This window comes from Juglans regia, chromosome 3 (genome assembly GCF_001411555.2).
Source record: "Juglans regia cultivar Chandler chromosome 3, Walnut 2.0, whole genome shotgun sequence".
In the NCBI taxonomy this organism is placed as follows: Eukaryota; Viridiplantae; Streptophyta; class Magnoliopsida; order Fagales; family Juglandaceae; genus Juglans; species Juglans regia.
The window spans coordinates 34,312,313-34,384,401 of NC_049903.1; the positions used below are offsets into that span (position 1 = coordinate 34,312,313).

General features: G+C 35.5%; 4 protein-coding genes across 11 annotated transcripts; 3 read left to right on the top strand and 1 right to left on the bottom strand.

Moving 5' to 3' along the window:
• Positions 1-10,872: 10,872 nt before the first annotated feature.
• On the top strand, positions 10,873-12,381 carry LOC108986291 (RING-H2 finger protein ATL74-like). The gene is made up of 2 exons (XM_018958868.2): positions 10,873-11,106; positions 11,207-12,381. Exon 2 carries the CDS (start codon positions 11,533-11,535, stop codon positions 12,100-12,102), a length of 570 nt encoding a protein of 189 aa, XP_018814413.1. The 5' UTR covers positions 10,873-11,106; positions 11,207-11,532; the 3' UTR covers positions 12,103-12,381.
• Positions 12,382-32,152: 19,771 nt separating this feature from the next.
• On the top strand, positions 32,153-33,141 carry LOC108986262. The gene is made up of 2 exons (XM_018958827.2): positions 32,153-32,583; positions 32,695-33,141. Exons 1-2 carry the CDS (start codon positions 32,242-32,244, stop codon positions 32,998-33,000), a joined length of 648 nt encoding a protein of 215 aa, XP_018814372.2. The 5' UTR covers positions 32,153-32,241; the 3' UTR covers positions 33,001-33,141.
• A 2,302-nt stretch (positions 33,142-35,443) lies between these two features.
• Positions 35,444-39,967, top strand: LOC108986281 (probable serine/threonine-protein kinase PBL1). Of its 5 annotated transcripts, none has more exons than XM_018958854.2 (5): positions 35,444-35,650; positions 36,656-37,327; positions 38,142-38,399; positions 38,570-38,686; positions 39,095-39,967. In XM_018958854.2, exons 2-5 carry the CDS (start codon positions 36,701-36,703, stop codon positions 39,737-39,739), a joined length of 1,647 nt encoding a protein of 548 aa, XP_018814399.2. In that variant the 5' UTR covers positions 35,444-35,650; positions 36,656-36,700; the 3' UTR covers positions 39,740-39,967. The 5 variants fall into 5 exon arrangements, with proteins under 5 accessions (XP_018814399.2, XP_018814403.2, XP_018814402.2 ...); XM_018958858.2 differs by having other exon boundaries at positions 39,107-39,967; XM_018958857.2 differs by lacking the exon at positions 35,444-35,650 and adding an exon at positions 35,685-35,789.
• A 1,155-nt stretch (positions 39,968-41,122) lies between these two features.
• On the bottom strand, positions 41,123-53,673 carry LOC108986274 (B3 domain-containing transcription repressor VAL2). 4 transcript variants are annotated; one of them, XM_018958843.2, is made up of 13 exons: positions 53,334-53,673; positions 53,035-53,161; positions 47,777-47,858; positions 47,574-47,675; positions 46,393-47,057; positions 46,155-46,251; positions 45,881-46,055; positions 44,151-44,227; positions 43,668-44,078; positions 43,475-43,524; positions 43,178-43,291; positions 43,024-43,091; positions 41,123-42,172 (listed from the first exon to the last, which is right to left on the bottom strand). In XM_018958843.2, exons 2-13 carry the CDS (start codon positions 53,145-53,147, stop codon positions 41,391-41,393), a joined length of 2,736 nt encoding a protein of 911 aa, XP_018814388.1. In that variant the 5' UTR covers positions 53,148-53,161; positions 53,334-53,673; the 3' UTR covers positions 41,123-41,390. The 4 variants fall into 4 exon arrangements, with proteins under 4 accessions (XP_018814388.1, XP_018814386.1, XP_018814387.1 ...); XM_018958841.2 differs by having other exon boundaries at positions 43,178-43,303; XM_018958842.2 differs by having other exon boundaries at positions 47,574-47,678.
• Positions 53,674-72,089: the final 18,416 nt, after the last annotated feature.

Sequence of the window (72,089 nt, forward strand, 5' to 3'; positions counted from 1 at the left end):
TTCATGTGCCATACTGGACTTCACGCTCATGGCAGGAAGATTATCTGCTTCCTCAGAGACCATGCCACCACATTAAATGCTCCCATGCCCCTCTTTGCATCTATTCCCTACGATAGGTGGGGATGGTGCGCCCACTACCAAAATTCCAAGACAAAGGTGTAGCTCCAGCCATTAGTGTTGCTTGTTGTTGTCTTTATACTTTTAATGTTGCATGATCTCCTCCAAGGTGTGTGGGTATTGGTATGTGTGGGCATTCTAACGATCATTTTCTCCCTGACAAGTACCTCACGTACTGGGCATGAGTCCTCTTTATTACGCAGGTAGAGTTGGGTCGCACACTCCCTAGGCGAGCCCCGAGCCTTTGAGGATAGGAATTCGCTCGGCCCCGAATATCCTTCCCAGAACCCATTTTACTTGCAGAGTTAATAATCATTCGACCCTAGACAAAATAAAAATTATTCTAACAATTAGTTAATCCAGAGAAACTAGGAATTGAAATTAAGAAAAGATGCAATACAGGGAGAATATTTTGAAAAATATTGATTAGTGATAGAATTTGAAATTATTTAATGAAGCCCATAAGCCAAGCCTAATTAGCTTCAAAATACAGAATAAGAATTATCCTAACTACTAGTTAATCAATAGAAACTAGGAAATGAGATTGAAAAAAGATAAACACAAAGAGAAAACTCTGAAAAAGAGTGATTAATGATAAAATTCAAAATTCTATAATGAAGCTCACAAGCTGGGCTTAAATAGCTTTCAAAAATTTGAAATTATGCGAATTTTTCCGGAATGGAAAAATCTAAATTATTGTCTAAAACTAAATACATAATTAAAAAATAATCTTGCTAAAAATTTGGTCAAAATTAAAATCAAAATCACATCCAAAACTTGGAAAGAAATATTTCCTAAAATGATAAAAACAAACATAAATAAATGAGAAATCCAAAACCAAGTTTCTAGCTTCACACATCTGAAATCCAAAACCAATATTTTACATAGGAGAAATTTGGGGGGGATTTTAAAAAAATTTCTAGAATTTCAATAAAAATAGTTACTTCCTCCACTATATTATCTTCATCAGGATAGGTATCGTAGACCGGTGTAGAGTTCCAATCAATGGAAGAACATTCCTCCTCAAAGTCTTCTTCCCCAAGGTAGTAAATCTATTCAACTTCCAGCAACAAATCAGCGAAACCTTTAGCCTATAGAGTACCAAAAAATTCCAATAAATCAACTTTGAAGCCTAGGTCTTCATGTTGTTCCTCCCAAGCACAATGCTCCCAAAATATATCACAATTATGATACAGAGTCTCAAAACTAAAGTCAAAATCATGGTCATCCATATGATCCTCCAGGTTTTGTGCATCTAGACAATGGTTAATTCTGCAATTTGCCTTTGCAAATTTACAATCATCACGACTTAAAAGTTACCATCACGGTGAGAGGTTTCTTCATTCAAAACATACCCATGCTGACCATGACCTCTACCACCAGTCATTAAAACTGATGAGAAATCAGCCCAGAAAAACGTTAAAACTCTTATGCCAACTAAAGCTATAAAAAATAAGAATTATCCTGACAGCTAGTTAATCAACAAAAACTTGAGATTGAGAAAAGATGCAACACATAGAGAAAACTCTAAGAAATATTAATTAACAATAACATTCAGAATTATTTAATGAACCTTACAAGTCGTGCTTAAATAGCTTCAAAAGTTGAAAATATGAGAGTTTTTTCGAAAATGAAAAATCTAAATTATTGCCTAAAAGTTAAAAAAGTAATTAAAAAATAATCTTACTAAAACTTTGGCCAAAATCGAAATCAGAATCACTTCCAAAACTTGAAATGAAACCATTCTTAAGATGACAAAAATGAACATTAATAGATGATTTGTGGGAAAAAAATATCAGATATTGTCCCAATCCAATGAAGATTTAGCATTTATTACCATATTTGCGCAAATCTACTCTCTTAAAATAGTTCAAAGCTATCAACTTAGAATTTGGATTCGGATATCCTATATCAGCTTGGGTTTGCATCATCATCCTGCTAATAACTCGAATTTATTGCTCACAACATGAGTATAAAGCCAATAGAATAAATAGAAAGATAGATAGAGCACAACACCGTTTCATTGGACTTTTGTTGTTCAATTTTAACTACAAAGATATATAACAATGAAGATATTTTTAGAAGAAGATTAGGAAGAATAAAGGAAATCACAGATACTATTACATGAACCTATTTCTATGTTTTACGAGTCATTCAAATGAATCAGTTAACAATAATATTATGTTTTGAGTTATGCAATGTGATGATGGCCAGTACACGAACCTGTTTTAATGTTTTACAAGAAAAAAAAATCAATGCACAATATTGAAAAACTACAATCAAAGTACTACTCTTCGGTCACCAATGAAGACAAGGTAGTGGTGCAATGGTGACACAAAAGAGTCCCTCTTCGGAATGGACATTCCGTTCTTGGGAGTTGAACAACCTCCAATAAAAAATCATCACATCAGCATTTCATAAGATAAGTTAATGAGACTCATCACATGCGATAAAATCCACATGTGAAAGAAAGAAAAAAAAAACATCTTGAACAGTCGTGAGCCCGTAGCAAAACTCTCCAAACTGCCACACGACATCAAGTTCCATCGTCGCCACTACTGGACAACGGTGTTGCCACCAGTGTTTTAAATTTCGTACCGTACCGGTCGGTACGGCCGAAATTTTTCGTTTCGGCCGTCCGGCCGGTACAGGTACTATATCTGTCCCGTACCGACTAAAATACCGGCCGTACCGGCCATACCGGACTAAATTTCGGCCTGTACCGGCCTATATTTCGGCCGGTACCGGCCGATATTTCAGCCTGGGTGTTTTTTTTTTTTTTTTTCATTTTTTCAAATTACAAACTTATTTTTTAACTCGTAATTCAGACTAGACTATTTATAATTTATATATATATGTATTTATATATAATTTATTTATATATAGACTATTATTTTAGAATATAATTTATATATATATTTATATATATAATTTATTTATAAATCGATTATCCCGAAATATTATCCCGAAACGCTATCCTGAAACGGTACCGGTACCGAAATATTTCGTTCCAGTATCTTGACCGGTACGACGTCCGGTACGGTATTCAAAACATTGGTTGCCACACCAACTTCCGTCACCGCACGACACGACATCATTCATATAGCCACCAAGTTCTGTCAGATTCAAAACAACCATCACCATCGTCTTCTCCATTTCCATTTTCTTTCTTTGATTTTAGTGGATTTATTTTTATTGCTCTTTCTCAAGATTTTCATAACTCAATTTCATGATTTTGTTTTCATCGTCATTTTTGCTTGCTTAGGAGAAATTGCGACAAGCCCAAATCACTTGGACAACCGTTTTGAATAAACCCATATCACCTGGAGGAGGGCATGCCATTTCTGCCAATATAAATATCATTGTTCACTCTCTTCACAAATCAAAACACAAAAACCCAGCCACCCAATAATAAAGCCCAAGCAATTGCCCACAACAAATTGAACTCAATCTTGATGAATTTTATTTCTTCCGTCTTAATTTCTCATAAAGTGAGGAGGGAAGGGAAAGGGAGAGAGAGAGAGAGAGAGAGAGAGAGAGGGGAGTCACGAGTGTGGGCAATGGCGATGGCTGGCTCTTGCTTACTGAAAAAGAATTAACCGATCGATTGTTTCCATTTTTGTTTGATCTTATCTTTTTATTTCCATTGGGAGGGGTGGGGGCTTCGTCTACTTCTGGGTTTCAAGAGAGGGGAAGGGTCACTAGAGGGTGGATTTTTGTTCTGGTGAGTTATAACCTGTAGTGTGGTTACAATGGAACTGAAATGGGAGGCCTATGTGTCAATTATATATTGAAGGGCTGTTATTTGAAGGAGAACAGACCGACCGACCGGCCATAAGTTTATCTCTTGACACAAATTTAGATAAAGGTAAATCATTGGCCAACAACCTTGTGAGCTAAATGGTGAAATGTGTACAACAAGCACTTTTTCTATTCGATGACTACAACAAGAAATAAACATAATTAAAGATCACAACGGCATATTCTGAAAGAAACCAAAATTGTTCTGGAAAACCTCACAAAGGCAAAGTGTATCTTCGTATATTTATAAAAACAGAGCAGTACATTTTGGATGAGAAGAAACTTAAAAGAATCTACAGTTGTTACAAGTGATAAACATATAGATTACAAACATTCAAATGTAAGTGATAAGCTGTTGGAGTTAAACTCGGAGACGCAGCTCACTCGTTTATAGAAACCATGCAGCTCACAACTTTGACGGAGAGGTAGCTCACTCGTTTACGGAAACCATGCAGCTCATGACTTTGACGTTGAGTTTACTTGAATATTTGAATGATCAGTATTATCTCTAACATTCCCTTGCAAACTGGCAGGAAGATCAGAAATGGCCAGTTTGTCACGAAGGAAACAAAATCTATCCGCTGTATGCCCTTTGGTGAAAATATCTGCAGGTTGGATAGAAGTCGAAATATGTTGCAAAATAATGTCTCGATGTGTTACTTTTTCACGCACAAAATGGTAGTCCACCTCGATATGCTTAGAACATGCATGAAAGATAGGATTTGAGGCAAGTGCAAGAGCACTAATGTTATCACACCAGATCACAAGGGGAGAAGCAAGAGAGATGTTCAATTCACATAAAAATACACCTCAGCTGTTACTAGCGCCAGCCATCTATATTTGGCCTCAATACTAGATTTAGAGACCACTGGTTGTTTCTTCGCCGACCACGAGATCTGATTGGAACCAACAAAAACTCCATAACCACACGTTGAACGTCTATCATCGGGATCACCAGTCCAATCCGAGTCACAGTATGCATTGATGGAGAAATAACCAGTTCTGTAAAAAAGGCCAAAGTCCAGAGTATTTTTCAGATAACGTAGGACACGCTTGGCTGTTGTCCAATGCGTTGTAGTTGGTGCTTGCATATGTTGACAAAGTTGATTCACGGAGTATGCGATATCTGGGCGAGTAAGAGTTACATATTGTAAGGCACCTACTGTGTGCCGATATTCTGAAGGATCAGGCAGGGGATCTCCATCAAATTTGGATAGCTTGGTACCCGAAACACATGGGGCACGATAAGGACATATACCAATGAGGTTGACTCAATCCAAGAGATCAATAATGTATCTCATCTGCCGAAGATGCAACCTAGAGGAATCAAGTGTAGCTTCAATACCCAAGAAATATGACAACTGCCCAAGGTCCTTCATAGCAAAGTCTAGCTGAAGGTTAGAGATCAGCTTGTCAATAGAAGACCGGACATTAGAAGTCACTAGAATATCGTCCACGTAAACAAGCAGAAAAATATATGTAGATTCACGGTGATAGGTGAACAAAGAGGGATCAACTTGGGAGCTTACAAATTCGAGAGATAACAAGGTAGTGGATAAGCGATTAAACCAAGCCCGAGGGGCTTGTTTTAATCCGTAAATAGATTTATGCAACTTACACACAAACTGTGGATTTGTAGGGTCTTCAAAACCTTTAGGTTGAGCCATATAGACTTCCTCCTCCAAAATTCCATGAAGAAAGGCGTTAGACACATCGAGTTGCTGAATGTCCCAATTGAATGAAACAGCAAGTGCGAGTACCATGCGAACTGTGGATGGTTTAATAACTGGACTAAATGTGTCATAGAAATCAATACCACTACGCTGAAGGTAGCCAACTGCAACTAGCCGTGCTTTGAGTCTTTCAACACTCCCATCTGGTCGGCGTTTAGATTTAAAAACCCACTTACTCGAAACAACATGTTTGCCTTGTGGACTAGGGCATAGAGTCCAGGTTTCATTCTTAATCAACGCTTCGAATTCATTCTCCATGGCAGCATGCCATTCAGGTATAGCAGCAGCTTGAGCGTAGGTATGAGGTTTGGAAATAATAACACCTGCATGCAAAGCTCGAAGAGGGTGACGTGTTGAATAATAAAGATGATAATCCGGGTATGTACGGGGCTTAAGATGGCCAGTTTGTGATCTAGTGATAACATGATAGGAAGGAGCGGAGCTGACAGAAGAAGTAGATGGGGACTCACGGATATGGCTAGGAGATGCGGAAACGGGAGGGTCGCTGTCTGGTGAAGTGTCTGATGGAATGAAGAAGTCAGGTTCAGCGGGTACTATGGGTGTATTCTGAGATGGTAAAGTAGAAGAGGAAGAAGAAGATGAAGGAAAAATGTGTGAAGGAAGAGAAGGAAGAAAAGGTGAAGAATTACCTGTCGAGGAAACGCTGCTGCCCGAGTCCATGAAAGAAGATTGTACATGAGCAGGGAACATAGTCTCGTCAAAGATCACATTTCTGGAAATATAAACCCGTCGTGAGGAAGGATCATAGCACCGAAACCCCTTCTGATTAGAATAATAACCAATGAATATACATGGTGTGCTACGGTAAGAGAGTTTATTAGGCATGTAAGGTCGAAAACACGGAAAACATTGACACCCAAAGGAACAAAAATAGCTAAAATCTGGAGGAAGATGAAATAGACATTCAAAGGGAGAGGAAAAATTGAGAACTTTTGTGGGCAACCGATTAATGATAAATATAGAAGTTAAGAAGGCATCGACCCAAAATTTCTTAGGTAATCCAAACTGCGCAAGGAGAGTGAGTCCTATTTCAACTATATGACGATGTTTCCGTTCGGCCAGACCATTTTGTTGAGAGGTATGCGGACAAAATAGCCGATGAAAAATCCCATTATTACTCAGAAATTGTTTAAAAATGGTGGAACAGTATTTGCCACCATTATCACTTTGTAATTGCTTAATGGGATAATTAAATTGTTTTTCTACTAAGATTTTGAATTTAACAAACATAGAAAAAACATCGGATTTATGAGAAATGAGATATAACCAACAAAAGCGAGTAAAGTCATCAATAAAAATGACATAATAGAGACAACCACTTAAAGAATGAGTGGAAGTTGACCATACATCAGAATGAATTAACTCTATAGCAGCAGTTGATTCTCTTAAGGAATCAGAGAATGGCAACTGCTTGGACTTACCTAGTTGACATGACACACAAATGGACTTTTTATTGAATGAATCACTAACAGGTAGAGAAAAATTATTAAGAACATTATGCAAAGTAGACGACGAAGGATGTCCCAAACGACAATGCCAGGTGGCGATAGAGGCCTTGACTCCAACAGTCATGGAGAAAGCATGAAATTTAGACGACGAAAGCTGATGTAGATTGATCGAGTACAATCCTCTATCACTAGGCCCCGTCATGAGCGTGTTCCCTGTCTTGAGGTCCTTCACAAAAAAATCAGAACCAGAAAGTTCAAAGAACACATTATTGTCCTTACAAAATTTATTAATGGAAAGAAGATGGGCAGATGTTTGAGGACAATAAGCAACATCATTTAAAACAAGAGTAGAAGAAGGAGTTTGAATAGTGGCATTGCCAATGCGTGAGATTATCAAACCTTCCCCATTACTTGTGCCCACGGAATCATTACCTTCATAAGGTGTGGAAGTTGTCAAATTAGTTGCATCAGAAGTAACATGAATATTCGCACCACTATCAACGTACCAATGATGCTGATTAAGGTAGGTAGTATTAGCCTCAGCAACCAAAGCAGCCAACTCTGTTGGAGGGTGCCTCCCTTGAAAAGCATAGTTCATACAGTTGAAACAATCTAACGCCTAGTGATTTTCTCTTTTGCAGATTTGACAAGGTGATCGAGACCGCGAAACTTTGGACACAGGAGCAGATGAGGAAGCTGGCAAGTGAGATAGAGGCTACCGAAATGGTGAAGTTGAGGATACTAGGCCAGGAAATTTGGACGTGCCTGAGGAACGAGACTGATTGTTGTTGTTACTGCGTGGTCCTGGTTTAGAACCAGGTTTGTGGGAGTAAAGGGCATAGGAACCAGTCTCAGGTTGAATGGAGTGATTTTGAAATTTCTGTATGAGATCATAGTTGAGTAGTTCGGCATAAAAACCTGAAAAGAGCATGGATTTTTATTTTTCAAGTAGCATGTATGTGGTGACAAAGGAATGAAAGGAGGGGTTAAGTCCATTGAGCATGGATAAAATCAAGTCGGAATCGGCAACGGGTTTACCAACTGCTGATAATTCATCTGAGAGGGTTTTGACTTCATCTATAAAACCTTGACATGATAAGGAATCTTGCTGAAGAGACTGAAGTTTTCTCTTGATAAGAGAAATCCTAGAGGTGGAAGGAGTAGCAAAATGCAAATGGAGGGCCTGCCAAGCAAGCCAAGATGTTTCCAAACCATAAATAGTGGAAACAATAGAAGGAGAAAGGGATGAGACAATCCAACCAAGCACAGTTTGATCCTTATACTGCCAAACCACATAGGTAGAGTTAAGAACACCTTGGGTGCAGAGCTCATCACTAGCATATTGAGGAGGACAAGGATTGGAACCATCAACAATCCCCACCAGACCATAACTCCGAAAGAGTGGGAGTAATTGAGCACTCCAGGCAAGAAAGTTAGTTCCATCAAGCTTGATGGAAATAACTTGTGCTGGAAGGTGAAAGGTAGCGGAAGCATTAGATGAAATAGCCATAGGATCAAGAAAAGCGTTAGCTTAAAAAAAAATCTGATACCATGAAATAAACCAAAATTGTTTTGGAAAACCTCACAGAGGCAGAGTGTATCTTCGTATATTTATAAAAACAGAGCAGTACATTTTGGATGAGAAGAAACTTAAAAGAATCTACGGTTGTTACAAGTGATAAACATATAGATTACAAACATTCAAATGTAAGTGATAAGCTATTGGAGTTAAACTCGGAGACGCAGCTCACTCGTTTACGGAAACCATGCAGCTCACGACTTTGACGGAGACGCAGCTCACTCGTTTACGGAAACCATGCAGCTCACGACTTTGACGTTGAGTTTACTTGAATATTTGAATGATCAGTATTATCTCTAACATGTTCTTCTAAGAAGGGATCACAATAAACATGCCTAATGTATCAATGCTGCAGACGAGGATTTGTATTCGTCTATCATTTGAAACTGATGGCGTACCTTTAATAGCTGAACATGTAAAATTGCAAGAACTTGTTGGGAATCCTACGGTTTTATGTAAGGAGAAATCCTGCAAAGGCTTTGAGCGTATGTAGCTTTCTGCAAGCAATTTCTACTAGGAATCAGAAACGATACAGTTCGTGACAGAAAACTTGCCTTAAAATTATATTGATATGTAAAGGAATCGGCAGAAGTATTTAGCATCGTCTATACATATGTATATGTAAAGTCATATTTACATAATATGATCTTAAAATTCTCTGCATTAGTTTATGTATATCCAAATATTTAGCTAGTTATGAACAATGCTTATCTAAATTTGGATAACTACTATTCACTCAACAAAATATATTTTAATCATTATTTCTCTCTCCTCCCACTCTTTTTTTTTGTAATTATTTCATTTTCTCCATCTTTTAACAACACAACAAATTTTCACCTGCACATAAATTTTATTATTATAATATATTATATATATTTTTTTCATTTTATTATTTTTAATATAATATAAAAAAATATATATATTTTTTATTATTATATTTGTATTATTAATATCAAATGTATGTAGTGAATACTAATTGTAAAATATATATAAAAAAAATTGATTTTAGCAAAAAATGTCACAAATATGTATAAATCAATGTGAAAATTTTACTTAAATGACAAAATGATTATGTAAAAAAGATGATTTTATATATACATATGTATATATATTGACCAATATTAATAGTCTAATTAGAAGGTTGTGTTCAGTTTTTGTTGAGATTTGAAAGATCAAGATGCAACAGTTTAGTGAATTAGGTTGTCTTAATTCAACTCGTAATTAAGCACAGCAGTTTAGTGGCTTGGTTGTCAAGTGTCAACAGGAGTTTCTTTATTTTGTCTGAGACAGGAAAAGAAAGAAAGAAAAGAATCTCCACACGTCTATGATTTTTATTAGAGCACGCAATCCCATTAGATGGTCCTCTGCTACAGACATAAACTGATTGTTACTTAGCAAAAATACCTTGTCTCTCGGGCTAACTACACCCATCATGATCAGCTAGCGAACGTGTCCCCGATTGTCACGGAGTGCTTGAAACCAGATTCCATCTTAGCTCTTCTAATAAAATCTAATGATAATTTTTTAGTGCTTAATTGAGTCTTATTTTTTCTGTCTTTTCTTTGAAATCATACCTATAATCTTTGACAATTTACTATAGCCGACTCAAGATAAGTTTATTATTTTAATAATCTTAACCTTACCACACGCATATACACATCAATAAATTCATCATCCACTAATGTAATGGGTAGGGAAGAAAAGGCTGTTTCCTTGTTTGAATCCAACTAAGAGGATCTTTGGATCATTCAAGTGGCTTTTATAGAATGATTACTTACAGTAAGGATAACATTAATATCTCACTTTGAGGGTAACCAGTTAAAGGAGAAAAGCTTTCATAAAACAAAAAAGTTAAAGGGAAAAGGTTAGGGAGATATTTTGTGGGCGATAGCGATAATATTCTCTCTTTTTTCTTAACTACGACATATATCTGTCTAATCTGATATCAAAACTAAATTAATTATTATTACCAAATCAGATAAAGGCAGCAAAACTTCCACTGTGCTGCAATCTGCATGTGGCATACATGTCAAAGAACTATATGGTTTTGGCATTGGTTTAAAGTTTAAACCTAGATTCCATATTAAATATTAGCTTAAATAAAAGTTTTTTTTTTTTTTTATCTTGGAACTGTAATAGGTAGGCAAAGCTACTCCAACAGTATCTTACTTTCTTTGCTGTCTATCTTAGCTTTTCCTATGCATCCAGCAGTGTTTCTCCTGTCCCCCTCCCCTCCCCCTCGACCCACTTCAAAGACTAGAAGCGCTTGGTGTATAAATTAGTCTTCCATTCCAATCCTGTGCCACAAAGGGTGAGCACCCTCCAAATGCGTGGATAACTATCAGAAGATAGGATTGAGGATTCTGATCGATTTGGGTCGCCGGCAGCGATGGAAAGTAAGGTTCAGGTAAGATGGAAAGTAATTGGTATTCCACTCTCAATCATCTTTTGCAATATCTAGATTACACAGGACCAGTTCTGATTAAGAAGCTGGAATAATCGTGCAGTGAAACGGTCCCAAATTCGGATAACAGTCATCCACACAGACAATTTAACCGAGTCTTTTGCCTTATCCTAGAGAGAAAGGAGATGCCTCTTCTATGTCCCTTTCTAGCTGGAATCTTGACAACATTACTGTAACCCGGAAAGAACCACCACCCTTTTTCTGTTCTAGCCGAAAAAGAAATTCTTATGTGTACGCAAGAAAGGAAAAATAGAACCGCCTTGCTTGCCTCTCTTTTAGACTTTTAAGCTTCGTGAACCCTTCTGCAAGACCCTTCAAAAACATTTTTAAAAAAATCCCATCTTTTTCTTTTTTTCTGCAATAGCGGATATGCATCGCCGCTTGGTCGAGACAGAGCTGAGTTTGCCACCGGAAAATGGGAACAAGATGCGTGACTCGTACATCAGCGAGACCAACTTTGACACCAACATGGTGATCATATTGGCAGCCTTGTTATGCGCACTGATATGCGCGCTTGGGCTGAACTCAATCGTGCGCTGCGCCTTCCGCTGCAGTCGAAGGTTTGCGTTGGAGACCCCGGACCAAACGGCTGCACGGCTAGCTGCCACGGGCCTCAAGAAGCGCGATTTGCGTCAGATTCCGGTGGCGATTTATGGGTCCGGTGTGAATATCAAGGCCACGGAGTGCGCAATCTGCCTCGGTGAATTCGAGGACGGTGAGAACGTTCGGGTGCTGCCAAAATGCAATCACGGGTTCCATGTGAGCTGCATAGACACGTGGCTTTTGTCGCATTCATCGTGCCCAAATTGTCGGCATTCACTGCGGGAGCACCCAGTAACAGGTTCAGGTACAAATCCACAAGTTTCACCGGCAGAGCCATCGGGAAATGGGGCCGGCCGGCGAGATAGCGTTGTCATAGTGGTTAACGAGGCAAGTTAGGTGTATTAATGGTGGCAATCACGTCGAAATTGTGTGACACCATGGTGCATGCTGATGAAGTTTTTTAGGTGGAGGTATTGCAAATGCTACGGGGTTCTTCTTTCGAATTATTTTGTAGTTATTTCACCGACTCTGTTGAGATTTCCAGAAGTAGTAGCAGTAGTAGTGGTGTTACAGTGTAGTATCAGCAGCCATCATTTTGAGTTATGGAATTTGAATCAATGATTTGGATGTGAAACTGCCCATTTTGTATTATAATGGAGTGGTGAATTAGACAAATTTTTGGTGAAAATCAGACTCAAAAAAGTTTACAAAATCTTTACACCAACCCTCCACCTCCGGTGGGTCTGAAAATGCACGGTAACCGAAGCCGGTGTCTGTACGGATCACAAGGGGTCGATGTGGGTGGGGTTTTTATGATATGCTGAGCAGGTTTGAAGAAAAAGTGGATGTTAGCTAGTGTTTAATTAATCTACTGTTTGTAGCTAGCTCTAGCTGTAGATTCTTCTTTCTTATATATATAATATATATATCCTTTGTGTGCGATTTTTTCTTTTCTTTTTTAATCTAAGTTAAGCCCAATAGGCTTAAGATTAACCTTAAAATTTTCCAAAAAATAATGTTTAGCTAATTCGGATCACTGTCTCTGCATTCAACTTCTTCCGAGGGAAGAGAATGTTTGAGAGATATAATGGCTTTTTCATTCCAAAAGGATATAAAAAAACAAGGGAGGTTGGACCACGTAGCCACCTTCCATCCATCCACCCGCCTCATTAATAATATCATCGTCTTTCCAGATATTTCATCAACTTGAGGGATTGCTATGAATTTAGCTAACAACTTGGTAACTTATGGGATGCAGACTAAAAAGAGTCATTTTCTGCACCACTTGCACTAGCATTGATATTGGCTTACCAACCTTCCAATTTCACTATAATAATTATGAAACGCGGAAGACAGATCTTTCTTTAAGATTTTAAGATGATCATAAATAATAATTAATACACTTGACAGTAAGTACTATTAAACGATAATACCCTAAAATATTTCTTTCCAAGGTAGTAATTATATTAAAACTAAAACAGGTTAATATAGACGTATCAAGAATTAACAAATAATTGGAAAATCAGTGGTTTAAATTTCAAATACACCTAAAGGGGGATCAATATGAGTTTTCTAAATTTACTTTAACTATTTAGATTTACAATTAATCAATCAAATCACAGTAAATAATTAACACACTGATTTTGATAACTTATTGGAAACTCATTTGAAGAACGTTTTCAAAAACTAAAATCACTCTGGATATAAGTTACCACCTAAAATCCATTACAGAAATTAAGTTTGTTTCAACCAATTTAGAAATACTTACAAGACCCTTGAATTAACTAAATCTAACTTGTAATACCATGAGTATTTCACTTGATTTCTGCACCCTGACAGCTCCGGACCAACGGCCTTTTTACAGCTTCACTGTGAGCTCCAACTCTATCCTTGCACTCAAGCAACTTCGAAAGTCCTTTCACCAAACGAACACATCCACACCAGTAGACTCAACATTACTCGACACAATCATAATATGATGGAAGTTTGTTTATTAAGAGAGAATCAATCTTCAATAGGTAATGAAGCTCCTTAGAGTTCTCTCCAAAAAAATACAATGAATATGTCAACTTTGTCCTCTCTCCATAATCTCGCAGTCGTGCATATTATTCTATATATACTTAAGGCTTAAGTAGACCACTTAGAGATTCCAGAAAAACTTTATGTCCAATTGTATTGACCCCTTAAACGTTGAAATTTGAATATCATTGTCAAACATGACTTTTTTTTTTTTTTTTTTAACTCTCTTCTTGTTGCTCATAATTTTATTTATTTTATTATTTTTTTTTAACTTTTGAACTTTAGCTTTTTCATGCATAAGTGCAATAATTTACACTTCTTTTTTTGAACAAGTGCTAGATAATATTTTGTATTGAGCACTTTTTAGTTAAGCACATATGGGTATAAAAAATAAGGCCATCTAGCTCATGGTCAGTTCTATCCATGAGTTATGCTTCCCTACACCTCTGATTGTCTCTCCAAAATCTCACATAAGTGATAAAACGCCAATCAAGTAAGTTGGGTGTGCATTCTAAGGTGCCAAAAACAAATTACATGCAATACATATATCATATAAGAATTTGAAATATTTAAAACAAGACACCCTTTTCATAATGCATGTACATCCAGTGAGTATATCAAAATTAATTCCACTAAGAAAATTGATCTCATTCACTTACAATAAAAATATTTTTGGCAATGTTCAATTTTTTTTTTTTTCATTTCTCATAAAAAGACAATTGAAAGAAATTATGAATCCAAAAATAAAACCAAAATATGAAATGCAAACACAAAACAAGAAAAAAATGCAAAACAACCTAAAAACTACAACGCATGCACTAGGATATATGATCAAGCATTAAGAGTAATCCTTAGGTATATGTTGTCTCCCTAAAACCAGGTAAGACCATTACCACTCCCTCTCAATGGGTGAATGGTGTCAACCTTTGGAACCCAAATTCTCTCAAATTTAGGGACAAACATTCGAGAAGGTTGTATCTTGGAAGGAGGTGCTACTTTGTTCTCATAGACAATAACCTTTTTGCCCTTATCAATTGAAGGTGTAATAACCATCACCTTCTTTTTAAAACATGTCTTTACATTGGAACATCAATAAGGTACAGAAAAACAATCATTCACAAAACTAGGACCAAATTTATTATGAGCATGCTTTTGGTTTTCAAACAATTTATCAAGTGTACCATTGGAGAATTTATTCAAATATTTTTTAGAATCATGCAATACATTTTCAAGTAATTTATTCTTTTCAAACAACATGGCATTCTCGGATTTCAATGTAGCAACCAAATCATGTGAATTAGACAATTCAACAACCAATGAACTGTTTTCATATTCAACATTTTGAATATATAGAGATTTCAGATTTCAAATTATCACAAAGAGTAAATGAGTGATCCAATTTAACATGCGAGCTTTCTTTCTCATTTTCAAATAACGTTAGCTTCTTAACATTTGCTTTGTTGATTTTTTTCATTTTCAAGTGCTCCTCATAAAGCTCTTCATATATTAGTTGTAGGTCATTCTCATACTCAAATTCATTCCCAGAGACAACCTCATGTTCAAACACCTCCTCACTACTATAACTGTTGCCTCCGACAGAATAAGCAAAAGCCATGAAATTGACATTTTTATTAGAAGAATAGTTCTAAAATGACTCACTTGACTCAGACTCATTGTTACTCAATGAAGTAGCTATTGCTTTTCCTTTAGCTTTCTTGTAATTGGGACACTCAATGTGAATATGTCCAAAGCCATAGCACTCACGACATTGTATACTCGATGGTACCGTTTTCTTGGAGATTCTTGTGTCTCTCTTAGAACTCTCTCTACTAGTTGAACTAGGACTTCCCTTGACCTTCTGAAAACTCTCTTATTCCTTTCTTGGTTCTTACCCTTTCTAGACGTAAACAATTTCTTGAACTTTCTAACACAAAAAGTTATTTCTTCATCACTCATTATATAACCATCAGATGATTCATTGGACTCTTCTCTAATTGTTTTGAGGGCAATAGACTTATTTTTCTTTCGTTGGGGCAATGTGTATGTAAGTTATTGGTAACAAGAAGAAAACAGAGAGCGTTTGGAGGTTCTGGAAAAGAATTCCTCTGTATTTTTGATACTGTTTTCTTACATACAGCAAGATAGAATCCGTAGCATATATACCCAGTGGAGCTCTAACAAACTAACAGAAAGTAAAGCAAATATTAACAAACTTGCAGAAAGTAAAGGGAACATGTATTTACAGCTGTGTATAATAAAGAATAAAGAATAAAAATATAAACATAAAACGACATGTAGCTTATTTATCCTTTATCGTCTAACACCCCCCCGCAAGATGGAGAATAAAGATTAATTATTCCCATCTTGGACATATGAGCTTGCATGAGATAAGAAGGCAAAGATTTTGTAAGTAAATCAGCAAGCTGTGTCTGAGAGGCCACATGTGCAGTAGTGATGCTTCCATCTTGGATTTTATCTCGAATTAAGTGGCAATCAAGCTCGATATGTTTTGTTCGCTCGTGGAAGACCGGATTGGCTGCAATATGTAATGCAGCTTGATTGTCACAAAAGAGAAAGGCAGGCTGTGGATGATGTAGACTGAGGTCTTGCAATAAATACCGAAGCCAAGTTAACTCAGAACAAGTGGTGGCCATGGATCTGTACTCAGATTCAGCTGAAGATCGAGAGACTACATTCTGCTTCTTGGATTTCCAAGAGATAAGTGATTGGCCTAAAAATATGCAATATCCTGTGGTGGATCGTCGGGAGTCAGGGCAAGAGGCCCAATCACTGTCACAATATGCCCTTAGCTGTATTTGAGAGGAGGAGGAGAGGAGAATGCCTTGACCAGGGGATGTTTTGAGATATCTCAAAAGCTTGTACACAGCAGCCAAATGAGGGGACATAGGCTTGTCCATGAACTGACTTAGCAATTGGACAGCAAAGCTGATATCTGGCCGTGTGATTGTGAGGTACAATAGACGGCCAATGAGTCTCCTATAAATGCTAGGATCAGAAATGGGATGGCCAGTTTCTTTGCTAAGTTTGAGATTTTGTTCCAAAGGAAGTTTTAAAGGTTTGCAACCCAACATACCCGAATCTGAAAGGATATCTAAGGCATACTTTCTTTGACATAAGTGGATGCCCTTGGATGATCTTGCAATTTCTAAACCCAAAAAATATCTTAGGCAGCCCAAGTCTCTTATTTTGAACTGAGTATTGAGAAAAGTTCGAAGAGAGGAGATGGAAGTATTTGAATTGCTAGCAACTAGGATATCATCAACATAAACTAAGATGGCAATATAGAAATCTCCTTCTTGTTTGGTAAACAAACTATAATCAGATTTGGATTGAACAAATCCAAAAGATAGAAGAGAGGATGTCAACTTAGAATTCCATTGTCTTGAAGCTTGCTTAAGGCCATAAAGACTCTTAAGGAGCTTGCACACTTGGTGAGGTTCACCCTTGGTGTATCCCGGTGGTTTTTTCATGTAAATTTCCTCAGTTAGATCACCATTCAAAAAAGCATTGTTTACATCAAAATGATGTAAAAACCAGCCTTTAATAGCTGCCACACTAATTAAAAATCTGACAGTGACCATCTTGGCTACAGGTGAGAAGGTATCAACATAATCTACACCTTCTACTTGAGTGTAACCTTTAGCTACTAATCTAGCTTTCAACCTTTCCAAAGTGCCATCAGAATTGAATTTTTCCTTGTAAACATACTTGCAATCAATTGGTCTTTTACCTGCTGGTAGATCAGTTAGTGTCCAGGTGTGGTTCGTTTCCAAAGCTGCAATTTCAGCTTCCATGGCTCTACACCAAGCAGGGTCCTTAACGGCTTGTTTGTAAGAATGAGGCTCGGTATGCAATGAAATGGAAGTGGTGAATGCTTGAAAAACAGGGTTAAATTGATGATAAGATAAACAATGAGATAAAGGGAAGGGTTTACCATTGGAAGTAAGAGCCTGCTTGGAACTTGATTGCTCATAAGGGTGCTGCATGACATGGTGACAATGGTAATCCTTGAGATATTGGGGGGCTGTTCTAATCCGAGAGGATCTTCTAAGAGTAGGTTGTGGAGTAATGGCAGGATTTGTGAGAGGAAAAGATGAGGTTGTAGGTTCGGGTAATGAGTTGGGTTGTGTAAGTGTGTGGACAGGTGTAGGAGTAGGTGCTGGTTGGAGTGTGGAGGATTGAATTTCGGTAGTGGAGGTATGGTTGGGAGGAGTTGAAGTGCTGTGTGAGTTGTGTGAGAAAAAAGAAGGAGATGTGAGTGGTGAGAAAGGAGGATCAATTTGTGATGTGGGAGGTGGATTGAGAGAAAAAATTGGTGATAAATCTGTGGGTGGGGAATGGTTCGAATTAATGGTGTGGAAAGGAAACACAAATTCATGAAAAATAGTATCTCTTGAAATGAAAATGGTGTTGTTTTGAATATCTAAAAGTTTATATCCTTTAATGCCAAAAGGATAGCCAATAAAAACACAAAGTCGACCTCTAGGCTGAAATTTGGTTCTGCCTTGTGAAAGAGAGGCAGCAAAACATAAAGATCCGAATACTCTCATATGAGTATAGGTTGGTTTTTGTTGAAAAAGTCTTTCATATGGTGTCTGGTTGTTCAAAATGGGTGAGGGAAGTCTATTTATGATGTAAGTGGCTGTGAGGACAGCATGATTCCAATATTTATGGGGCAAACCAGATTGGAAAATGAGAGCTCTAGTGACATTTAATAAATGTTGGTGTTTCCTCTCAACAATGCCATTTTGTTGAGGGGTTTCCACACAACTTCTTTGATGAATAATGCCCTTGTTATTAAAGAATTCTTTCATTTGAAATTCAACACCATTGTCACTTCTTAAGATTTTAAGTTTCATGTTAAATTGTGTGTCAATCAAACTATAGAAAGATTCAATGCACTTGCGAGTTTCAGCCTTGGTTTTGAGTAAATAAAGCCATGTAGAACGAGAAAAATCATCCACAATAGTTAAGAAATATTTGGAACCATCATGTGCAATAGTGGGGGAAGGTCCCCAAATATCACAGTGGATGATTTCAAATATTCTAGAAGAAGCATGAACACTATCAAGAAAAGGTAATTTGTTAAATTTTGCAAAGGACACAAAGTGCAAGGTATTTCATTAGTAAAAGATCTGTGAGTGTTTACAGGGAGATCATGAATTAATTGAAGCCTATTTTTGGATAAGTGACCTAGGCGACAATGCCATAGGTTGTATGGTGTGATATTCTGTGTAACAGAAGCAGAAAATGTGGGATTTGTGTGTGGTTTGTGTTTATAAATGGAAAGGTAATTGGTGAGGGCAGTAGGTGGCACGGTAGAACAATGAAAATGGTAGAGTCCATGCAGCAGGTCACCCTTCCCAATCGTTGTCCAAGAAGGTAGGTCCTGAATAAAACAGTGAGAAGAAAAGAAGAGGAAACAACAATTATTTGATTTTGTCAGCTTTGGCACAGAAATTAAATTGAAATTGAAGGAAGGAACACAAAGAACTTCTGTGAGAATAATAGTATTGGATAAATGGACTGTCCCAACATGTGTCACAGATGCTGAACTTCCATTGGGAAGCTTAACAGAGTATGAAACCGTGGAGTGAATAGAAGAAAACAAGGAGGTGCTACAAACCATGTGGTCTGTAGCACCAGTGTCAATTATCCAATTTGTGTTTGATGAATTCAAAGAAGCATGTGTGTGTGTTGAAAAGCAACTAAGTATACCAGACATGTTGGATTGGGAGGGTCCTGGATTTGATGAACTGGAATGCAGAACATTAGCCGAGATAGGGTCCTGCGGTTGAAGTAGAGCTAGCAGCTGCTGATATTGGAGCTTTGTTAAACCCACCTTATCCTCACCACCACCAACAGATTCAGGAGCAATAGAAAGGTTAGCATGAGAACTATGAGGCTGTTTGGTGTGGAATTTGTGACCCGGGGGATATCCATTAAGCTTATAGCATTTCTCAATAGAGTGACCGAGCATATTGCAATGGGTACAAAGGGGAGGGTCGGCATTTCCAAGTTTGAAACAATTTTCCACAGTGTGACCTGAGATCTTGCAGTGAGTGCAATAGGGGCGATCTTTTCTGGGGTTGGGTTGATTTGTGGGAGATGATTTTGAAGGAGTATACGGTTTCTTGACAGCAAGGGCTAGGGTTTCAGAAGGTTGGGAATGGGAAGTGATTCGGTGGTGGCGCTCTTGTTGCTGTACAAGGGAAAAAACTTTGGAAACAGGGGGAAGGGGGTCTAATAGCATGATCTGATCACGAATTGGAGAATAGCTATCATTCAAACCCATCAAAAATTGAAGAACACAATCCCGTTGGGATCGGTCCAAAAAAATCTTCATAGTGCCACAAGAACAAGTGGGGAGGGGGTCATAAATTGCCATTTCATCCCAAAGAGTTTTGAGATTGCTATTATAGATGCTTACCGAGTCATTTTCTTGGGAAAGAGAAGCCAAAGCTTTCTTTAATTGGAAGATTCGGGGCCCATTTTGGTGAGACAGCCGCTCATGAAGATCCATCCAAATTTCGTAGGCATCGTCGACAAAGGCAACACTGGATTTGAGAGAGGTAGTGATGGAGTTTTGAATCCATGACACTACCATGTCGTTGCATCGATTCCAGAGATCGATTAAAGGACCAGCGGGAAAATTGGGTTTGGTTAAGGTGCCGTCGATGAAACCTAGCTTATTCTTAGCGCGTAAGGCACGTTTCATCGAGCGGGACCAGGTTGTGTAATTTTCGGTAGTGAGTAGATCTGCGACAAGGGTGATTGAAGGACTATCGCCGTGATCTAATCGGTAAGGATTTGTAGGATCTGCAAGATTGAGATATCGGGAGGGAGGGTTTGTAAGGGGATTTGAGTGGGTTGGTGAATTGGGTGGAGTATGTGATTCGGAGAACTCCATTTTGCTCTCAATGGCTCTTAGATACCATGTAAGTTATTGGTAACAAGAAGAAAACAGAGAGCGTTTGGAGGTTCTGGAAAAGAATTCCTCTGTATTTTTGATACTGTTTTCTTACATACAGCAAGATAGAATCCGTAGCATATATACCCAGTGGAGCTCTAACAAACTAACAGAAAGTAAAGCAAATATTAACAAACTTGCAGAAAGTAAAGGGAACATGTATTTACAGCTGTGTATAATAAAGAATAAAGAATAAAAATATAAACATAAAACGACATGTAGCTTATTTATCCTTTATCGTCTAACAGTGTATTCATAGGTTTGAAGAGAGCCTACCAGCTCTCAAGTCCTTATATTATCTAAGTCCTTACTCTTCCGTATTGTTGTGCCCTTGGATCTATACCTTTCTAGTAAAGATCTTATGACTTTTCTAACTATCCTATTTTCAATGATCTTTTCACCTAGATTAAAACTTGAATTTACTATATCATTGAGTCTAGTATAAAAATCATCGAAATTCTTATCGTCTAGCATTTTTATTTCTTCAAATCTAGTGTGCAACATCTGAAGTTTAGAAGCTTTTACTAATCTAGTTCCTTCATGAGTGACTTCTAATATGCTCCATGCATCGTTGGCAATTTCACACATCAATTATTCTCTTAAATTCTTTAGAATAAATAGCCATAAAGATTGCATTTAATCATTTACTATTCTAATTACACTCATTGATCTAATCTTAAGACCAGCTATTGATATCTTTGGGAACTTCTACACCCCAAACAATTGAGATAGGTCTTTTCCATCCTTTTTCTACGATCACCTACACTCATTCATCTATAGACTTAAGAAAAGGTTTCTTTCGATCTTTCCAAAAGGCATATTTGCTACCATCAAAGTCAGGGGCTAACGAAAGGTATTGGGATCTACCCATTTTAACCACCTAATGCAAGATCATACTCAAGATCTAAATCCTAGTGAGCTACGCTCGGATACCAATTGAAAAAATAAAGGTTCAGATCCCAAATACACCTAGAGGGGTGAATAGGTGTTTTCTAAATTTACTGGACTATTTAATTTACAATTAATCAATCAAATCACAGTAAATAATTAGCATATCAATTTTGGTAACGAAATGGAAACTCATTTGAATAACGTCTTCAAAATCTCAAACCACTCCGAGTGTGGGTCACTACCTAAAATCCACTATAGAAATTAAGGTTGTTGCAACCAATTTAGAAACACTTACAAGAGCCTTGAGATAACTAAATCTGCCTTACAACACCATGAGTATCCCACTCAGTCTCTACGCGATGGCAGCTCTGGACCACCGACCTTTCTATAATTTTACCATGAGCATCAACTCTATCTATGCACCTAAGCATTTTCAGAAGTCCTTTCAAGAGGTCTATTTATCAAGAGAGAATCAATATTCGATGCGCAACAAGTCTCCTTAGGGTTTTCTCTCAAGAATACAATGAATATGACAACTCCGGCCTCTCTCCACGACCTAGAAATTGTGCATATTATTCTATATATACTTAGGATTTAAGTAGACCACTTAGAGAGTCCAAAGCCTAATGAAAAAGTGAATGACTGAATTTTCGCTCGATCAAATTGTGGAGGAGGTGTTGAGCGAACTTTTTGTGCAGCTGTTTTGACTCCATAAACGTTAGAATTTGAAGATCCTTGTAAAAATGATCCACTACAAGAAAAATAGCTTTTTGAGTTGCCTAAAATTGTCACAAAAAGCATGATCATAGTCGCAATTACTTTTTAGCGTCGTTTACGAATCGACGTAAGATGGTCGGTAATACTAAGTCTCAAAAAGATTTTAGCGTTGAAATTAAATATGTCACAAAAATGTGTACATTGGTGGCAAAATTGGTCACAACAAATAAAGGACAAGAGCGGCACAAAAGAATTTCCAAACATTAAAAAAGCACTATTTACGATTAACTATATTGCCGCAAATAGTCTCCAATGTCGTCACAAAAATGTAGCTACCATAGTTAATTATTGCCGATAGAAGTTTTTCCGCCTTTTCTTTGTCGCCGCAAAAATGTCGTCGCACAAATTTGTTTTGGTCGCTAATACTTATTTGCGTCGATTAAGATTGATGTAAATAAATATTTGTTACAAAAAAAAGTTCTAATGAACATATATCGCAAGAAATAGTATGTTACAAAATACAAAAAATAGTATCGAAAAAAATACATAAAAATAGTACACATCTTACATTATATTACAATTCATAAAGCAATTACACAAAGTACTTTTATATTCTAAGCAATTACATTATATTACAATCCATAAAAGCAATTATATACATTAGATTACAATCCATTAAGCAATTACATTATATTCTAAGTATGCGACTTTAGACTTCTCATGGCACATCAAAGTATAAAACTTGTAAGCATGTATTATCAAGTATAAAATACTAGTAGAAATCTTTGTATTGGGTTCCTGCAAAAATATTCGATGTTACCCTCAAATCACTATAAAACAAAAATTCTAAAGATGTCAAGAGGAAATGAAAGGACGAAGGCAAGAAGTATGTATATGAAATGTCCATCTAAACTCAAGAAGCATAAAACAATTCTTTTTTTCTTTTTTTCTTTTCATAAAAGGAGGGCAGAACCTCCAGACTTTATTGAGTGCCCTCACTTATGGAGCAGGAAAACCATAGATACCAAGACACTAAAATGAAATAACATCACCACTATAAACAAACACAATAAGCACTTTAAAACCAAAATCTCAAATAAGGAAGACCTAATTATCCGTTTTAAGTAATCATTTTAAAAGAAAATGAAGATCTAAAAAATTATTCCAAATGCAACTACAACCATTAGCACCCATGTGTGCCAAAAAGTCCACCGGAGCATTACATTGCCTATAAACGTGTGAAATTGTAAAATCTAAACCTGCCAAAATAGAAAGAATTTCCTCCCAAAAATCTTTAAAGTACCAAAGACCATAATGTAAGTCCTTAATCCATTGAACCACAATCATTGAGTCCAGCTCCAAGGCAACATGCACAAGTCCCAAGTTTGCAATAATGCATAAGCCATGTAGAAGACCCATTCCTTTAGCCAGGTTATTAGAACCATGCTTCAGATCAATCGCAAAATTAGTAATAAGATCACCATGTACATTCGGAATCACTCCTCCTGCACCAGATTTGACTGCGTTATTCAATGCACTACCATTAACATTCAATTTTAGTCTCCCCTCCAAAGGTTTATGCCAATGCACTACCTACACACTTTTTCTTTTTATTGGATTAATGAGAATGTCAAGGCTACGTAGAATAATTTCATCACTGCATAACAAAGAAGATCCAACTTTAATCTTCTCACCAACCCAACCAATCCAATATTTGATGGACCACCACACCGAATCAACTTATTCCTTGATATCCTCCATGCGACTTTTACATCTTCGAAGCCACAACCGCCAAGAGATAATCAAAGGAATTAAAGCAAATAATTGACCCATTTGTGATTCTTCCGCTTTTTTTTTTTTTTTTTTTGCCTTTTGAAACCACACATTCATAATTTCTCTCCAACTATTTCCAGGAAAATAATTCAATGCCACTTGTATGGCAGCTCTTTTCCAAATTTCAGTAGCAAACATCTCCCAAAGCCAAAACATGATTTTGGTCTTCATATCCTCCAAACTCACAACAATCACATTTAGAGACAATGGGGATACCCACTCTATTTAACCTATCATAACACTAAGAACATTATGGAAAGCTTTCCAAATCATCACCAAAATATTTTTTGGAAGACAAGGATGTCATACCCAATCAGCCCATTGCATCTTAGGTGCTCGAATACGAAGAATATCTCAAGCACTCTTAATGGAAAATGAACCATCCAAATTACCCTTCCAAACCAAAATATCATCACCTATTTTGGCTCTCCCAAGAGTACGTAAAACATCTTCTAATTTTTCAATCCCCAATAAACTTTGAATAAGGTTTATATCCCATCCATCATCCAATTTACAATCCTTTACTCTTAGAGTGGGACAATCTGAAACTTGATAGCTATCACATAAATGACAATTTTCTAACCACGGGTCCCTCCAAAAAGAAATGTCACCATTCTTGATTCTCCTCCTGGAATTTTTAAGAATGTCCGACACATAAGAGAGGACCATCTTCCAAAAGCAACTTCCACTTCCCCGCTTAATAAGAGAGATATGATTATTTTTTACATAGCACGAAAAAATTGGACCAAAGAGAAGTACATTTTATCAATTTCCATGCAAATTTCATATGGAGAGATTTTTGCACATCATGAAGATTCAGCAAACCAAGACCTCCTGCTTGACATGGAATGCTCATCTTTGCCCAAGCACACCACTGTTTTTTTGGCTTACATCTTTCATTCCCCAAAAAAACAAGCTCATGCATTTGTGGATGGACTTGATCACCGAAATAGAGACTTGAATAATAGATAACAAATGGATCGGCACACTAGCCAGAACATGTTTAATCAATAGCAATTAAGCTCCATTAGATAGTAAATGATTTTGCCAACCCCCTATACGCTTCCTTATTCGATCCACCAAATCTTCTAAATGTATAACTTTCAAACGACCAGAGATAATAGGTGCCCCAAGATATTTAAAAGGTACATTTCCTTCACTAAAACCAGTTATTCAAAGAATGCCACGTCTTCGATGAGGAGTGATATTTTTAGAAAAAATAATGGAAGACTTGTCTTTGCTCACACTTTGACCCGACTAGGCCCCATAAGTTTCAAGAACTTCATTAATACCCCGCATGGATCTCTTTCCCTTTGGCAAAAATAACAATATCATTAACATAAAGAAGATGAGAAATAAGGGGAGTACCTCTAGGATGAAAGAAATGACCAATCTTGCCATCTTGAAACGCCTTCTTTAACAAATGGGAAAAAATTTCCTCTACCATAATGAAAAGATATGGAGAAATGGGGTTACCTTGCCTCAATCCATGACCACCTTATAAATAACGTGATAGCATAAATATGTATACATGACATAAGACTAAAAACTAAAAAAAAAATCTCATTTACATATAATCCATGCACAAGTGATTTTATTTTCTCAGTTTTCTCCTCAAAGTTATACTTCTACAAAGATGATGATCCAAATAGTATTAGTTCCTTGACTATGATGTAGGGTGCTAGTTATGATCATACTAAAATGAATAATCGACACTAGTAACACAACTTACGATTATATACTACATTTTGTAACAATTTCACATCCAAGCAAGATCAAATACAAGACTCACAATTCTATATTATACATAAACAAAAGGTATTAGCCCAAAGGTCCCATATATTCATACCTACAACAAGAACAAGACAGACGAACTTGTGCAATTAAATCAGTAATCATAGACAAATATAGAAATTAGAAGAACTACATATTCATACTAAAACCTAAAGCTATCGTGAAAATTTTAAACTAACGTGAGAAACTCATGAATAAGCTAAGATAGAATAAATTGCACCAATGGCAAGGAAATCACTACTGGAGCAATGGCTAACGAAAACCGTGATGACTTGATTAATTTGACAATGATATTACTACTTATCTAAAACAAATATGGACAATGATATTACTATATAAGAAAAATTAAGAAAATGAGGGAGTGAAGGTGAAGGGGTTAGGCTTTTTCATATATTCAAAGTATAAACCTTTGTGCTAGGTTACCATCATTGTGCTCATAATTTTTAAAACAACATACAAAAAAAATGACAAAAAATAGATAGCATGATACCTAAGCATTTGCCAAATAATTTAAAACCATGTATTCAAATTGAAAAGCAATTCACATTTGCTAAAATTTGTAAGAAATTTCAATAAAATGGCATACATTCAACTGATTTTTCTTGCTCGATGAAACCATCATAGCTGGAAGTGATAAAATCAATGGGACATAAACCCTGCACCAGAAAAAGAAAACTAAAATGTTAGAATTAGGTAAAAAACCACTCTGTAACTTTCTGGTCAAAGGAAAAAAGTAAACTAATATGTAAAGGTCCAGCACATATTTCAAACCCAATATTTTGTCGCCTGAAAGCTACCAAATCAAAAGTGAAGCACCACCAAATAGTCTAACGGGAGTTTAGGACAACAAAGCCTACAAAATAAGAACATGCTCACTAACATTTCTACTTCCAAAAACCACAGAGGCAAATGCTGCCAAGCTTCGAACAACTGAGGTAGTTGAAAGAAGACTTTGATGCTTATGTGCAGCAACAAGTTTCTCATCAAAATAAAAGTATCCATCATCTATAGACAAGTGATCCATTCAATTAAGTGCGCGCAGTATTAAATGAACAAACTCTTAGCCATTTTCCTAGAGTTTAAGCATGTATTTGTGAATCTAATCAACAATAAATTCCAAAACATGCCTCAACAAAAAAATTGACAAGAACACTAATATCATAATATGAGATTTTTGCAGATATACCACAAGATCTGGTGAATATTTATTTCCCTAAGGAAGAAATCAACAAGATCCATACGATCAGATATCAATATGATGTTCTTGAGGAATACATCATTTGTGAGAGAAACAGACAGACAGAAGGAAAAGAGCGAGAGGGAGAGAGCTTACTAAAATGGAGACTTGGCAGAGGAGGTGGTGGAATACATTGGGTTCTGGCGGTGGAGGTAGTGCAGACTAATCATGGAGGGAGAGAGAGCGTCTATAGTGCATCAGTGGGTGGATGGTATGGGGAGGGGCAAGAGAAAATTTAAAGGTGAGAGAAATAAGGTATCCGCTGGGCGGAATAAATAAGGGGGAACAGAAACCACACTGTTATGTATATCGATTTTGATCTTTTGCGACAGTTTAAGGTCGCTACAAAAGACAAAAGACACACTGTAGTTAAAATTTTTCGTTATAAACTTTTGTGGCCATTTAATGTTGCCACAAAAAATAAAATGCACCGGATATTATATTTTTTTTTGTTTATGGCCGTGAAGATTTAATTTCGCCGCAAGTAATTAACTAGTGGCCGCAAATAATTTAATATCACACAACACGTTTACGAACAATTTAATGTTGTCGTAAAAGATACAACAGACGTCAGAGTTAGTTTTTTTCCGTCCATAGTATTTGTGACGACATATTTTGCTCGCAAAATATTATTTTTAGCGACAAACGTTTGCTAGCAAGAAATAAAGTGTTAGAATTTACTTTTTGCGACTAAATTAAAATTGTCGCAAAAGAATTGGCTGCAAAAAAACTATTTTTCATGTAGTTGTTTTTCAACGACAAAAAAACCACGCAAAAACTTAAAATTTCACCATAATAAAAAAAATATATGATATTGGAATCTCCATATGGCACTATTTGCGATGAAATTTAGCGTCAAGTTTAATTTCGCAGCAAACGATATTTTTTAGCATCAATTATTGCGTTGAGGAAAATACTTTGGATGCAAAAAGTTGTTTTTTTGTAATGTGAATTTGTAGATAATTGAGTTAGCTTTCCAACGCCACTAAGATCACTTTAGGCCGATAAGGGGAACAAAAGTTATAACTGATTTACTTGGGATAGGTCAATCTCATCAGGTCATGCGAATTTGCAATCTTTGCACTTTTTGTTCCAATTGCAACCTAGACTCTATTCAACATTTTCACAACTCAATTGGATGTAATTTTTGTGATAAGAACATGACAAAATATTATTTTTACGCTTGCAATAAATCGAAAATGATTCTAAAATGTCAATCTTATGTTTCTTAGTATGGAGAAAAGAATGTGTCATCATTTGGATGATTTTTTATGCAATCCAATGTTGGATGGCAATGAGGTGTGCTCTATACGATCTTGGTTGAGGCACTTATTGTAGAACAACAGACCCACATTATGTTTTAGAGAACAACATGAAACGCCTAAAAAGAAGACACAAAGAAGGCAGCAGAGCTTCGTGAGAAAAAAAAACCCGACAATGCTTAGGGAGCATGTGTACCGATAGTAGCGGATGTTCCACACGAGCTATAATCAAATTGATAGTCTGTCTAGAATGGGTGGTGGTCTTGCTGGTGACAATAGATAGTCTCTTAAAGGGACATGTGAGTGGGAATATTAATGGAGGCTATGAAGAATGGGTAGAGAAAATAAAGGAGCTTGGGAGTAAGGTAGAGGTAGGGAGATAATCATAAGGAAGTAAGGATCATGAGGAAGAAATCTTCCAAGCAGGGACAACTAGCTTTCTAGGAGAGAAAGATGACTAAACATTGCAAGAATGTCATATTTACACCCAAATTTTAAGTATCAAGCAGATGAAAGGTTTATGATTTAGTTCTTTATATAGTTTCTGCGCAATTTTGCCCCCGCTGTAATAGGTAAAGTAAAAAGTTTTATTTAAATAATATGATTTTGGATAAAATATAGGATAGCAAGCATCATTGTTCAAAGAGGGCTACTAGAGACACAAAGGGATCCCACACACTACGTCTCCCTTCTTTCTTTTTTTTTTTTTTTTTTCTCTTTCTCTCTCTCTTTCTTCCACCTATCCCTTATCCCCTCCTTCCCCTTCCCCATCTCTCTCCCTCCTAGGGTAGTTCCAGACCACCATAGACGGCCAAAGGATGGTGACCGTTGACCATGCACACAGTCTGCGCCCCTTTCCCTCTCTCTTTCTCCCTCTCAGGGTGGTTTCCAACCATCACAGACGACCAAAGGATGCGACCGTTGACCACGCAAGCCGTCAACTCAGATCCTGACCACCCCGGCCACCTAGCTGCGGCCACGCAGCAGTTGACCATGCACACAATGTGCGAAATATGCACCAACGTGCACTACGAGTTGCCGTGAGCTCCACGCCAGTGGTGCTGCTTGGACTGCCGACATCTTTTGCCCACCCTGAGGTGGTCCCCAACCACCATGGCCGGCACAGAGAGAGGGCACTGGTGGCGGGCACGGAGGGAGGGGGAGTAAGAGAGAAAAATAAAATAGGGAGACGTGGTACACTACCACATTAGTGTGTAGAATTCCTTCGTAGTATTCATTTGTGTCTATAATATTTTTCTTGTTCAAAACATAATGGGTTTTTCATCAATGACTGACGAAAGCAAAAGTTTTGGGCCTTCCGTACATAGAAGATGATGACAACATTCAGATAATAAGTTGTGAGAGTCAAAGAGAGACTTACAGCCTCTTTAGCAAACACGAGACGACTAATATATTTGGTTAACGTTTGACATGATGTCCTACTCCACCTTGAGCTTGTTGTTCCAAAATTCAGAACAGATAAAAGGACTAAGCTCCCCCAACTTGGTAGAGAAGATAAGCCACTCCGAAGGCTGATGTTACCACTCTAACTCCAAAGACTAATGTTGGAAAACAATAATCAGCCTTTTAAGTAAAGAGGTCCGATAGAATCATGAGATCACACCAACCCTCTCGTCTCACATAAACACCATTCATAAGTTTATGTGAAAAAGGGTCTGCTTGAACCCTATGAAACTGCTTGTGACCCCTATCATTTTGACATCTTTGGGAAGAAAGAAACGATAATGGGCCAATTGTAGTTGGGTTTGTATTTATATCTCACCAATATTTAACCAAAGAGTGTTACTACTCAACCTCCACTGTTCACGCAACCTCCACACTCAAGCATCAAAATCTAATTTGGAGTCTCCAACCATTACTTTTACTTACCAATCATACAAATATCATGTTTTGGCATACAGTGGCAAACACGGGGCTAGAATATAAAACCCATGCCAAAAAAGAGTATTACAACAACCTACAAATTCCATTACTACCAACTACTCCACAATAAAAATTAAATGAAAACAACATAGATTCCGAAATGGCCTCAGCTTCTCCATTGAAGGACCTATTTTCATCACATTGTATCTTCATCTCCTGCACCATAAAACAAAACAAGGGGCGATGAGCATTGCTTAAATAGCTTAAACAAAGAAAGTTTACCAATTGTCTAGTTTTAAAAAGTGAGGACTTTCAATAGCTTTCAAATTATGTTTTTCAAATACTCCCTATCGGGTTTATATACGTCTAACTCATTAAAAAATGATTGTATGCTTTTGTTGTGGTTAAATTATTTACATGTATTGCATGAACGGAAGTCAGTCTTTGATAAGTCAAAGTTTGATGATGGGCAAGAACAAATAATCTCAAGCTGTTTGGTTCAGTATTTCTGTCAAACACATGATGGGCAAGAACAAATATCAAATGATCAAAAGATAATTCACGGAGAACAACCTCCAAACAGGGAAATTACACACAAAATCAATTCAACAAATATTCCACCGCATCTACGTGATGGGGATCAAGCTAATTGCTCCCAAGGAAAATAATTAATTACAAATATTCAACATAAGCACACAAAAATTTTGTATCACTGTCTGCAGTTGTGAACATGGCAAAATGTCTTTTTCCCAATTTCATACGATATTTGCGACAATAAATCTCCTAGCTACTTTCATCTTCAAGTGGCTTGCTTAACAAATGCCTTACCAGTTAAGAACTTGGGCAAGCCAAATGAATGATGACATAAGATGAAGCATCGGGAAGATCAACAAAGCACCGAAAGGAAACTTACCGAACGGTGCCGCAAATCTGGATGCACGGGAAGGTTTGAATGCTGTCTAAGGGACACACGATGGAGAAGCAACCAGTGACACATTTGAAGGTTTATTTCTGGACGCAGAGACACACAGATGGGGGTCGAGTTTGCCGTCAATTCAAGCTTGCCGCTTGCCCTAGATTCACTATTATGGGTCGAGTTTGCCGTATATTCAAGTGCCAAGCAATGGGGGGAGAGAGAGGGGCTCACGGAGGAGATGAGCTGAGTTGATGCCAACGACGTTGAGAGAGAGAAGAGTGCATAACAGGGAGGAAGCGCTTCTCGGGTTAGGACGACTTCAAAGAGATAGAGAAGAGGAGAGCTAAGAGGAGATTTAATTCGCGTTTGTGTTGGATGAAAAGACCGTGACGTGGAATTAGACCCGGTTTGCCATGTTGGAGAGTGTGTGGAGTGCGGTGGGAGACCGGGGGCTGAGCAGATTTTCTCTTAACCAAAACCTAAGTCTAGCCCGAAACCGAGGTGGTACTTGTTTCGGAGTTGTTCATTTTAATTCTTATGAATGCATTCATAATTTATATATGACATGTTTAAGAAATTTCACAACTCAATAAAATAAGAAAAATGTATTGCCCATTCTATTTCTTCTCTATTTTGATATTTTATGTATTTTATTTTTTATTTAATAATTAAAGAAATGACTATTAGTATATTAATTATTATTTTTTTATTTTTAAAACATAATAAAAAAATACAAATAAAAAAAAATTTAACTAGCAATAAGGGTTGAGTGGCGCAATCTGAGTAACAAAATAGTACCGCTCATAAAATAATATATATTTTTTTAATTAAAAAATAAAAGTTAAAAACTCAAATATATGATTGGCTGTGGCACACTTTACCCATCTTCGGTTTTCGCACTTTTGGAATTCAACGTCTCCTTCATCTTTGGTCTTCGCACTAATACCATTACTTACGCATCTTGAATGGTCTTTTGTGCTTTTGGCTCACAATGCAAGCAGAAAAGAAGCAGCAGCGGCCATGGAAATTCTGCATTGATGCAAAGGCCAAGAAGTTCCGTTTCAAAATCAAAGCAACAAGCATCTTACCCACTTGGGAGTTCCATCAGTGCTCCATTTTTCTGAAGCTCGGGAAATGCCTCCTCAGATTGAACTCCGAATATGGAACCCCAATTACTCCCAGGAAACAACAACCCAAATCCCTAAAATCCAAATTCCGCAGATTTCTCCAGAAAGTTAGCTTTCGAAGGTCCAAGAACCGAGCCATTGGGTTCAAGGAAACGTCAGATCTCTCACACCCAGAAGAAAACACTACGAAATGGTTTGCTTATAAGGTACTGAAAAGTGAAAACATGCATTTGGTTGGTGATTTGTAACATTTTCTGCATCTTGGAATTCTATTATTAGTTTTTTTTTTAACATTTTTTTTTTATAAATATTTGTAGGAACTAATCTTTATGGGTCATTTGGTCGTTGGGATTCTTGCATTTCTATATCAATACCCAGATCGGAAGGGAATTATCATTCATAGTTCTGTTATCTCGCTATACTTTGCTTTATGGTTCAAGAATTACATGACAGGAAGAATCATCAGGAAGTTCTTAGTCCTTGTGGTGTCTGCAACAGTGGTTTGTTCATTAGTATTTGACTCGGTCAATTATTTGAGATATGATTATATTCAGATGGCGTGGAACTACGTTGTTTCCTCCAGGTTACCCGGTGAATTTCCTCGTCTTTTTCAGACATCCTAAAGGATAATTCGCAGGGGTTTAAGAACATAAATTGTCATTTTTTTTCAGGTATGTCGCAAGCTTTTTATCTGTTTTTTTTTTTTTTTGGAAAAAGAGGCATATTATTAGAGAAAATCTATACACTATGTTCTAATTTTACTATATGGCACATTTATTATTATTATTGAATAATTTTTTTATTTGATAATTTTTTATTATATAAATTTATTATAAAATAAAAATAAAATAAGAGTGTGATATATAATATTATTCTATTATGAGAAATGATAATTGTAATCGTGAGTGCAATAATTTAAAAAAATAAAAAAATATAAGATTTATATGAAAAATTAATTTTTTAATAATAAATTTTATTATTTTTTAAAATAATTGTATAATTATTATTTTTTTATTATTATATTAAGTGTTAGAGCCCATTAATGGGTCGGACATATTCAAGACAATTTGGGCTTCGAAGCCCATACATTGATGTGGGTCGCGTGATCGGGATCAAATATATATAATAGCGGTATCTCGAACTACAAACAAGAAAGTAAAAAAACCGGGTAATGTTGAACGGAATAATTTGAAGGTTGAGATTAAGTAGGTTAGATGAGAATTTTGTATTTTGTTTTGAAGTTTAAAATATTAAGTTTTAATATTATTATTGTTTTGGGATTTGAAAAATATGTATTGGGATTTGAAAAAGTTGAATTATTTATTATATTTTGTATGAGAATTTAAAAAAAATGTAATGATGAGATGAGATGAAATGAGAATTTTATGTTTTGGTTTTGGTCCCAAACCTGGCCTAAAGGGGCGGAGGGTTGGTGATGAGGATGGAGAGTTTCCTTCCACGCGTACAAGGCGCGTGAAAGAAGCTACTAAGACTAAAATACTAGTACAGGTAATAGATGACAAAAGGAAAAAAATGTTGTTGTCAGTGGGTCCCAGAAGTGCTTGAAGATGGCCGTCGATCTGTCCGCCACGCGCGAATCTGACGGGGCAGATTGAGAGTCAAAACCATGTCTTGATAGGTCTCTTTGACCACTCCGGAAACTTGATTTGATATGATGTGGCATTGATTAAATAATATTAATTAAAATAAAAAAGTTTGCAAAGTTTGACTGGAGAGGAAGGGGAGGTTGTCACTTCAATCAAGGCGCTCTTTGTTGAAACTCGAGGTGTCCCTTTTAATTTACCATTTTGGCCATTCTTCTCTCTCTTTCTTCTTTATTACTCATTTCCTTATTCTCCAAAATGTCCCTTGATTTCTCACTCTCTCTCTCTTGAAAAATATACTATAGATTTATTTTATCTTTTTTTCTTTTCATGAGCTTCTATACTTGTATTTTAATTGATTCGTTGCGTGTTGACGTCATTGATTATATTCTAATTTCTATTTGCGTTTGAATTTTAAGGGTATATTCGCCAACTAATTTTTTAGGGTTTTTTTTTTCAAGTTTTAAACTTATCTTTAGGCCACAATTTTAGAAAAATCTATAAAGTAAGGTATGCATCGAATTTTCAAGTGATCTCTATCACTATTTTTTTAATTTTTGTCAGTAAATTGACGGAAATTTCTAATGTTACTCGCATGTCACGTTACTAAGAATCGTGTGAGAATGCATTCATTACAATAAGAAAAAAAAATTAAAAATTAAGGAAAACAACAATTAAGAATACAATAACAAACATGCACTATTGAAAGTAAAATTTAAAAAAAAATGCATTTTAAATGAAAGAAGATAAAACCAAACCAGAAAAACTTATTAACTTTTTTTTTTTAAAAAAAAAAAAAAAGAGCCACCAAAAAAAATCTAAAATCAAAACGCTTGTATTTCAACTTTTAAACACGATCAAATCTTACATCGATTTAGGTCTTTTTTTTCTCTAAAAGACAATGATGTTTATGGAAAAGTCCAATACAAAAATAAATTTGTTAAAATTATTAATGAAGAAGATATTGCTTAAAAGAGAAAAAAAAAAAAAAAAAAAGGAAGAGTTCATTCTTTTAAGATTAGTTTAAGTTGAGATGAGATAAAATAAAATTATTTTAAATATGTTGAATAAAATATTATTTTTTAATATTATTATTATTTTAAATTTAAAAAAATAAATTATTTATTATATTTTTATATAAAATTTTTAAAAAATTATAATAATAATATAAGATGAAGTGAGATAATTTTTTTTATCAAGCCCTTATTGTTGACCGAAATTACCTGGGAATAATGGTCAAAAGTCAGAGCTGCACTGTTAGAAATTCAACTTGTACTTGTGGTTGTGGTTACGGATGTCTAAAATTAAGTAGCCAAGGGCATCTCAAGTCATTTTAATGAAAACGAAGAACATAGCACGGGGGATATTACAGGATAATGTCGAGGGTATTAACGTAAAACAAAACATTTCTGTTGTTTATAGATAATAATTAAAATCTGGGTTTCGGTAGGTTTGAGTTTGACCACTGCTCATTGGGCTCCATCCCGCTTTCGGACTATTGCGGCTTCCCTGTGAAATTTCTCTCACTTCTCGCCCTTTCTCATCTGCTTTCTTTGACTTGTTTGGGGCTTTTTCCTTCATCAAATCAAGACCACAGCTTCCAATTTCCACCATTTTTGGCGTCTCTCAATCTCGTCGGGAGGAACTTTCATTTGCTGCTATTTTCCAGGTTTTCATCTGCTTGTTCTTTTCTCTTGGGATTGGGTTTCTTTCTAAAGTTTTTGGGCTCTCAGATTTTTTTTTAGAATTTTCTTTCTGGTACAAGTCCTCCCGAGGGGTTCGTGGCCGTGATTTTGTTTTTCAATGAGGTTGTTTAAAGTTTATTGTTTGGTTTGCCTTTTGGGTGTGGGTACGTCTAATCGTGACAATCTCAGTTGCAGAAAATTATCCTATAATTTGTCTGGTTTTATTGGCTGATCGTTTTCTAGTTGTTAAATAATGGGCATATATCCTTTTGCAAAATCAAGGGGCTACCATGGATCTGGGTTGCTTTTTGGTCAAGTTAAATGGATGCTGATTCATGGGGTTCTTTTGTTTTCTATGAAAGAAGCGTCAATGGATATAAAAAATCTAGCCTTGATCCTTTATTAGCTGCAATCTAATACTAGGTATGGTTCATTGCTAGTGTATTACTACCAAGATGGTATCTTTTAGATAGAGATTTGGGTGCGGGACTTGGAGGGTGGTCTTTCACTCATTGATTAACATTTTAGTTGCAGAGAGGTTCATTGTATGGAAATGAATTATCAAATTATAGGTGGGATATCACCCAAGTGAATGAGGTAAAGGTGGATCATGACCCACCCAAAAGTTAGGTGTTATCGTTACATGGGGAATTGAGATTAGCACTGCCTACATGCGTTTGCCGAGTTACATCTTTGACAATAACACTTGTGGAGAAGCATGTATGATGATTGCATCTGTATGAAATCTTCTATAAAGGAAGTTGGAAGACTTGATTGTTCACGGGTCAATTTTTTTGCTTAATTTTTTTTTATTTCTCGGGTTATGTTGATATGTGAACCCAATTGCATGAATTGTTAGGATGCATGAACACTTGAAATTCTTGCCAAAGGTTTCTTTCTGTTTTATCTTTTTGAAATCGATGAAGTTTTAAGACCTTACTAAGTCTAAGGCTTCAATTGACAGACATTCTCTTCATTCTTTCTCGCAGGAAGATAGACGAACCTTTATCGTTTTCAAATATTTGTATAGTAAGATGGGGTGTTTCACGGTTTTAAAGAGTAAGAAGAAAAAATCAGAGCAGACTGTTTGCATCAACCGTGCTAATCCTAAGGATCATTCACCTACGGTGCTTCCAGAACCCCAAATCCAAACCCGGTCGCTACAGTCTGCTCCCCCAAGTTTTAGGACAAGAGTGAAACCCGTTCCCCCAGTCAACAAAGTTACCAACAATAGAATACGGGCCTTATCTGCTCCATCATCTCTTGATGCTGCGGAGCAAGATGCTCTTGCATCAGTTGAATATGACGAGCAGGAAGAGTCAAGATACCAGACTGGATCAATAAAGGAACAACGATCCCCAAATCCACAACCTCTTCCTCTACCATCACCCCAGAGTGCTGCTGCTTTGAAGACTACAGGAAGCTTTAAGTCAGTAACTGGCAGCGGGCCTCTCAGTGCTTCTGGACCATTGCCACTGCCTCCTACAGGAATGTTGTACTTTTCATATGACGAAATTGCTGCTGCTTGCTACAATTTTACTTCAGACCGATGTGTTTCAGAAAGTCTTTCTTCTGTTATATATAAGGCTTCTTTTGGAGATGATGTTTCTAGTTCAAAGAAGTTCGAAGCAACTGTCACTCGCCTTCATCCATCCACTCTGGTAACACATTAATAAAATGATTTCTTTTTTATAAGTAAAATTGGCATTTAATGATTATTAGAATGCCCAGGCTATTTTTTTTTATTCTCATTTTCTGGGAATCTCCCTGCCTGATGATCTCTGGCCCCTAAATGTAGATAAGTTCAACCTGTTGATGTTTTGTTTCTTTTAAAACTCATGGATTTTTTTTTTCACTGACCCCACAAAATTGTGTTTTTGTCTCTCATCACCTCTAGGGTAAGAAGTGAAGAAAAGTCTTAATTTTGAACCCACTCTTGGAATTTGACGTTTTATAATTAAGTCTTTGTCTATAAATATGACTGTATATGTTCTTATGGAAAACATGACTAAGAAGGTAAGAAAAATAGTAGTTTTGAAACCACTCTTGGAATTTGAAGTTTTATAATGAAGTCTTTTGAATTCAGGATATGCTTAAGTCATCTTTGTAAAGCTATTTGGTGATAGATTCAGTTCAGGTGCGGTAAGTAGAGATTTCCCCGACTGTGAATCCTGCCATTGGATTGGATGGCAGCCAATTCTTTAAGTACACGCTCTTCCTGCTCCACTATCCTTCAGTTTTATTATGAAGTGTATGGTACAGATTGTATGAGTTTAAACGCAAAACCTACTCGTGCTAGAAGTGAGGCTGAATGTGTGTTATGCTAGTTCACACACTCTATGTGACGAGCGTAATGAGATACAACTTATGTCTTCACTTATGCTGCATACTTTATGAAGTTGATCAATTTGCATTGTAAATATTAGAAATGCTTGATTGCTTTGTAACACAGTCACTGTGTTTGTCTCCCTCCAGGGTTTAAAGGAATTCATAAATGAGGTAAACACAATTGCAAATTTGCATCATCCAAACCTCTGTAAATTGCTTGGTTACCATGCACGTGAAGGTTCAGAGCAAAGAATGTTAATATATGAGCGACTCTTTCATGGAAGTTTGGACCGACTACTGTATGGGAGACCAGATGGGCCTCCCATTGATTGGAATACAAGAATGAAAATTGCTCTGTGTGCTGCACAAGGTCTTACTTTCCTGCATGAAGAAGGGCCTTTCCAGGTGATCAGAACTTGTCTGCACTATCATTTTATAAATTTATTGTTAATGAAGTTGGTTGCTGCTAGGCATGCTTGTGTGTCTACTATTCCATTTTTTGTTTTTTTTTTTCCCTTCAGATAATTGAAGTATAGTCCTTGTGTGTTTACTGGAAGCTCCCCTTGTATTTACAGGCAATGTACAGTGAATTTTCAACTGCGAACATCCAGATTGACAAAGATTTTAGTGCGAAGCTTTCAGGTTACGGCTGTGTTGGCCAAATTCCTGAGATGGAGATCCCTAATAATACAGTAAGTCTTTATGTTTATTGATATTGTTCCTTTTCCAGCTTAGTTGATCTAATCTCTGTTATCTTCATAGATCAACCTAGTGTGATAACTGATATAATCTGTATTATAGAGTACTTGTAAAATAAAATATGTGCTATAGAGTAAATGCTCGGTAGTTTCGGAGTATAGGCACATGGTCTTCTCAGCCCATTACACCTATAACAGGATGACATCTTTGCAAATTAGTATTTATGTAAAGCGAAGTTTAATGGCATGGCATTTTCTGATTGGATGGGAATACCACGCCATTCATACTCCCAGAGTACTACCTAATAGTTTTCTTCAATAGTCATATTCTTTTAGTTCTTAATAAATCCTCTCTTTCACATTATCTGTTTGAGTCCATGGGTTGCTTAATATTCATTTCAGTCGTGCATGCAGGCAGTGGGAAACCTTTCGGTGGAGACACTGGAGAAAGGAATGCTCACTCCCAAAAGCAACGTTTGGAGTTTTGGCATTGTTCTTCTAGAGCTACTTACTGGCCGGAAGAATCTTGATGGCCACCATCCCAAGGAAGAGAGGAATTTAGTTAAATGGAGCCGGCCTTTCCTTGCTGATGACTGTCGACTATCACTGATCATGGATCCTCGTTTAAAAGGCCGTTTCCCAGCCAAAGCAGCCAGGACAGTTGCTGACATTGCGCAAAGATGTCTTCAGAAGGACCCCTCAGAAAGACCCACCATGAGAACCGTTGTTAAGCATCTCAAAATCATACAGGACATGAAGTATTCCTGTCGCTTTCCTCTAAGAGAACCGGCAGCCATTTCTGGAAAACTGATGTCGAGGTCACCGAGTCTAAATGGAATCATAACCCCAGCTCCGAGGTTAAGTTTCTCACCTTCACCCCCATCAAGAGCCCGACCATCTGTTTCTCCGACTAGACGACCGGCGCTGCCATTGTCTCTTCCTCCACGTGCTTGTTCCTCTACACTCAGTTTGGAGGAGTTTGAGCGGATGGAAAGCCGTAAATCATCGTCATCAACTCTTCGGAGGACCAGCGTTGAAGGTTTTTGATTGTGTATAATGTTAATTGTTAAAAAGAAATTTTGGGTGCTTTTTTTTTTTTTTCCCTTCTTTTGGTGATTCAACACAATATATACAAGATAAACATGTGGTTCTTCCACCTTTCCATCCCTCAAAAGATGATGAAAGAGAATCCTTTCTTTTGTAGATAGTGCAAGCCCGATCTGGTTTCAATTAGTTTCAACTTTCCTCTAATCCAGAATGCAATTTATATTTTGAGTTTGTATGTTCCTTCTGCTCCTCCCCCTTTTTTAGTTTTATACTACAAAATCTGTTCTGTACAATAAAGCAGGCAATTCATGAAGAGAAATGATAGTTGTAACATTAAATATACAAGTCTTGAACATATTTATTATAAAAGATAAGAAATATGATTCACATAAAAAAATAATTTTTTTAATAATAAGTACTGCATTTTATTCAAAATGAGTGGAAAAACTGTCTGGCATTACTCATTAATGCCTACGTGCTGAGAGACGCATGTTAAATTGAAATTCGTCGGTCAAATTAAGACGCATGTTAAAATTTGAAAAGAAAAAAGTAATGGATACATTGGATGGGTGCCGACTGCCGACGATCCCTTCTTGTCGCGGTCGGCCTCAGCCAACGAGCAGGTCTTTGGTGATCCTTACAAGTGATCGTCCCACCCTTTGGTTTGCATTAATTTTGAAGGGTCGGTCAGGTTGGTAATGATCAGAAATTTCAAATTCCAGATTTCCATAAAAGAAATCTGTGAAGAGGAGAAAAGAAAGACAAAAAATGAAACCAAAAACACAAAAAAGACAAGTTTTTTTCCTTCTTTTTTTTTTTTTTGTCTCGAGTCTTATATCTCGTCAATGCATCTGATCAAATTTTATTTGGAAAGAAATAATGCGCTCATATTATAAAGAAAAATTTTATACACCATACTACTATCTTACTTTCAATTTTATTAAATATGATGTGGCACATTTAACACCATTAAATGATATATTTATTATCATCTAATAGTTATAAATATGTCTCATACTACTTAATATTATCAAAATAGAATGAGTGTGGTATATAACATTACTCTATTACAAATGATATGTTAAACAAACGAGTAATGATATACACTACACTCATCCAATTTTGATTATACTAGATAGTATATGATACATTCATCACCATTAGATAATAAAAAAATATATAATAAATAATTATTTAATAGTGATAAATGTCACATCATATTTAATGGAATGAAAATGAAATAGTAATATAGTATATAGAATTATCCTAAACAAAATATAGACCCTCTGAGGTGGAAAGGTAAATTTTAATGAAAAAAAAAATTTTTGATTGTAAACGAATTTATGCACCAATATATGACCAATATTGAGGTGAAAAGGTAAACTTTAATGAAAACGATCTCTTTTTTTTTTTTTTTCTTTCTTTTTTTTTTTATTAACATCTGACAAAATAATTCACGTTAATATTAATTAACGTACACAGATTGATCCATGAATCCATTTATACGTAGAAAAGCTCATGAAATAAAGAAACGTATTGCAAACTGGAGGAGGAAGACTAGTAAATTATGAGTATACAACAGACGAGCACCCAAAAAAATCTTTTCAGAGTCCAAAAAAAAAAAAAAGAAAGAAAGAAAGAAAGAGGAACTTCAAGAGTGGGAATCATTTTGGCTTTGATCTGCTCCACAGTACTCTTCACTCCCACCTTCTCGCTCTGGAACGGCAGAAACAAGACAGCATTCCTCATTAACTTGTCCCACATTCTCATTGGCGGCTGGCGGCAGGACAAGTGATGCTGAACTTGCCTGTTCCTCAGCTATCAAGCTTGTGAGACCATTTTGCTTCAGATATGTCTCCAATGGACGACTTGCTACTTGAAGAAGACTCATCATGCTCACCCGCTTTGATCCCGCTAGCAGCTCCTCTTCTCTCTTGGGATGGCAATTCAAGTCTAATTGTCCCTTCCCAGTTTCAGCCAATTTGCTTTGGCTCTTGGATTCTAACTCATTTCCTGACCTACCTTCATTCTCTGAAGGATCAAGGTGTGATGATGCATGCCTAGAGTTGCTGTCTACTTCTGCTTCATCCCTACAGATCCATGCCTGTTGATTTCTCTGTGAAATCTCTGCTTCCCGCTCTAATTGACGCTTTTTCTTGCGCATCGTTAGGGTTTTAAAGCGGCGTTTAACTGTCATGCACACAGTGCATGTGCATGTAGGCTTGTGCTTACCCTTCCCGCTAGGTGGCTGGATGCACACAATGCAGGAGCAACCAGGGCGATGTCTGGGGTGTTTGGTTGTGGTAGCAACTGTAGTGCCAGGGTCACCCATGTTGTCTCCTAGAATTGCAGCATTTGCCAACGCATCCAGACCAGAAGATTCAAGGCCCCGGTTTGGCCTATGGCTTGTTACAATTCTTCTTTTCTTGAATTCTATGAAACAGCAAGGTATAATAAGGTCAACAGTATTTTAAAATTTATTGAGATAGAATATGCACTACACACTTTGTAATATGAATATATTAATGTAACAACGTTTGAGCAGGTAATGATTATGTACTTTACATGTATGTCCTGCCATACATAGATCATCAGATTAAAAGATGAAACCAATGAAAAAATGACTGCACATGCCATGAATGCAAACATCAATTGTAGATATTCCTATCCTCCAAATTCCAAGCTCTAGCACAACCATGCATCTGTATTCAAAATCAGTACTTGAAAGAATTTCTCTTTTGAAGTCCAAAGATTGAAGCTTGACCTTTGTGTACTGGCAAAAGCATAAATCATACCAAATGAGTGAGCAAGATCCTTTCAAGGTTGGGCAAATTTTGGGAATAATGAGGCCATTAACCATTTGCGCTCTTTTTTTATTTTATCGACCAGATGAAGTGATATGCTGCTAGCATATGTGAGATGATGAACCTCGCAGGAGACGGACACCCATAGATGAAGTAAAACATTGGCTCGTTTGTTTTCAGAGAGAGATGAGATGAGATGAGATTAAAGTTAAAAAGTTAAATAAAGTATTGTTAAAATATATTTTTTAATATTATTTTTGTTTTGAGATTTGAAAAAGTTGAATTGTTTATTTTATTTTGTATTGGAAGTTGGGAAAGTTGTAATGATTAGATGATATAAGATGAGATGAGATGAGATGTTTTCTGAAAACAAATTAGGCCTAAATATACAGAAAACTCACTTTTGTCCAAGTGGACAAGTCGGCAGTGATTATCTAAATTTTATAAATATATGAAGGGGCACAGAATCTGGCATCATACCCTTATTCAGTCTAAGAAGATTTTCCAGTTCCTTGGGGCTCAATTCATCTGGTGCAGAACATGAACACCTGAGGACAGAACATGGCAAAACATAAAATTTATTGATCAACAAGTTGTCTTGATTAAAAAGAGAACCCAGATAGAAAAACAGTACATGCTTTGATCCCATGCATTTTCTGCACATGTCCAGTTAGGAGGAAGAAGTATTTCAACAGGCAATCTTCGCCATTTGAAGCAACTATCACACTGAGCCCATTGCTCTTGTCCCCTGAAGATCAAGCTTATCATTTCAAGATTAGATGGATTTATCCAACCACAACCCTTAGAAGGAGTTATACGTAGTTTCAAACAAGTAAGTTTGCAAGGAAAAGGAACAGGTTGCCCTTCATTTCTACACCTCATTGGAAAGCGTAATTGGTAACATAACATTTAGTAATTACGTAACCCTTACCCAGTTGAACGGGCAACAAAAATACTTCTCTTTCCAAAAACCGGAGGTTCCTGTAGGACAGAAATAAATAACATATTAGACATTTAAACTAGAGATTAAAACTTGAATAAAAAGCAAAGGAGAAATTTCCAATAGAATTAAAAAATGAGGCAAGGTTAGCAACAATAATAAATTACAACGTGAAACTACTCACATCATACTCTTCAAATTCGTGGTCCTCAATCATGACAATGCTTGGCTTAAGTGTTGGAGGTGGATAGAGTAAATCCTGTGCCTCTTCCCACGTAAGTTTAAGCTCCAGTGCATCTTGACTATCAATGAGCAACCTCTTACTTTTGGACCCAATATTTCGTGCCCTTTTCCTCTCTGGAGTAACGACTGCAGGCAGCAGCAAGCCTTCATGCTTCTCAGACTTAAGCCAACTTACATCACCAGTAGCTGAACTGAAGTGTTTTGATACAGCATTGAAGTGGGGATCCGTGCTTCCCTTAAGTGACTGAAGAAGGCCAGAGAAACCACTTATTATAGGTAGGTTCTCAAAAACACCCGAAAACGAAGTTTCACTTGAATGAGCGCCATTTGGAATGGCAGATGGATAGGTGTCCTGCTTATTGGCAACTATATTAGTATGATGTTTTTGAGTTTGCTAACTGGAAAACTGAAAGCGGCTCATTACCTGCATTGCAATTGAATTTGAAGCCTTCCGGAACCCCATAATAAGCTTTCCTCCAGGATCCATACGACTAAAAGTTACTGCAGCAAAATGAGATAAAACCGCATAAAATGATACTCAATATGCCTTCACATACCAAAGAATACTAGCAATTAAAAATTAAAATCTACATAGTACAGCAGAGGCGGAACTACTAAGGGACTTGGGGGGGCCTTTCCCCCCCCCCTCCCCCCCAAATAAAAAAAATTTTTCAAAATTTGATGAAAATTAAATTTTGAAATGTGTTTTTATAAAGTAGACTATATGAAAATTAGTATTCCCCCCAAAAAACCAGATCTTCTGGTTCCGCCCCTGTAGTACAGTAATAAGTTAGCAAGGAGGCAGGTATGAATCAGAACCTAATGCAAAGGCAAATGATTGAATATACTATCAAGCATTGGGAATCAACATTACAATAGTTGTTCCATTGGAGAAAAAGAAATAAGCCAGACTTTAGTTTTACTTGTTTAAGCAAACCAGTACAGAAAGGTGGCAGCTGTCTTAGCTGCCATGGTTTGTGTCCTGTATGCGGAGGGGAGCCGGAAACCTTAAGAGTACCTGTTCCTTGGATGTAATTTTGTCAAAGTAATGTGATGAGAGTCTCCATGACCACTGGATATTAAAGAGTTTTCCCAGTTAACTATAACAGAATGGATCAACAAAATATTGCAACCTCATGCTGAGCTGGTGGTAGAATTAGACAAAGAACATGTTTTCCTTCCATGTGCCATCATCATCATGGATACTGTGTTTAGTATAACAGGAACGAAGGGGTTCATGAAGGAAAAGAACCGAGTACTTTGGAGATAGAAGGTTCAGCAAGAAAGACCCTGTTGGAGAAAAGCTCAGCACGCATGGGAAGAATAGAGAACAACTGAAGCTCAATGTAAACCTCCTCCAATAGGGTTCCCAAAAAAAAAAAATTGATGCTGCTGTTAAATGTGATTTCTCAGTGGCTGCTGCTATATGTAGTGACCACACAGAAAGGATAGAAAAAATCTGGACGCAAAGGATTTGTTCATTACAGTGTTGCTGAAACTAGAGGTGGAAGCCCAGAAAATTCGACTAGAAGGGAACACCTTAAAGGAAATCAATGCAATCAAAGAAGGAAAGTTCCAAGAAAACTGGAGAATAGCGGCAGAGGTTGGGGACATAAGAAATATAATTCAGTCAAAGAATGGTTGGAAGTTGAATTGGATCCTGCAGGAAGCAAATGTAAGAGCTCATAACATCGCACAATGGGTGGCTAGGAATCTGTTTTTTGGAAGACTCAATGTATCTAATATTCCTAGCCATTTGGTAGGGGAAAAGGTGCTCTTAGATCCCCATAATATGCAAGGTTCTTCATCAATAAAATAATGTTATCTTATTTAGAAAAAAAAAAAAGTACGCAATGCCATGAAGGATGGGGGAGGGCTATCCTGTTGGTGCCATGTGCTCAAGGAGCATCCACAATGGACCCCCCAAATCAAAAGAAGCATAGAGGACCTAGTCAAAATACTAAAGCAGTACCTATTACCTGATAAAGCTTAATTGAAACACGTCTTGGAAGCACATATGCAAGTAGCACGTAATGAAGGCACGGTAATGATCAATGAATGATAAAGACATACATAGTTTTACCAGATTGCATTGCATGGTTTACTAAATAGTTATACATACTCTGTTTTAAGTCATGCAGCCATTGAGGATACCTGTATCTCCAGCTTGCAGCTGCATTGACTGTATGCAGGGTGTAACCCCCTCCAAAACATACATTCTGCTGTTATTATTAGGCCAAAATCTGAACTGAAACACCCATTCTTTGCCCTTCACATCTTGAATCCTCAGAGGAAGACCCTCTGGTTGAGAGATAGGAGGAAAATATGCCTGCAACATGGTTGGAAAGAAACCTTTTAAGTAATGATAACTATGGAAACAAGGATCATTAACCATTTACAGGCTAGGATAATTCACCAGAAAACTTACTTCAGCACATGCTTTTGGGAGAACCAAACGACCAATTCGACCTGCATCACTGGCACTCAGCATCTTTTCAAACAATGGCATGATAGTGGAATTCGAGCTTGAAGATATCATAATTAAGGAAATTGCCATCTGACACTGAATAATCATGAATATTACAACATACATAGCATTCAGTGTGAGGTTCCAGAGAGGAAAAAAGTAAATACTTTCAAATGTAAAAACGACGGAGTATGGATACTCTCCAGATATTTGCTGTAACTCATGGTCTGTAATCCTTGGCCAATAACGAGGAAGTAACTGGTTCCTTCCCCGTCCTTCAGCAGGTGGCCTTGCAACACGTATTTGAGAAACCAAGCCAGCATTTGCTTCCAAGCCACTGGCAAGATCCGACCTTGGGGGCTTTGGCAAAAGATGGCGAGACCTGGGCCCCTGTAGGAATGGAGAGGATGTCTTGCTATTTTCCCTTTCATCAACAACAGCATTAGGAAGATTTGAATTTCTCGAAGGAGAAGGCGCTCCCAAAGACATGCTCAAATTTGTCTGTGGCAGTGTTTCACATGCATCTTTTGTTCCTATATTTGCTTTATACATGTCTGGTTTGGTAGTGTTAGACGATCCATTGCATGCCCGACTAAAATTTGAGAAACACGTGCTTCCAATCTCTCCAGAAGAAGGAAAAACTTCCTCCAGTTTCAATTTCCCAAAAGATCCATTTGTGTCAGCATTCTGAGATTGAAGCAAGTGCCTAAGCCCATTACACTCTGCATTGTTCCCCAACTGGGTAAGCTTCATTTTGTCAATACCACTTCGATCCAGTTGGTTGTCCACAGAAGTGGAACACATTTGATTGATGTTATCAACTTTAGATATTCCAAATCCATTAGGCTTTTCATTGCTCGAAATCTGCAAATATGTTTCATATAATTAACTCAGAATTACATAAAATTACTCTTTGTTAATCTAATATATGCAAGGACAACTGACTCACAAGTGTCACAAATTCATTCTGTAAAAGCAGTAACATGTTGACCAGAAAGAATTTACTTCCCTTTACAATTGTTTAGTGATCTATCTGATTATCTGTTTGTCATCACTATAACTGAAGGATGCACTACAGATGGCAGGAACCAATTTACACCCAAGGAAAGGTGGGTCGTAAGTGAAGACTGTCTGAATGAACCCTTTCTTGAATAGGGTATGCCAAACCTCACATATTAATTACATTACATATTGATATTGATGTTTAGAAATGAGCTCTGAAGCATTCATATGAATTTCTACAAAGCCAATAAATTATGCATTTTAATGCTGAAATTATTATAAGATCATTATATCAAAAAATGCAATCCTTTATAAAAGTATACGCGGCTATTGTTCTAATAGCAAAGATTAATAAATATGTACGTAAATTGATCTTACAGGGGCGATTCCTGACTTCTTAGCACAGTTTAGACAGCTAACACCACCACAATCAAGCAGCTCAAGCAGAGAATTGGAAACAATGCATCCACAGTGGAGAAGCTGCTGAAACCAGGAGTAATTTAGTTTGCAAGTAAAACATAGCAGTATATATGGGGCTTAAAGAATACAAATTATTTAAAAACTGTTGGCTTCTGGTTTACCTTTCCACATGAAGCGCACTCCCTCCAACCAGATTCCTTTGAGTGAAACACATCACAAAAAATTGATTGCTCATATGCAGACCTAGAAGTCCATCATTTTCATCAAGTGGATACTAATTTGTTCAACTATATTCAATATATTCACAAATGAAAATATAAATCCATACATGGTTGTGTGTATTAAATATATAGATAGATAGCATGCAATGAATACAAATGAATGATGTTGTGCGCAAATTGTCAAACCCAAGCCCTAGATCTTAGGGCTAGGGCTGAGTTTTGGATTTTGGCCCAAAGGCCCACGCATTTTCTGAGTTTTCTCAAGGGCTGCCAGGCTACTCCCAGCAGCCCAAATATTTTTCTGTCGGCATTAAGCCCAAGAACACTGACTTCAGCCTCAAAATCCTAGATTCCAAATTGTATCGGACCGTGTTGCCCAGCAGCATAGAAAACCCTCCTGTTCTTGATTTTCATAAGCTACCAAAAGGGAGAACCACATCCATTTTACCTCTACTGTGCCACCACTGCCTCCTGCTGCTGAACAAGGATTCGCCATGTCAAACCACCACCAGCAAACCAAAAACCAGACACTGCGACTCTAGGTAATCACAGCCTCAAAAGCACTCTCTTTTCTCCCTCAAGAATATTAGTTTGGCTCACTACAGCCCCCTATTTCAGGCTGCCTGAGAATTGGAAAATACACCACCACATTCCACAATTAGCCATTGACAGCTACTCTAGCATCAAAAGATCCCGGATCCTCTTCCTTGCTAACCAGTGCCTCCCAAGACCTTGAAGGTGAGGAATCACATAACTTGTTGTAGCACCAAAAATCAAGGTTGCCGCCAGCAACTTAGACAGACCTAGAACCCTATTCCCTATCTATTATTGCACGTAAAAGGATTAGAAACTTGCACTTGAGGCCCCAATACATGCTAATGTAGCAGAACACACACAAAACACCAGCTGTCATGACCTTGGCAGCATCACAGCAACTCCTGATATGATTATTGGACTTCTTCTGGTACTTTAGTGCAGAAAGGTTTTAATATATATCTCTGTTCAGTTAATGGCTGGTGCACTTTGAAATTAACAGTTTATGGGGACTCATCTTTCATTCGAGAGGTTTGTCAGCATGCTTTTAAGTTGAGAAAAAGTCCAGATCTTCACATCTGGATGCACACTTCAGATGGCTGGTTCTCAACCCTTTCTGCCTGGATTTTACTAGGAGAAAGAGGCCCTGTCTCAACCTTGTTTTCCCAACTTTGGAATCCTGTTTTACCCAATAAAGTGGCTGTTTTTCCTCTGGAAATTTTCGCACAATGGAATTGCAGTAGATGAAATGGTGCAAAAATGTGGTGTTAACTTGGTGTCTAAATGTGGTTGTCGCACTCTTGGTCTCTCAGAAAGTATTAATCATGTGTTTCATGAATGCTCTTTGATTGCAGAGGTCAGGGCATATTTCTCTGCTTCATTTAATTTCCCCTATACTTCTCTTAATAGATGGATCGAAAAATCTTCTCTACTGTGGTCTTATTTTACTGGCAATGATTAATTTTGTCAAATTGCTTCACTGGTTTTAGCACTTATCTATTGGGAGATTTGGCTTGCACGAAATCTGTCGAGATTTGAAGGTTTAATCAGGTCTAAGGACTATAGGTTTCTCAGAAAGTATTGATCATGTTTTTCATGTATGCTCTATGATTACAGAGGTCTGGGCATATTTCTCTGCTTTGTTTGGTTTCCCCTATACTTCTCTTAATAGTTGGAAGGAAAAATCTGCTCTATGGTTGTCTTAGTTTACTGGCAATGGTCAATTTTGTCAATTTTCCTGACTGATTCCATCACTTATCTATTGGGAGATTTGGCTTGCATGAAATTTGTCAAGATTTAAAAGTTTAATCAGGTCTAAGGACTACATCATTAAGAAAGTTGTAAAATTGCAGCAGGAGCTAAAATTCTTACTTTAACCTCAAAGATTGGTCTCAAGATTGTATGCTGAAATTCCTAATATTCTGTTTCTTCCCATTCTAGCAGTAAAGATTAGAAGGCCTTTTTCGATCAAGCGGCTGCCAGCCCCTGCTGATTCTCTTGAACTAAATGTTGATGGGCATCTAAAGATAATCTGGGCCCCACTGGTTGTGGAGTAGTCCTGAGGTCTTCATCATGTTTAGTTATATTGATTTTCATGTTTTTCGAGTGTTGGAACTAACATTCTTGCTGAACTGCTCTAAAGTTTGGTTTGCTTACTTGTTACCAACTCAACATTCTCAAGTTAAATGAGGAAACGTATTCTCTTATCACTGTAAATTGGGTGAAACACGGTACTAGGCCCCCTTGGAGATACTTTAGCCTTTGGGAAGACATCCTACTTCTTTTTTACTCGATGGATGTCACCATCCAGTATGGAGAGGGTAATGGCTTAGCAGATGAATTAGCAAATTATGGTGCAGCTGGTAATGATACTTTCAATCAATTTCTCACTTCCCCAAGCAGCTTATGGGACTCTATACTTCAGACAAAGCTGGACTTCCCAGCTTTTGTCACTAGTTTTTCATTTTATGTCTACATATAGGAGAATAGTTTACGTCTAGGAATATAGTCTTTTACAAGACTTTGGTTTTTGACTTTTTGTAATTGCCAAAGTCTTCTAATTGCACATAGTATTCCTCTGCTGAAAGTAAAGGTTGATTAATAAAACTTGGGGTCTTGTACTGTTTCCAGAAAAAGCATAACAGCAACTCCAGACAACTCCAGACAACTAGTAAAGCGTGATCTTCTCAAAATAGACTAGTCTAGATTTAAGGAACACGCATAAATCACATGTACATCACCCACACACAGCATGTAGCATCTTTTAAGTATAGTTCCATGACTCAATAGCCAGATTTTCTCAAAGTCAAAATTTCGATATAATTACACAATAAGCATGAACAAACATATATCAAACCATGATTTTTGCATATTTGACTTTTTGGACTCCATTTAGGTTACTATCATATGGTATTCATAGCAAAAAGAAAACACCCAGAGAGAGAGAGAGAGAGAGAGAGAATGAACCATGTGCATACCCAAAACATGGCATGCATAATTCTTTAAAAATTTTGTCAAAATCTGATTAAAGCTTAAAAAGGGGTTACTGTTAACAACCCCAATTGACCCTAGAGACCATTTTTCATCATGAAGGCACTAAAAGCTCATAAATTTCGTAATGCATAAAAGGGGTTGCTGTCAGCAACCCCATAATGGCCAAACAGCCACTGATTTGTGAAATTGCATGCACCTTTTACATGCCGAAGAAATGAAAACATGTGCATACATCTATGCATAGCATGTAGTGGAGTCTAGGAATAAAAATGCATGTATAAAGTCAGAATTTCAGCATATGCTTGTACAATGCTCAGTGATCTGTTTACAAGTGCATGCATTTACACATTCAAACAGCATGTGAGATGACCCAAAGCATTCACTTATGAATCATGAAAGCGTTACGAACTCATCCACAGCTCATAAACATGTTAAGTGATGCCATGCATGATAAAATAGATGGTATATTGCATAATACAGCTACTGCCATCCACTGAACAGCATCACATTCAATTTAACATGAAATTGTCAAAGCATGTCCTACTCAAAATACCTTGCTGGAAATTCCAGCAAGGTAGCCCTCAAAAGAAACTGTCAAATGGCCTGTTAGAAACAAAGTTATGACCTTACAAACATGCCACCGGCCCACCGGCCTACAACTTTTAGATTAAGGTGTGCTGAGATAGAAATTGGTACTATGGTGTATGCGATGTCTTTTTAGAAGTTGTTGACGTGACTGTTATGCTTTATGTACGTAACCATGATCATATTCTTCTTGCCAAACATGTAAGAAGAATGTTCATTTTCAAAGTTATATTGTATGTACATGCTAATCAAACACATCATCTATAGCCTAGTCCTTGTTAACTATGTTACAAGCACCCATATTTATGAGAATTGTGAATGTGAAAGAGCTTTTATGTATGCTTCCATTATACCATGATGTATATTTTTTTTATTGGCACTAGGTGTCCGAGGACAGCGTCCCGACTAATCTTAAAGTGCACAGGCCCTCGGCAAGGAGTTTCCCACAAGTGCACCTCGGATAATTCAATGAATCCCCTAGTCCGATGGCCCCTAGAAATTATTTGCACCCAAGAGGATTCGAATCTTAGACCTAGAGGGAGAATACCACCAAGCAAGGTCTTTACCACTTTAGCCAACCCCTTGGGTACAATGATGTATATATTTTTATTAGCAATTAAAAGTGAAAGAAAATGAAGGAAAAGAAAGGATGGGGTAAGGTAAGGTAAGGTAAGGTAAGGTAAGGAATAAATAATGAATGACTGGATGATCGATTGTAAATGTCTTCATACTTGGCCACAACGATAGAGGTTTATGGTACTAGAGGTGAGGTGAGGTGAGGTGAGGTGAGGTGAGGTGAGGGGCAGATTTCAACTCCAGGAATGGCTCACTGGTAGTGCACCCAGTGATGTCCACTCCAGAGAATGACTAGGTTCTTGCCTGTTAGTTCCAAGAAGAGCCAAAATCACAAAGATTGCTAACCAGTGTAGACGTGGTAAAGATGTGCCCGCCAATGAGGTTTAAAAAGGAAATGTGTTAATGAATACATGTATACAAATGAAATTTTTATATTATGAATGTGATTTACAAATAAAATGTTATTTTATTATATTGTTTATTGTATGAAGTAGTTGCTTAGTGCGTATTCGATTCAGTTTTATTTTTGTATTTATCATCTCAGGTAATGATCATGAATAAGATCAATATCAAACTGCAGATAAGACATGACTCAGGAAGAAATGGCTCAGGGAGAAAAGGCGGACACTTAGATCATTTATAGAGATTTTGGTTCATGTTTTATATGTGATCATGTGATTTAGCACAAGATTTAGAAAACTTTTAATAAGTGCTATATATAACTCTTTTTTTTTTAATAAAGTTTGATTTGTTTTTGCTTATGGGATCTTTATTCCTAGCACTTAAAACGATTTTTAGATATTACTAACGTTCCCGACCTTGGAGGGGGTGTTACACAAATTTCTCCGACGAAAGAAGGAAAAAATAAAGCCACATTCCACGCGACACCAAAAATAGAAAGGAAACAAAACTCTGAAAATAGGAAATATATGGATTATCTAAAATCAAAAAGACCTCCTAATTAAGGCAGCGGCCGTACAACTATATACGAGATTGGATATGTAGATTACCCGCACTTATCACAGAGGCTAGCGAATTCGCCGGATCGCAGAGCCCACCCTTTCCCCCATTCGGTCGACGTGGAGGCCCCGCACAGTAAATTCATGCAAGTCTTTGACGCCATTCCCGAAGTCGATTCTGTCAATTCCACGATATCAAACCGAATCGGTAAAAAAGATTTTTTCAAAAACAAAATCCCTAAATACTCCCTTTCCAAGATTTAACCAATACATCTGGTAAATTACGAGAAGATAAAAAATATTGAAAAAGAGCTGGCCTTAATTTACTATATATATGTTCATCACCATACCGAAACTACTTCACTCTCATATATGATTTACACAAAGGAAACGGAACGTCTTCTCTATTCTGAAACGAAGTTCTCTCTTCCGCTTAGTCGCCGAGCTACCGAGCTCTGATCAGGATAGTTTGTGATAATCGAGTCGGAGAAGTCGACAGATCAGGGGGCGGCAGCTTAAGATTCCGGAGAGCGGAGAGTTGAAAGGGCGGTCGAGGAGGGCTTTGAGGGGGAGTAGGAGGAGGCGTGTGCATGCAGAGCAAAGCGCACAAAATGCATGCACGATGATGAGACTTGAAGGCACGGCCAACTCCATCTCTCTCTCTCTCTCTCTCTCTCTCAACCCATTTCGCTTTCCCACACTTACCCCTTTTCCTTTTTTTATTTCTTATTTAAAAAAAAAAAAAACCGAATTCAAATATAATTTGAGAGAACGAGGAAAATAAAATGAGAAGAAAAAAAATGACTCGCTGTTGTAGGTATAATTCAAACACTCGCTTTCTATTGGTGTTTAATTACTGTATAATACCGAGATTGACCTTGGAAGCAACTCGAAGAGCTAAGCGACAGCGAGTGTTCTTGTTTTGTGTTACAGCGAGGGGAGCGTGGCAAATAGGGCGGCAGAACAACAACGTAAAACGCGCCACCAGACGCTTTTTCGGGTTTTTAATTAATTAATTAAATTCAACCCGATCGGATAAATTTGGAAGGCAGGCATGCAATTAAGAATAAAGAGAAACTAAGAGAGTGAATTTACTGAAACGTCCCATCGGCGATTAGATTAGATTTGATTTGGATCGTCCAGAAATTGGAGTGTTGGCGGGCGGATGGTCATCGTCATTCCCGAGTCCACTCCCTGTCCTTCACCGTCCAACCAAATTCTTTCTAAGTGTGTCTGTCTGCCTCTCGAGTGTCAACTACTCTCTCATGTTACCGTTGATTAATCTCTCTCTCTCTCTCATATATATTTGTATGAAGGTGATGTCATTTATACGTATATATATATATATATGTAAGGAGGTGATGATGTGGCCAAAATTACGTGTGAGTTTAAATAGAAATGTAAAAATGTCAAATCATATATCATAGTTAGATTGAGGTGTATTAGGTAAGATTTCTTTGTAACATTTCATCATGACATGGATAAAAAAAATTAAAAACAAGAATAATATTACATATCACTATTATATTTTACTTTTATTCTAATGTATAATTAAATATGATATTTTTATTATAGATCATTTCAATTTTACAAAAAAATCATAGATTGATGGATAATGTTTTAAATAAAAAAATTGTAATATCACGTTTACATTACTCTAAATTATTAAAATGTTTGAAGAAAAACATTGTAAGAAATCTTAATTGATAATAATATTACATTGTTAAGCTTAATAATAGTGATCTATATATCACTTTTTTTTTTTTTGAAGTATCTATATATCACCCTTAATAACTAAAGGCGTAAATCTCAGATAATAATAAATAGATACTAATATTAATAGTGAGAACTATTTTAAGAGTGTGTTGATTTCTTGGACGTGTCTGCTCTTAAAACAAAATAAAAATTTGAGACATTCGTGGTTCCTTCATTTTGACAAATTATAATAAATCAACACACTTCCAAAATAGTTCTCACTATGGTAAGAATATTACAGACCCGAACCTCTTCTCCTTCTTCTTCCCCTCCAAGAGAGTCTTCGAATTTTTACTACACAAGATGACAGTCCACAAGCATTAAACCATTGTTCACCACTCATTCTTTTCTTCCTCAAAACAAAATTAAATTGGATTATGAAATAGAAATATGTTATCAAAATTCATCTCTCTCTCAAAACCATTATGTTTCTAACTCGTCAAGTTTCTATCAAATGGTGGAAAAAATACAATTATGATCATATCTTAAAAATATTTTCAAAAGCTACCAAGACTCCAGAAGTTATAGTCCAACGGAGCAGATTTCAAGCGCAATTAGCATCCATCACTAACAAGAAGAATTTGAAAAAATTAGCCAAAACAATATCACAAGTTTCAGATAGTGATGATGAAGAAGAAGCACAGCATCTCGCCAGATTATCTCAATTACAACAACCCGCATTATCATCAGTCCATCAGGCCTCTCAATCTCAACAGACGCCTCATTCTCAGGGTAACTTAGCCACCTCTCATTCTCAAGATTACTCACCCTACCATCCAGCAAATTTGATGGATTTCTAAGATCCTTTCGATCTGGAATTAGCAAATTATGACTCTAAGATTATGTGATCCAGAAGATTATTATACTGTTCATGACAGATTATTGTCGAGAAAAACGAAAAAAGACTTTGTACATATTGTTCCAGTTCACGTGTTAATATTGTAATATCGGTTTGTTTTTAGTGTCGGCTGATATTGTTCATGTATTATTAGGATTACTATTTTGTACTATTCTAATATCTATATAAAAGGGTTTGTGAAGGAAGAAGGGCATTCAGAATTTTCCATCTGAAGCATCTTCCTCTCTCGCCCAAACCACTCCACTCCAGTCCTTTTCACTTTGTAAATCTTCATTTCTTCATGTATTCTGCTTCCAACTCCTTTGAGAATTAGTCTACTTGTAAGTATTATGTTTTTAATGAAAAAATTTATTTTGTATATCTTTTCTATATTATTTATTTTCTCATGCAAATGGTCGGTTATACCGTTTACTTTATCTGCTATCATGCATATGGTTGGTTTTACCGCCTATTATTCTTATTAATATTATACTATTATTAGTATCTATTTATTATTATCTGGGATTTATGCCTTTGGTATCACAGTCATTGATGATTATATTGTTATATTATTATATTTTATTACCTGGTTTCCATGATATATATAAGTTAAAATGTCTAAATTGTAATTTAAGGCTTGAATTAGAAAACTTGATGAATAACATAAAGGATCTTAAGAGAAAATAACAATTGATGAGACAATATTATACATTAATGATGTTTAAATATCATATATATCAAAGTAGACAAGCGACAATAGAATTATATAAAGCTGACTGCGACTTCTTAAGAAATGAAATTAAAAGTATAAGAAATTATTTGAGGATCCTTACTTTAAAAAAAAAAAAAATCACTAATACAAATTTTTACAATGATAACCCATAGTAAAAGAGAATGAAGTATAATATGAAGCTTGTGTTGGTAGCCATGAAAATTCATTGGTCAGCTCATTCATGCTGAAAGGCTTTAGGGGTGGTTCCGGTGGTGTTCCCTCAAGTTTCTAATTTACTTATTTCTCTTTAGATATAAAAAATATTTGTTTAAAAATATGTTTCAATGAATTCTTTATTTAAACCTAATGAATCCACCACTAGTATCCCCATTGAACTTGATAACATCAACCAAGAAGATTACAGTATAATAAATATAGAAATAAATCTATAAGATTGGACAATTCCTAATATTCCAAAAAGTCAAATATACAAACATTCTACTTTTTCTTCTAAATTATCATTTCTTACAAATTATATAATTAAAACAATAGAAAAAATCATTAGTTTAAATAATGATTATGAATCATTACAACTATTAAAAAAGGAAGCTATTAAACACCATAAAAAATAAAAATATTATTTCATACATATTGAACTAGTACAAGTAGTTATAAAACCACTCACAAGAAGTGGATTAAACACCTCAGTATTACTCTATTTAAGAGACGGAAGACACTATAATTTTTGTGATTCATTACTTGGAATGGTAGAATCAAGATTGTTCCAAATACCAGTTTATTTTAATTGTTATTCCAATTATTATTTTTCATTATTTGATGCTAATATTTTACATGTTTTAACATTAAATATTAAAACAAACGATTACCAGATAATGAAAGGATCACATCCTTTAACAGTAGTTTATAGGATCCATTATAAACTAATGAAAACAACATTAGAACCACAAACTCTTATTACCAATCTAAAAGGATATACATTATTATTACAATCTAGTACACAAAACTCTAGTGTACAAATTTCTAAACAAATCAATTGAAATCAAATTACTCTCCCTAATGAATGACAATTAGAGAATATAACTCAATTACCTAAGGTAAAAAATAATTCTAAAGATGATATTGACTATATAGATAAAAAAATGGGCGGAACAATTCAAATAGATTTTCAGCCTTCTAGAAGATCTTTATCACATTATTCTTCTCCATTACCTTCTAGTTATAATACACCCAGATATGTTCTTACATCAATCTCTCGGAATATATCTCAAAATTTTGACACTAGATCTTCTGACACCAGATCTCAGAATCTTGACACATAGATTCAAAAAATTATTCTCGGAAATATTATTGATACGCTAGTATATACTGTTAACCATCCAGATAAGGCATCCACCATTCATATTCCTGAAAATGAACATTCTTCTCCAATATATTTACAAATAGTTGGAGATGATACTCAAATATATACCCTAAATAAAGAAGAATTTAAAATTAACAAATAATATCTCAAACAAGATTATATGAAAGAAGAAAATAGTTATAAAAAATTAGTATATTTCTCAACTTTTATAAAAATAAAAAGAAATTATATTCAAGAAAAATATTATGAGTATTTAGAGAAAATACATATTAATATACATTTATTTACATGGTTTGAGATTTATAAATTAAATAAATTGTCTACCATAAACAGGACTACGTACTAACCAATAGATTAAAGAAGATAATAATCAAATTGTTTATGAAGAATACTCTCATTTTGAAATCATCAAGTTTAATCAAAGAAATACTCAAATTTTGATTTCACCAATAACAAAATATAATAATATAAGAGAAATTCTATTTGCAGTCCCTACTTGGGGACTGCATGTGCAGACTCTTTATTAAATGAGAAAAAGTATCATTTCAAGAGGGATAGTTCTGTAATTTTAAAAAGTTTTAAAGATAAAATTGCATAGACTTGCATTGCAATCCCTAAATGAGAACTGTATCCAGCATTGCTCATAATATAAACACTGATAAAAATATTTATAATATAATCCAACAAAACAATTATACCAATTTATATCTAAAAACCATGGGTAAACAATTAGAAAGAATTGAAACTCAAATATCTTTTATAAAACCCATTATTAAAGAAGTAAAAGAAACCCCTTTATTTGTTCCCCATGAAATTTCATCTCATTTAAAACTATTTTTTTTCAAAAACAAAAATGATTTATTGGAACAAATCTCTAGTAAATTAGAAAAATTAACTATGAATAATACTGCATTTACCTCAAAACAACCACATATTAATGTATTAAGCAAGACAGACTCATATGTATTATCTGACTCTGAAATTAATAATATTGAAAACCAATTTAAAAATAAATAAGAATAAAGGATATCATGTTAATAATTTTTCAGCCAGGGAATCTAAACATCATATTTCTATTTCTCGTAAAATGTATCCGAGGCCTACGCCACTGGATATGCAATTTGAAGAAAAAGAATATATAGTAAGATCTGTTTTCGCACCAAATGTATTATATGAATGGAACATAAATGGATTATCTAAGTATGAAATATTAAATTATTTTCAAGAAATGATTATGGTTACTAACCTCTATAAAAGTAATAGAAAAATTGATCACCAAATAGCACATATTATTGTTACAGGGTTTACTAGCCAATTAAAAGGTTTGTGAGATTACTATCTTTCACATGAACAAATGACACAAATATTAACTGCATATAAATATGATGAAAACATGCACGTGATTAAAATAGAAAATGGTTTGCCATTAGAAGATGCTGTAAATATTTTAATATATGCATTAACTAAATATTTTGTTGATGATCATGTTCAATTTAAGGAAAGAACTAGTGATTTATTGATTAATTTAAAATGCCCTCAATTATCTAATTTTCGTTGGTATAAAGATGTATTTCTAACTAAAGTTATGATCAGAAATGACTGCCAATAGCCATATTGGAAGGAAAAGTTCATATCCGGACTTCCATATTATTTCGCCCAAAAGGTACAAGAATCATTAGTAAAATCAGATAGTACTATTGACTTTCATAATGTCACATATGGTGATATAATAAGTAATATTAATAGAATTGGTTTAAATATGTGCAACGATTTAAGATTAAAAAAGTAAATTGAGAAAGAAAAGAAATTTGCTAGAAAAGAATTAGGTATCTTTTATATACAGTTTGGTTATACCCCATTATTAGCCCCTTCAAGAAGACACAAAAAAAAAAAAGAATTTATAAGAATTATTCTAAAAAAAACAAAGATACAAAAAACCCTATAAAAAGATAAAAGATAAACAAATATATAATAAACCAATAAAAAATCATAAAAAGACTAATAAAAAAAAATAAATTGTTTGTTATAAATGCGGAAAAGTTGGATATTATAAATCAAATTGTAAAGTCAAACAATAGATTAATAAACTAGATATATTTGAAACATTAAAAGAAAAATTATTAGACATTTTTATAATATATTCAAGTGAAGAGGAAGAAAGATCTTAAGAAGAAAAAAAAATCTATCAATTAAAATAATCAAGTTCTTCAGAGCAATCTTCTGATAGTGAATTTGAAGAATATGAAGTACATATTTGTAATTATCTAGATAAGGATAATTGTATTTATAATAAAACTATTAACGTACTTTCAAAACAAGAATATATTATATTAGAATTAAAAGATAAAATTAGTAACCCTCAAGAAATAAAAGATTGCTTAGAAAAGTTAAAAGATATTTTTAATAATCAAAACACTTCGGTAACGCCATCCTCAACACCTTACAATTTTTCAGAAATAATAAGAAGATTTAAAACTGAAAAACAAAAAATTACGATACAGGATATACAACAAGAAATTAATGAGATAAAACAAGATATTAGAAATTTGAAAATATCCAATCTTAAATTAAAAGTTTCAAATGAACAATTATTACAATAAATTATATTATTAAAAATTGAGAAAATGGAAATAATTTTCATGATAAAGAACATAATAAAGAACAATAAGAGTGTTCAAATTTAGTTATAAAAGATGAAATAGATAATTTCATTAATATCCTTGATAAAATAAATTTTGAAAAATGGTATGCTAAAATAACAATTTTAATTAATCAAGAATTTTCTTTCACTACAATTACCCTATTAGATACATGAGCTTATTTAAATTGTATACAAGAGGAATTAATACCTTCTAAATATTTTGAAAAGACAAAAAAAACATCGTCCCAAGTCAAAGGATCAAAATTAAATATAAATTATAAATTATCTAATGCACATATTTGTAATAATTGAATTGGTTTTAAAACAACATTTATTTTAGTAAAAAATATTAATACTAAAGTAATATTGGGAAATCATTTCTTTGTCCTACTTTACCCTTTCTTTGTAATAGAAAAATAAATTTTTACTAAAATATTTGGACAAAAAATTCAATTTAAATTTTTATTTCACCTGTATTAAAAGAAATTAACTCTTTGAATGAAGTTTCATTAACCAGAGAAATTAATTCTTTAACAAAAAACATAACAATTAAGTTTTTATTTATTCAACTAAAGCTAGACCAATTAAACAAGTAAGATTTCTTTGTAATATTTCATTATGACATGGATAAAAAAAATTAAAAACAAGAGCAATATTACATATCACTATTCTATTTTACTTTTATTCCAATGTATAATTAAATATGATATTTTCATAATAGATCATTTCAATTTTTTCATCATAGATCGTTTCAATTTTACAAAAAAATCATAGATTGATGGATAATGTTTTAAATCAGAAAATTGTAATATTGTGTTTATATCACTCTAAATTATTAAGATGTTTGAAGAAAAACATTGTAAGAAATCTTAATCAATAATAATATTAGGTGATTGATATAGTATTATTAAGGGTGATATATTGATATATAGATACTTAAAAAAAAAGGTGATATATAGATCACCATTATTAAGTTTAACAACGTATATTTAACCCATTTAATTGATTTTTATTTTTATATTTTTGAATAATTCTATGATAAATTCATTATTTGTCTCAATATTAAGAATTTGGATGACAACTGTAGGAAGAGTTGAAAATGTTGCGGTTTGGTGAAAAAATATATACTCTACATTCTAAAGAGATTATAATTATTTTTAGTAATAAGATAATTAATTAGGTGAAGTCATGGCCGGCAAATTTGAGCTACATTGGTCATTTCAATACCTCCACTTACTTGCACATGCATAGATTACACATCATTCATCGTCTTCATGCAAATCATATTTTAGTGGCAATAAGTAATACAATCTGTTAACCCAACATGAATATAATATGATAATAGTAGATTTGGATTTAGTCTTAATGGTTTGGGTAAAAATGGATTAACTCGTTAAGACGCTATTGCTTAACGGGGTCAACCCGTTATGACCCGTTAAAATTACATTAATACCCTTATACCGAAAAACTAAAAAAAACCCTTGCACTAAAAACTCCTGCTGCACTCTCAATCACTCGACTCACTCACTCACATTCATCTTCATTCTTCTCTTGCAAAAGGCTACCATCTTCTTCTTAACCCTATCTCGCCGCTCAACTTGTAATACCTGAATCCTACTACGTAAGTTCTTACGTCATTTATTAATTTTTTAAGTTAAATATTTTGAGATAAAATTTTTTATTATTTTATTTTAAGATGAGTGTGCTTTTATTTTTATGTGGATTATTAAAGTTATTCAAGGGCATGATTTTTAAGACCTTACAATATTTTTCTCTCAAGCCCACTAATTTTTTACATATTCAAGAAATGACCCAAATTGTCTCCACCATAGGATGGGTTGGTAAGGGAAATATCCTCTCCAAATTTAAACTCCACCGTCCATCTCCCTAACTTATGGGATAAGTTTTGACTAAAGCAAAAAATCCCTCTCACCCCTTGAATCCGTCGACTTCCAAGGCAAGCAACTAAATTTCCTTTTTCCTTTCCATGCATCTGTCGGTTCTAAGGCAAACAAAAAGAGAAAAATTTCTAAGCCCTATCCAAGTGGAGTCCCTTCCTTCACACGAGAGACCCTCTTGATTTCCTTAAGCCCGCACGATTTATCTCTTTTCTTCAAGCCGATTCCTTCCATTTCCTAAACTTAAGACCCAATCGAAGCTTCTTCAAGGAGAACGATTGTGTGGGTGAGTTTCTATGATTCTAGTTTCTAGTTTGGGATTTTGGATCTATGGGTTTAACCTAGGGTTTTTTTTTAAAGAAATTTTCCTGCTTGTGTTCCGACTGTGAATCTTCGGGTTTCCTCTTTCTCTTCCTGGTTGATGCTTGTTTTCGTAACTTGAAAGGGAGACAAGTCAGATGATGCTCTTATCCTTCAGATTTCTTGCGGGCTGAAATCATGCTAAACAAACTCGTGCCATTTATTTGGGGTTTTTGGATTTCTGAGTTGTCGAGTGTCATGTAGCAGTTTCTAGACTGATTTCTCACTTTTTCCTCTAATAGTTGTTCTAATTGGGTGGTAATCAAGTATAGGAGTGATGGCCTTTATGTGTTATACTCTGTTTTGTGTTCCAGTCATGTGTTTTTGCAAGACATCTTGTTGTAGTCCTTTCTTGTATTTTCTTGAGTTTAAGCCATGTTTTAATTATGCTAAGTCTTGCCTTTATGTGTTAAATTAATGGAGTTGAGATTTATAATTTTAGACATACTTTCCTCAAGGTTATGGCCTAAGTAAGCTACTAAGAATTTTTAATTAAACTAGTAACCTTGCTCTAAGAATTTTGAGTTGCTTAGTGTTGTACACATTATTTATGTTATGTTTTCAGAAAAATGTGATGTTCTTCTTAAGTTTTCTACAACTCTAGTATTGTTTAATTGTGTGGTTGAGATTTTGGTTGAGTGAGGAATGTTTAAGAGCATGAATGTACTAAGACCTGCTTGCTGCCCATCCATTGCAGACTTTTTTGCAATGCATTCTGTTTTGGGGCTTAAATCAGCCCATTTCATCCACTTTATTCAATTTCACTTTCTGTTCAACTAAAGTTAAATTTTAGTATGAAAAATCATTGAAAAACAAGTGACCAAAATCAACTCTCTTGTGAGCATTGACCCTTTTGTTAGATTTACCTTCCATACAATATTACAAAGCTACCAAATGCTCCATTTGATGAAAGTTTCAGACTTGTAACAATTCTTTGTTCACTTCCATTCTTAAATAAATTCCTACCATCTATACATTTCTAACCTATGATTTCCGTCTATCTTTTATATAGAAAATGATGGCCTTTAAAGGGGGACGACAAACAAGTTATGTACTTTCATGAGTTTCTTTAAAATGTTTGGAATGAGGATTTCAATGTTTTGGTTTAGTGCCATGTATGATGGATAGCTAAATGGGTTACGAAAAACATTTTAATTCTAGTCTGGAATTAAAGTGGGTGTGTTAAGGTGTCGGTTAGTAAAGCTTAAAGTGAGATGAATATTAATGCGTTTATCTTATTTCATTGAATATGAGTTTATTTTCAAGTTTGAAGGAAACTCCTAGTAAAGCATCGAGGTAAGTAGCTATGACCATGCTCCTTACACAAAGTTATTTTATGAAAGAATGTCTCTTTCTTTTCAAATGTTCTTCTAAAGAAAGAATAAAGGTATATATTATGTACAAACCCTTCTTGGTAGCCCCTGTTAAGCACCTTATTGATTATAATTGTATGTATATAAAGTAATGCATCAAAAGATTTTCATACATGCTTTCTCTCAATTAATTACGTCTTATTTGTATGTAGCATGGCATGAAATGCTCTTTTTCAAGAAACGCATATGCATTTGGACTAAGGAAGATAATGAAAATGTTGACTACAAAGAAAGGAAAGAAATGTCAGGAAGGTTAAGGTATAAAGCTACGTAACGGCCATATGAATGAAAAAGGGTACCAAAGTAATGGGCAAATTGCAATGCCGGGTAAGTAGTACTGGTAGTGCACCCAGTGCTGCCCCCATGAAAGGGATTCTCAACCTGTGGCCACGGGCGGGATCCAGGTCCAAAAAACTGTTAACCCCAACACACTAGGCATAATAGTGTATACTGGCCCAAGAAAATGAAATATGAAAGTAAAGTTATTTCTTAAAATGTTTATGTATGAAAGTATAATTATTTCTTAAAATGTTATACATGAAAATATGGTCTATTCCTTAAACTGTTTATGCATGAAGTCATTGTCAAGAATTAGCAAATGTCTATGTATGCATGTTTTCAAAAGAAAAGCTTATGTGATTAATAAGTTAACAGCATGATGTACTGCTTATTGAGTATTAGACTCATTTTATATTTATGTTTTAAACGTCCAGGTATTGATGGAGAGGCTGTGGAGCCAGGCACTACCGAGGAGGGAGAGGCCGATGCTTAGTGTTCCCATGTCGATTCGACTTTTTGATGATAATGGTTTATGGTTTTTATGTTTTGGGATGAGTCCCATGTTGGGACGTTGTGTTGGATTAACTTTAAAACAATAAATCTTTTGGGTATGATGTAAATTCTATGGTGGGGCGATGGTAATAGTGTAACTTCTATGGTGGGGTGATAGTAACCCCCCATACGATGGCTTAACACCTTTTGTATGTAATGTAAGGACTGAGTCCCCTTTTTTAGAACTAGTTATGTTTGATGAATAAATAATTAACTTTGAGAATCCTTTATGTAAAATACTGAACAAATTGTCTATGAGGTGTTTCCTTTTTAAACTAGAAGTGCAGAGTACATGCATGACATGTTCACGCATATCCCATATCACCTTAGAGAAAAGAAAAAAATATATATACTTATATATATATATATATATATATACATATATAATAAGGAAAGACATGTAAAGGGTCACAGCCTCGTCTTAGGTTAGGGCGGGGTTGTGACACAACTGCCAGCTTCTCTCCAAATCTCTAGCAACAAGGTAAGTTAACATCTCAAACCCTAACACTTGAAGCTCGATCTTTGGTATTGGCATATTGCTTTGATTTAATTTGGTGGATGATGAAGATTTGAGATTTCTCATCATTCTTTATTCTTCAAGCTCCCTCTCTAAAGATTTTCACGGTTTTGGCTCTCCCTTTTCTTGGAGGCAAATGACATCATGGATCTCCTTCTTGATGATCCACATTGCCTTGGATCTCCGACTGTGACGACTCTTTCTTAGTTCTCCTACGATCTCCTACCGTGGTGACCCAAAGAAAGAATATTTCTTGGTTCTACTAACATTTCTTGGATTTCCTACTGTGGCGATCCAACATTTTTCTTGGTTCTCATGCCATTTCTTTGATCTCAGACCTCTCTATATAACATCTTTCTTGTTTTTCTTTTCCTACAATTTCTTGGATTTCCTATCGAACAAATGCCGATAACTTTTTTTTACCGTTATACAAGGTAACTTTACGAAGCATCTACTTCAATCAAGTTTCTTCATTTTTAAAAATAAAATTCTTACTCATTTTCAAAAAGGTCCAAAATCTCCTAGATTTCAAGCACAAATTCAAAGAAATGTAGGGTCCCATTGTATATAATATTTTAGCATACTTAAGATATTGGCATCTTCTTTCCTTTTTTAACAAAATTATATGGCCTGCGACCATTCATTTTGCTTAATTCGGCTTATTTTCTTCTTTTTGCTCATTAAGCTTTTGGCAAAATGGACCTAGGGCATATAGAAATGTTCCTCTTGATATTATTTTCTTTTGGAAAAGAAATGAATTTCGTTATCCTAATCTTTTTGTATGGCTCATGACATTTTGAATGTTCATGTTTCTACAGTTGCATCTGAATCAACCTTAGTGTTGGTAGGTGTATCACTGATCAGTTTATGAGTGCACTAAAACTAAATATTGTTGAAGTATTGATTTACACAAGAGATTGGTTATATCGCGAGCAAGGTAACGTTAATTTTGCTTTATTAAATAATGTACTTGATAGGAACCAAGATGAGCCTAGTCTTAAAGATCTTTTGTAAGTTCCAGATGTGCCAATTATAAGATTAAGAGCTAAGAAGATCAAGAGATTCCATTCTCACGGGTTCATATCAGTACTATAATGTTTTTCAATACAATAATTTTATTTACTTACACTATTTTTTTAAATAGAAACACAAGAAATGAAGTTGGATGAACTAATTGAAGATGTTATGGAGTTGGATATTAACAAAACCAAGGAGGACACTTCAATTCCTCTTATAAATCAATCAAAAGTTTAGTTGTGTTTATTATTATTTGAATTGTAACTTTAATGTTATTATAATATATTTATGTTTGTCTTGTTTATTGTAAGTTTGGACTTATGTTTAATATTTGGTATTGTTAGGATTTTATTTTTGGTATTTGGTATTATTAAGACTTAAGTTTGGACTTTGTTATATTGGTTGGTTGTATTCAATGTATTGTGTCTTTATTAATAGGAACCGTATTCAATGGAACATGGCCGGTTCTACTTGTAGTTGGCCTTTTCTTTTTGAAGGATATTGGATTCTCATATTGGTTTTAATTTTATTAGATGTTAATAGATGAATAATAGTAATGACTTTTTTTTATTAGTAGTTAGTTTTATGTTTTTGGATGATATTGTGATTTTAATTTTAATGTGAAATTATGTGAATTAGGTTAAAATGAAACGGGTTGAAACAGGTCAGTTCAACTCATTAATATATAACAGGTTGAAATGAGTTGTGTCATGTTAACCTATTTTTTATTAATTAATAATAGGTTATAACGGGTTGTGTTGTATCAACCCGTTATGTTAATGAGTCGTATTAGAGTTTGAGATTTTGACACATTAAGCTTAACGGGTCGTGTTAGAGTTTGAGATTTTGACACGTTAAGTTTAACGGGTCATATTCGTGTTGACCCATATAGTATAATATTCATGCTTTGACACAACATGAACACGACCTTTTAACACGATTTGCCACCCCTAAATTTTCCATTTCATCCTAATTATTTCCTTCTACCGTAATATGCTACTAAGTACAGATATTCTTAACGAAATTTTATAAAAATAAATTTATAAATTGAGGTGATTTATAAAATATATTTTACATTAAAAAGAAATTTACAATATGACATATATACGATTATCGCGTCAAGTTATATCAATTTGTAAGATTTTTTTATAGAGTTATTCTATTTTTAAGTCAATGTGTAGAGCATATAATTCACATCACTTAAATAGTAGGATTTGGTTTGTAAGATTTAAATTTTAAAATTTATCATCTAAGTCAAATTATGTTAAATAAATATTTTACTAAGTGCATTCTACACACCGACTTGATAAAAAAAAATTTATTTTTGGTATACCAAACATTTATCATTAATGTATACCTTCAAAAAATTCATTGTCCAATTTAAGTATACTCCAACCGAAAATTATTATTACTTTGATTTGAATATTCACATGCAGAGGGAGGATATCATGTCTAGTTGGTATCATGTCTTGTGGTCCTGTGGATATGAAGGATCATTTTTTTCTTTTTATGTTATTCCCAATAGATCATTTGAAATAATAAAAAAGAATTGGAGATCGAATATACATTAATCTTTATTTTATTTTAAATAAAAATGTAACTCACGAAAATTAAATATCGTGCTGTCGTGGGTAAACGCTATCATTTTCCCTTTTGTAGGGCACTTATAATTCACACCATAATCGCAATCGTCATCAACAAATGCCATGTGGCGCTAATTATTTTAAGAAATAATAATGTTATGTGGTCCATGAGAATATATAAGTTTGGTCCATTTTCACTTTTCAGTAATGTGCTGATCTATTGATGTAATTTAAAGTCCATGCTACGAAGCAAATCACTCGGAAAAGGATTGTGTGAAGTATTGCCACGTTAGTAAAAACTAAAAATAAAAATAAAAATTAAATAATGTTAATGTCGAAAAATCGCACAATAGGTCGGAATGAGAGAAAGAGTCATTTCCAGCCCATTATGAAGATTTGGGCCTCGATTGGTGTGGTGTGGAGCCCTTGACGGTGGTCTAGTGCTGCTTTATAGTGTCTGAGCGTACATTCTTGCAGTGAACGGAAAATAAATGCAAGGAAAATAAAATATATAGAGACACATAGATTTATGTGATTCGATATAATGCATACGTTCATGAATCGTTTGGGTGGAAGAATTCATTATAATATGATTGTTTTATAGTCTCACATTGTCTTTCATCCACGATGTACAATGAAAATCGGGGATCTATCTTTTGGTAGAGATATTTTCTCTAGTGCTCTCGTCGCTAGGTTGAAGAAGCTGAAAGAGAAGTCAAAATAGCCGTTTGGAAGAAGTCCCAATTCCCCGTCTGAAGTCATTTGATCCTTCCCTTTACCCTCTACCCCTTTTTTTTTTTTACGTCACATATTATCTCCTTTATGTCACATCTCTTCTTTTTTTTTTCGCTTGATATCCTTTACTTCCTCAGCCTTTTGTTTCCTCCTTTCGTCTCTCTTTCTTCCTCATGGCGAGACCCACAACCTTGGACTGGGCTTGGAAAACTACTTTGGGCTTGAGATATTTTATCACCTCCAAATAAAAAATAAGATCTTTTAGAAAAGAAAAAGTTTTGACAGTGACACACCATTTAATCATCTACATGAACAGTTAAAATAAAAGTTGTGAGAGCTTCATGTAGATGACTCACCGTTTCTAATATTTTTTTAAAAAAATTGATATTTACAATCATACAGTATACAAACGTCGTACATTCTTTTTTTAAAAAATGAATAAATATAGTACTCACATGAAAAAAATTAATTTTTTTTTAATTTGTAGACCATTCTTTTAAAAAAAAAAAAAATGAGTGCGCGATACTTGCACAATCAATAACCATATCTAGTATTACTCATTTTTAAAATAGAATTAATTTGACTTGAGTGATGATCTTTTTGGTTCGAAAATATTGTTTGCATGTCAATCAAGTGAAGAATCAATTCCAAAGCCTGAATTTATCTAGGGAGATTCAAGTTTGTACCTACTTGGTGATTGATGGAGGCACTCGAGACCTATGAAGTTCAATGTCCACAAATTAAGTAGATTAAGTTCTTTTATAATTTTATGATTCAAATATACTCAGAATTTTAGATAAACAGAAATATACATGGCGATGTTAAATATTGCCGGTAAAAAGTTTGGATCCCAACATTAGATACGTTCCTATATATCTCTCTCTAAATTATGGCTAGATAACTAAAGAAGTTAGGGAGATACAAGATAATTATTTTAAAAACTTATGTAGTATCCACTCTCACTAGAGTCTCTCTTCACTAGACAGTGAATATCCACTTCACTATGAAGTTTCCCCCCAGTTTTTCTCTTTGAAACCTCAACAAAGATACAAAACATTCTCAAACACTATGGATATGAACACCTTGATTACACAGACTGAAGCATTCTCCTGGCAAGATCTCAATCTTGAACCTGTAATAGAAGCAGCCAAGAAATCATCAAATATGGCATTGGTGGGTCAACTTGTTGCTGAAAGACCTCTTAACAAATTTGCAATACATTCTAGTATCAAAGCTGCCTGGAATTTCGTACAAAAATTTCTCATTGAAGACTTGAGGCCAACTTGTTTCTATTCATGTTCCAGTCACCTCAAGACAAACACAGAGTGCTTAATCAAATCCTTTGGAATTTCAAAGGTCATCTCCTTATCATAAAATCATGGCCCCCAAGATCAACTTTGCAAGAGATCCGATTGAATCATTCTGTTTTTTATGTGCAAATTCATGGTTTACTGTTGGATCACAGGACTCTGGCAAATGCAACCAACATAGGGAAAGCACGGAAAAATTTATTGAAGGTAGAAGAAGACGCGCAGTATGGTATAGCATGTAGGAAATTTATTAGAATCAAAGTTGAAATTGATATCACAAACCCACTGAAGCAAGGTTTTTCATTACCAAGAGTTTTCAACATTGACACATGGGTCTCTTTCAAATACGAGAGGCTATCAGATTCTTGCTATGCATGTGGAAGACTAGGGTATTCACGGATTTTTTGCACCTACCTCAAGTTCCATCCCACTAACCTCCCTTTCGGACCCTGGTTACGAGTGGTATACATAAATCCATTCCTCTCTCAAACAATATCTCAAGCAACACATAATCAACAAATCCAAATAATCAACACCACCCCACACTTTCAGCCAACGGAGACCCAATCGCAAAGTTCAAAAGGGACAAAAACTAATGGTTGATAACAGACAAGAGAAGCGGACTATAAATTTCTCCGTGCCAAATACAAACGAACTCACCAGCGGGAAAAATACGAGCTGCACCGAAATGATTACCAAGAACTTTTCCCCACTCAGGCAATCAAAATCCTCTCACCTTTCCCCTGCTCTAGTAGCTTTCCCGGTGTTCTGCGAGCAAAATCCCATGTTCCACTACAGTTCCTCAGCCGTATTCAACTCAGTAGCACCTACCGCACTAACCTAGATCTGTCCTGAAATAAATTACTTCATCTACTGGAGCTCGATATGCATTACCCGATAAGACTGAAGCGGCGCAACAATTGGATTTTTATCTCAAAACACAGCACGGAAATCTTCCCCTGGAGATCATAGTGGCTGCAAATGCAGTCTGCTGTGCTTGGTTACAAAGCTCAACTCTATGCTCCCTAATCTCATTAGGCATGGTTCTTTTTTTTACTAATAAGCAAGTCCAACTTACTTCCACCCCAAGGCCAAATAGTTCAAGTCTATCGTGTAAGAGTTCTATTTGAACTCTATGTCCCACACACCCATATCTGATAGAGTTTTAAATAGTGTTAGAGTTATAATGGGATTTAAACTCCTAAGAGATAAGATTAACTCTTATCTCTAATTATAGTCTGACTCAAAGACTTAAATTTCATGATGGCCAGAAATCTATAAATAGGACTGAGGGGTTAAAGGGTTCTCACCTACAACATTAGAGTGCCTCTAGCCATCGGGAGACACTAGTGAGACCAAGTTGCTAGGGTGATCCTTCTCTCATAGCTAGATTCATTTCTTCATTAAACAGATGGAGAAATGTACGGCTTTTACTATTACTGTTTATTATTGTAGATCATACAAAATCAAAGATCCATTTATTAATGTTCATGTTAAAATATCTAACATGTGGTATCAGAGACAGGTTATAGATTTTTTATGATCTCGATAAAATTTACAGTAAACATGTGCTTTCATGTATTATGATTTTATCATTCTGTGAAAATTAAAAATATTGATTTTACAATCTGAGGAAAATTTTATAACGATTGTTTCTGTGTAATATGAAATTACGATGCACTGATAATTATTATTGTATTTCGGCTTTACATCTGCTTTTGATTGGGCGTATTTCACATATTATGCATTGTTTGCGTTGTTGTGTATTGGAGAAAGTTAAGAAACTTTGTGTATTTCTCCCTTACTGTATGTATGCTGAGTAATGGGGTTTCAAACTACCATGCATGTATGATGGTAGAGCTGCTGCGTATTGTCATCGTAGCGGCATAACGTGGCCGTATCATCGAGGTGGCATGAAAGGGCAGTGTTTAGGGTAGCGCATAGGGACTGTGAGGTCCCGAATCGACTGCCCGATTGTGAAACCCATCGTGGGTAAAGGGTTGTCGACGCTGGGAGGAGGCTGAGAACCTCCTCCACGACGTCTATATAGCGGCGGCACAGAGGGCTCTAAAGTCCAATTGCCGCCGCAGTGAAGTTAATAAAAAAAAAAAAAAAGAGGGGGAAACCGTGAGTGGAGGTGGACCTCGGCGGTGGG

What these genes read in the sequence shown, in the direction of transcription:
- LOC108986291 (XM_018958868.2), top strand. Translation starts at nt 11,533, where the DNA reads ATGCATCGCCGCTTGGTCGAGACAGAGCTGAGTTTGCCACCGGAAAAT.
- LOC108986262 (XM_018958827.2), top strand. Translation starts at nt 32,242, where the DNA reads ATGCAAGCAGAAAAGAAGCAGCAGCGGCCATGGAAATTCTGCATTGAT. An exon ending in CGAAATGGTTTGCTTATAAG is followed by an intron (nt 32,584 to 32,694) that starts GTACTGAAAAGT and finishes AAATATTTGTAG; the next exon opens with GAACTAATCTTTATGGGTCA.
- LOC108986281 (XM_018958854.2), top strand. Translation starts at nt 36,701, where the DNA reads ATGGGGTGTTTCACGGTTTTAAAGAGTAAGAAGAAAAAATCAGAGCAG. An exon ending in ATGAAGAAGGGCCTTTCCAG is followed by an intron (nt 38,400 to 38,569) that starts GTGATCAGAACT and finishes TTGTATTTACAG; the next exon opens with GCAATGTACAGTGAATTTTC. An exon ending in TGGAGATCCCTAATAATACA is followed by an intron (nt 38,687 to 39,094) that starts GTAAGTCTTTAT and finishes TATTCATTTCAG; the next exon opens with TCGTGCATGCAGGCAGTGGG.
- LOC108986274 (XM_018958840.2), bottom strand. Translation starts at nt 53,147, where the DNA reads ATGGCGTCAAAGACTTGCATGAATTTACTGTGCGGGGCCTCCACGTCG. An exon ending in AGCCTCTGTGATAAGTGCGG is followed by an intron (nt 47,859 to 53,034) that starts GTAATCTACATA and finishes ATGGACTTCTAG; the next exon opens with GTCTGCATATGAGCAATCAA. An exon ending in AGAAGTCAGGAATCGCCCCT is followed by an intron (nt 47,058 to 47,573) that starts GTAAGATCAATT and finishes ACATATTTGCAG; the next exon opens with ATTTCGAGCAATGAAAAGCC.